Raw genomic sequence first — 72,089 nt, 5'->3', positions numbered from 1 at the left:
AAAGAGCTATAACAAGAACAGCAAGTAAAGCCTAAAACCAACAGAAGAAGGGAAATAATTAAGATTAGGACAGAAATAAATGATATAGGAATAAAAAAAAAAAACAGTAGGACAGATCAACAAAAGTAGGAGCTTGTTCTTTGAAAGCATTAACAAAATTGATACACCCCTGGCCAGACCTATCTAAAAGAAAAGAGAAAGGACTCAAATAAATAAAATAACAAATGAAAGAGGAGAAATCACAAACTGACACCACTGAAATACAAATATTATAAGAGAATATTAGGAAAAATTATATGCCAACAAAATAGGCAATCTGGAAGAAATCAATAAATTCCTAGAAAGATATTAACTACCAAAACTGAAACAGGAAGAGATAGAAAATTTGAGCAGAACCATAACCGGAAAATAAATTGAATCTGTAATCAAAAATCTCCCAACAAACAAGGGTCCAGGGCCAGATGGCCTCCCAGGAGAATTCTACTAGACATTTAAAAGAGAATTAATCCCTATTCTGCTGAAGCTGTTCCAAAAAATACACATGGAAGGAAAACTTCCAAACTCATTTCACAAGTCTACAGTACCTTGATCCCAAAACCAGACAAAGACCCTACTAAAATGGAGAATTACAGACAAATGTCCTTGATAACATGAATGCCAAAGTTCTCAGCAAAATACTAACTAATTGAGTCCAAAACTACATTAAAAGAACTATTCACCATGGTCAAGTGGGATTTATTCCTGGGCCACAGGAGTGGTTCAATATCTGCAAGTCAATCAACATGATACACCATGTTAATGAAAAGATAAAAACCATATGATCTTCTCAACAGATACAGAAGAAACATTTGACAAAATCCAGCAACAGTTCTTGATTAAAATCCTCATCAAAGTAGGGTTAGAAGAAACATACCTCAACATCTTAAAGACCATATATGAAAGGCCCACAGCTAGTATCAACCTCCATGGGGAAAAACAGAGAGCCTTTCCCCAACAGTCAGCAACAAGACAAGGATGTTTACTTTGACTGTTATTTAACATAGACTAGTAAGTCTCAGCCTCTTCAAGCAGAAAACAAAAAGAAAAAGGCATCTTAATCAGCAAAGAAGAAGCCAAACTTTCACTATTTGCAAATAATTTGATACTCTATGTAGAAAACCTAAAGACTTCACAAAAAAATTGCCAGAACAAAGACATGAGTTCAACAAATTTGCAGGATATAAAAATCAATATACAGAAAGCCATTGTATTTGTATGTACCAATAATGAAGCAGCATAAGAGAAACCAAGGAATTGGTCCCATTTACAATTGCACCAAAACCCAAAGATAACTACAAATAAACCTAACCAAAGAGGTAGAAGCTCTCTACACCGAAAATCATAGAACACTTATGAAAGAAATTAAAGAGGACACAAAGAAATGGAAAAACATTCCATGCTCGTGGACTGGAAGAACAAATACTGATAAAACACCTATACTACCAAGGCATCTGGGTGGGTCAGTGGGTAAGGCCTCTGCCTTCAGCTCAGGTCATGATCCCAGGGTCCAGGGGTCGAGACCCGCATGGGGCTCTCTGCTCAGTGGGGAGCCTGCTTCCCCTTCTCTCTCTCTCTCTCTCTCTCTCTCTGCCTGCCTCTCTGCCTACTTGTGATTTCTGTCAAATAAATAAAATATTTTAAAAACCCACCTATACTACCCAAAGGAATCTACACATTCAATGCCATCCTTATAAAAATATCACCAGCATTTTTCACAGAACTAGGACAAACAATTGTAAAATTTGTATGGAACCACAAATGACCACAAGTAAACAAAGTAATGTTGAAAAAGAAAAGCAAAGTGGAAGGCATCACAATCTCAAATTTCAAGCTGTATTACAAAACTGTAGTCATGAAGACAGTGTGGTACTGGGTCAATGAAACAGAAGAGAGAACCCAGAATCGGACCCACAGATGTATGGCCAACTAATATACGACAAAGCAGAAAAAAATATCCAAAGGGAAAAAGACGATCTCTTCAACAAGTGGTGTTGGGAAAACTGAAGAGCGGCATGCAGAAGAATGAAACAAGACCGTTTCTACACCACACACGAAAGTAAATTCAAAATGGATGAAAGACCTAAATATAAGACAATAAACCATCAAACTCCTAGAAGAGAAAACAGGAAGCGACTTCTGTGACTTTGGCTGCAGCAATGTTAGACACATTTCCAGAGGCAAGGGAAACGAGAGCATAAATGAACCATTGAGAACTCATCAAGATAAAAAAGCTTCTGCACAGTGAAGGAAAACAGTCAAGAGAAGTAAAAGGCAACCTACAGAATGGGAGAAAATATCTGCAAATGACATATCTTATAAGGGGTTAGTATCCAAAGTATATGAAGAACTCATAAAACTGAACACCCCAAAAATAATCCAGTTAGGAAATGGACAGAAGACTTGAATTGACAGTTTCCGAAGAAGATATCCAAATAGCTAACAGACAAATGAAAAGATTCTCAGTATCACTCATCATCAGGAAAATACAAATCAAAACTCCAGTGAGGTATCGCATCACATGTGTCAGAAATGGCTAAAATTAACACAGGAAACAAAAGATGATAGGGATGCAGAGAAAGGGGCACCCTTTTGCACTGTTGGGAATGCAAAGTGGTGCAGCCACTCTCAAAAACAATATGGAGTTTCTCAAAAAGTTAAAAATAGAATTACTCTATGATGTAGCAATTGCACTACTAGGTTTTTACCCAAAGGGTTCAAAAAATACTGATTCAAAGAGACAGTTTATAGCAGCATTAATACCCAAATTATGGAAAGGGCCCAAAAGTACATTGACTGATGTGATGAACAGATAAAGAAGACGTGATATATATAATTACTCAGCCATAAAAAAGAATGAATTCTTGCCATTTGCAATGACATGGATGGAGCTTGAGACTATTATGCTAAGTGAAATAAGTCAGTCAGAGAAAGACAAATACCATATGGTTTCACTCATATATGGAATTTAAGAAATGAAACTGATGAACATGGAGGGGAAAGAGGCAAATCGGGAAACAGATTCTTATCTATAGAGAACAAATATGGCTACTGGAGGGAAGGTGGGTGGGTAGACAGGCTAAATGTGTGATGAGCATTAAGGAGGGCTCTTGTTAAGATGAGCACTGGTTGTTATATATAAGTGATGAATCACTAAACTCTACTTCTAAAACCAATATTACACTATAGGTAAACTAACCTGAATTTAAAATAAAACAAAACAAGAATCTTGCAACAGTTTCCCACTTAGAAAACAGTATTCTAAGCTAATTACATCATCCTTGGATGAAAGGGGATCTTGTATCTATTTAAGAATGTCGAACTTAATCTGAGCCCTGTGTCCCCTGAATGGGATGGTTTAGAATAGAGAATAAAAAAAGGTAAAAAAAAAATCCTTCCTCATCCTTTTAAGTGTCCTGATAAACGGCCATTATATACTCTGAAATAGATCATACTTCCACCTTTCCTCAACCAGTTAATGCTCATCCCCACCCCCGCCATGAGTCTTTTTTGGTATAAAACCCCAATTTTTCTCCTCTTCAGACCTTCCTAAACAGAAGTATGAAAGCCTTAACCTTCCCTTCAACTCGACTAACCTTTAGACATTTCTTCCTGACTATAGACCCCTGAGTTCCCTTTTCTTTGAGCATTTACTTAAGAAACCTTGCAATTACAAAATCATTCCATGCCCTTTCAAGGTGTTTATCTTTTCCCAGCCTCTTGCTAGCTTATAACCTAGAATGTCTTTCTCAAGGAATTGCGGACAATTCCTTTAAAATGTAACCATCAAGAAAGGGGAGGGATGGAGGATGGCATAAGTGGGTTATGTACATTAAGGAGGGCACATGATGCAATGAGCACAGGGTATTATATGAGACTGATGAATCACTAACCTCTACCTCTGAAACTAATAATACATTGTATGTTAATTAATTGAATTTAAACAAAGTTTTCCAAAAAAAATGATACAATTAAGAAAAACGCAGAGTAAATTGTTGACCTTTCCAAAGGGGGAAGCAAAAAAGGACAGCACTCATTTCCCAGTCTCTGTGGGAGGTAGAAGCCTAACTTTGAAAAGTACCAGTTTACTAAGAGTGTTGGTCTAATCCCATAGATCAGCCTCCCCTCTCTTGAAGGTCCTCCTATACTTTTCTGCTTGTTCATTCCAGCACATTTAAATTCCCACTTTTTGTCTGGGTGGATTTGAGTTCAATCTCTCTGCTCTATTGCAATAGTCTCTCTCTCCCATTGCAATAGTCTTAAATAAAGTCTTCCTTGCCTATTTAATTCCATCCCATGTAATTTCTCTTTAATATTACTCATTAATATATATACTCTTTATTGCAATATTGTATATTGAATATTGAATAAAACTATGCCCTTAACTATCCACTGTGTTTTATTTTTCACAATTTCAAGGTTGTTAAGAAATGTTTATTTTATTTAAAATTTAAAATTAAAATTTAAATTTAATTTAATTTTAAAATTTAATTTTAAATTTTAATTTTAATTTAATTTAATTTAAAATTTAAATTGTAGATATTGATTTGAGAATGTATAAGTAATGGTGGCAAATCTGCACTTATGCAAAGATAATTCTTAAAAGTTGCTAAAAAATTCAAAACATTATTTCCTTCTCTTGATATCTACTCCATCTACTTGAAGATAAGTACTTTAATTTTGCTAGGCTTTTTAAAAACATTCATCCCTTTTATAATGAAGTTTTGCTGGATTTCTGCCAGTGCATAGTACTCTAGGATACACTGTAAAATTAGCAACCTTTCCCTCTGGGAGTCTGGATAACAAAACTTAGGACAGATACTAAATTTTTTTTAAAGATTTTATTTATTTATTTGACAGACAGATCACAAGCAGGTAGAGAATCAGGCAGAGAGAGAGGAGGAAGCAGGCTCCCAGCTAAGCAGAGAGCCCAATGCAGGGCTCGATCCCAGGACCCTGGGATCATGACCTGAGCCAAAAGCAGAGGCTTTAACCCACTGAGCTACCCAGGTACCCCAGATATTAAAATTTTTAAAGTTCCATTTGTTAGATCACACTTCCTGCTCACATGGAAAAGACCCCCTTCCATTACTCATTGTGTCTCCCTAGGGACAGGACAAGGAAGTCTTCCAATGAAATGTGTGAAATCAACGCAATCAAATTAAACACTTTTTTTCTGTTTAACAAAAAATAGACTGCTTTCTGTCAACACCTAAATGAATTGGATTGGCTTTCTCTTAGCCAAAGTTAAAGATGGTCCTGTATACTATCTGTTGAAAAGTTAACAAGTTTCTTCATTAGCATTTTAATAATCAAATGTTCAGTGAAGTGACTACTGGCTATCTTCTTCTATCATCTTTACATTCATTTGAAAGACACATAAGAGAAAAACAAATTTTAACATGGCTATTCATTTTTAGGCATTTGTAACATTTATCATTAGACTGGAAACTAATAACCACAGACTATAGCAGTTAAAAGGATAAAAAATGAATATGTTTTATGCTACTTTAATCAGGTAACAGTTCTTAATATTGGCAACTAAATATAACCCTCTACACAGCTGTGTATGTATCAAGTTTTTACTTTCCCTTCTGTAAATTTCCTTTCTGCTCTTCTGACATTCCTTATCTAAGCAAAAAGTTAATCCTCAGAAGAGGCAGGAATATCTTAAAATTCAACTCTCTGAACTCAGACTATTGTTTCCTAGACGACTTTTTAAGTTTTCCTAAGATTTTATCTTATTCCATGTGCCTTATTTTAAGTCTTATGTTATAAGGTTATTCAGAAGTCAAAAATATTTTCTCATATCCAGATAATTAAAAAAATTTTATATACTTCCCACCTTCACTATAAAAATGTTATCAAATGGCACATTTGAGATATGAAATTTTCTCCCAACAACTTTCTCTCATTTTAATAATATTAAATTCCCAAATAGTCTTTAACTTCTCCTCAATCACCTAGAAAATCTGTTGAACTTTTATGTTGAGGAGAAATGCCTTTTTGACTGAAACCAAATGATTAAAAAAAATAAAGTACCTGATTTCGGTTACCTCTGTGTAAACCAAAAATAAAAATGCATTCATAAAAAAGGATAGCTGGGTTTCTGGTTTGTTCATGGTGAGTTAACTAATGGTCCACATGAAATTAGGAAATATATTTGCAATTATTCTTTCTACAAATGGTTTCTTTTACATGACATTTAATGCATAACAGCTACCATCCAGTTTTCAGCAGTCCCTAAGGTAAAATATGTGCTTAATTTCATCCTAATTGCAAGGACTGAAGAGGTATATACCTAGCATATAGGGCACACTTATCCTTAGCAGATTCACTAACCTCAACATTTAAAAACACATACTTTGATTATACTTGGTTTCACCATGAAAAAGTGATCACTCTATTATGATGCTTCCCTGTCAAATTATATGGGACACTGAAAACTAATATAATGTTATATGTCAGAGAAAATAACAAAAACCTGACAGGCAATGAGAAGTTGTGTGTTCTTTCAATGGAAGACACTTGACCATGTACAAAGTCACTGAGAAACACATTTGAAGAGGTAAGATTGAATCTATAAAGATGAATGTACATTCTGTAGAAATTTTGAGAAAAAGATAGGATCCAATTAAAAAATTAAACTTTTATAATGTGAATAGCAAGTGATTTGCACAATGCCTAGTATATTGAATGGTAGCTATTGTATCAGTTAAGACAATAGCTTTTTATCAGGGAAGATACTTTTGGTTACAAATAACTCAAATTGGGCTAAATAGGAGTAACTTACTAGTATATGTAACTAAAAACAGAGTTAACAGGCTCAAGTATGTTTTTAATTAGGGTTCCAATTCCATTTGCTAGGCTCTGCCCATTACTAAATATGAGCTTCATGGTAATAAAGGCTAAAATACTTTCTGATCTGTCATCCATAAAGCATCTCTTGAGGCCATTTCTTCAAAGCCTTACTCTGATTAGTTTAATATAGGTTACACACCTCTTCCTGAATCACCATGGATAGATCAAACTGTGGCAATGTGTGAATTATGCTAATAGGTTGTCTCTGGACAGGGCTTACCAGATATGCGACAAATCTCACCTGAAAATACCAGTTGCTGTGCAATGAATAGGGGGTGAATCAGGAGTTGTCAACAATATATCAGGATAAAATGAACTATCAAGATGGAACCAAGACAGATTTCTCAAAATAGTGGTAGGTCATTAAACATTTACTTGTCCTCCCCATATCCTTTTAGGACAGATTGAAAAAAAGAATCTTTTCAGTTGATTGGTACAACTTGAGGTTGATAGGAAAAGAAACTGCAACTTTGTCTACCAGAAGTTATTATAGTTAAATAGGTTGGTGGATGGAGGAAGCTTTATCAATAGTGTTACTAAGAACCAGAGTTAATATTTGCTACTTGAAATTTGTCTAAAAAATCTTACAGAAATGTAATGCAATTCAGAGAGTAAGTACATTTTTTTTTAAAATCCATAAACTTAATTAGATTCCTTGGACAGTCATTTCAGTTCTTGTTCTGAGAATGTATTCAGTCCTTAGGACCTAAGAGATCAAGATTGAATCTGAAGAAGGGTATAACCACTGCATTGATTACATATAGAGTAAATATTCTCAATCTGCTCCATATATAGTAGTTATGCTATGTTCTATGTTCTTAATCTACCCAGTTCTAATAGGTCCTCTAAAAGTCCTTTGAATCTTTAAGATTAAGAAGGTTTTTTCTCATTTCCCTGAATACAGCCAATCATCTTGTTACTCTATTGTTCATGAACTCTTCTTTAGCCATGAGGACTCATGAATAATTTAGAATAGGAACATTTGTATTCCTGCCTAATCTCAGACACTGTTTTTTCTTCTTCTTCATATTTGTCCTACAAATTTTAGGATTGTTTACTCCAGGTCTTTGAAAAATGCTGGTGAAATTTTTATCAGAATGGCACTGAAAGTATGGATTGCTCTAGGCAGTATAGACATTTTTTTTAAAGATTTTATTCATTTATTTGACAGAGAGATACAGTAAAAAGCGAGAGAGGGAACACAAGCTGGGGGAATGGGAGAGGGAGAAGCAGGCCTCCTGCCAAGCAGGGAGCCTGTTGCGGGACTCGATCCTAGGACCCTGGGATCACAACCTGAGCTGAAAGCAGATGCCCAACAACTGTGCCACCCAGACGCCCCTAGGCAGTATAGACATTTTAACAATGCTTATTCTTGGGATCCATGAGCAAGGAATGGTCTTCCTTCTTTTGTGTCTTCTTCAATTTCTTTCATTAGTATTCTGTAGTTCCTCGAGTACATATCCTTTACCTCGTTGGTTAGGTTTATTCCCAGGTATCTTATGGTTCTTGGTGCTATAGTAAATGGAATCAATTCTCTAATTTCCCTTTCTGTATTTTCATTGTTAGTGTATAAGAAAGCAACTGATTTCTGTACATTGATTTTGTGTCCTGTCACATTACTGAATTACTGTATGAGTTCTAGCAGTTTGGGGTAGAGTTTTTTGGGTTTTCCATATAAAGTATCATGTCATCTGTGAAGAGAGAGAGTTTGACTTCTTCATTGCCAATTTGAATACATTTTATTTCTCTTTGTTGTCTGAGTGCTGTTGCTAGGACTTCTAGTACTATGTTGAACAAGAGTGGTGAGAGTGGGCATCCTTGTCATGTTCCTGATCTCACAGAGAAGGCTGTCAGCTTTTCCCTGTTAATGATGATATTTGCTGTGGGTTTTTCATAGATAGATTTAATGAAGTTGAGGGATGTTCCTTCTATCCCTATACTTTGAAGCATTTTAATCAGGAACGGATGCTGTATCTTGTCAAATGCTTTGTCTGCATCAGTTGAGAGGACCATGTGGTTCTTCCCTCTTCTTTTATTGATTTGTTCTATCAGATTGATTGATTTGCGAATGTTAAACCACCCTTGCAACCCAGGGATAAATCCCACCTGGTCATGGTGGAAAATCTTCTTAATGTACTGTTGGATCCCATTAGCTAGGATCTTGTTGAGAATCTTAGCATCCATATTCATCAGGAATATTGGTCAGAAATTCTCCCTTTTTGGTGGGGTCTTTTCCTGGTTTAGAGATCAGGGTAATGCTGGCTTCATTAAAAGAGTCTGGAAGTTTCCATTCTGCTTCAATTTTTTGAAACAGCTTCAGGAGAATAGGTATTATTTCTTCTTTCAATGTTTGGTAGAATTCCCCAGGGAATCCGTCAGGTCCTGGGTTCTTGTTTTTTTTGTTTGTTTGTTTTTGTTTTTTGTGTTTTTTTGTTTTTTTTAATATTTTATTTATTTATTTGACAGACAGAGATCACAAGTAGGCAGAGAGGCAGGCACAGAGAGAGGAGGAAGCAGGCTCCCTGTTCAGCAGAGAGCCCGATGCAGGACTCGATCCCAGGACCCTGGGATCATGACCTGAGTCTAAAGCAGAGGCTTTAACCCACTGAGCCACCCAGGTTCCCTGGGTTCTTGGTTTTTGGGAGGTTTTTGATCACTGCTTCAATCTCGTTACTAGATATCGGTCTATTCAGGTTGTCAATTTCTTCTTGATTGACCTCATTAAACAGAACCAATTAAACTGGGCTGATAAACTGAGTCCAGAACATCATGGTAACAAGAAAGCGATGGGAAGACCCCAAAGGATCAGGAAAGTGGTAGAATGTAAGGTAGTTTCTGAAGATTCACTCTGGTTGTCCTGTGGGAAATGGAAAAGACAGGCAGGAGAGTATACAGAGAAGCCATTAAAAGGCTATTACAGTTATCAAAGAAAGAAATGACTGAGCACAGATTAAGGTGGAGGCAAAGAACATAAAGTGGAATATATGGACTAGAGGTGGGCAAGTGACTTCCAGAGCCCTGGTTTGTTTTTCCTAGAAGACTGGGATACTAACATATAACCCTTCTGTCACATTTAATGATGTATGTGAAGTGATTAGAAGCATCCTTGGCAGAGAGCATAATTAAGGTTATTTATTGCTCTCACTGTTAAAATGATCATCTTGGAAGTAGAAGTGACAGGACTTATTAACAGCTTTTTTAAAACTGATTTTCTGGGGCACCGGGGTGGCTAAGTGGGTTAAGCCTCTGCCTTTGGCTTGGGTCATGATCTCAGGGTCCTGGGATGGAGCCCCACATCAGGCTCTCTTCTCAGCGGGGAGCCTTCTTCCCCCTCTCTCTCTGCCTGCCTCTCTGCCTCCTTGTGATCTCTGTCTGTCAAATAAATAAAAATTGTAAAAAAAAACACCTGATTTCCTTTGTGCTGGACACTTATCAGATGTTGTACCAACCTCCAGGTAGAGTCTAGTGGAGTAAAGGGCTATTAGTTTTAGTCTATGCCACCGTTTCAGAGTGCATATTCAGATTTTTACTGACATGTTTATTACATTAACGTTTTCAACTATAGCAAGTATGAAATTTATTACTCATCTCTCAGAGATAGAGAAATTATGTATTATTATTATTTCTGTCTCTAAACTTCTGTCTATTTCTAGTCTCTAAATTAAATCCCTTCTGAGTTTCCCCTCATGAACAGCAAGAAATTCAATCTCATTAGGATTTGTAGAGCTCTTCTCCAAGGTTATGTATGAGCTCCAGGTTCTTATTTATTCCAATATTTTCAACAAGGACCTTTCATCAGTCTACACTGGAAAAGCCCTATGGTCAATATGAAGCAGAGAACACTGTTATTTCATTGGGCATCTTGGACACCACGATCTTTGCCAAGTAGAGGAATCAGGTCCCTTGGTAGGCAGCTTTCAATCTCTTCTGAAATTCTGCTATGTCCCTGGGTACTGCATGCAAGCAGATTGCTGACTCCTACACATGAGTCGTCCCATACAATCTGAGAACCTTTCTTGGTTCCTGAGAAGTATATCTCTGGACAACCCTTCTTAGCTCCTCTATCATAAACACCACAGTCTATCTCCTCCCTGTGCTCAGCTTTCAAAAACACTACTATTCTTTTTTACTTTTATTTTAAGCATAAAAACCACTACCAATTCGTGATTATCTGGGGATTCAGATCAATACTCTGGTAGCAGGAAGTGGGGGCTTTTTGATCATTCACTATGTGACATATGACTTCATCTATAAACTTATGGCCTCATTAAACAGAGCACCTTGTTAAACGGGTTCTAGCAAATCCTAGGTCCTTTTGCACCTAGGAGATCATTTATGTAGGGTTACTAAAGAGAGAAGAGAAAACATAGGAGGTACTTTTTACTCCTTATATCTTGCATTGTATCATGGGACTATATCCATGCTTGCTTTCTTGTCAGATAGGTGGACTTCATACATTTGATAAACTATCAATGTCCCAGGTAAGAAAAAGGTTGTAACAGAAGTCATTTCTGCCATCATGGATAATAAAAGATGAATACTGGTTAGTTCTTGTTGAAAAACACTGACCAGGCCATGTCCACAAAGTTTGATGAAACAAAAATCTTATTTCTATTTTTTTTGTCCTAGGAATAGGTTAAGGGGATAGGAATTTCCATTTATGCTCAAATCATTGAAACAATGCAAACAAAGAGACCTTATAACAGAGCCCCAATGGAATTAATATTGGATGATTATTTAATGCTATCTTTAATGGAAAATAAAAACTGTTATAAACCCCTCTGATAGATGGCTCTTAGAGCTTTGAAACTTCTTAAAATACAGTCTGTGTTTTATGAAAGTAATAAGCAGAAGGGAGATTTCCCCTAATATTTGGCCAAGGATTCTCCTAAAACACACATCTGGAACCCCAAAAATCTGTTAACTCAGATACTATCAGACCCTTCTCTCTCCTTTATGTCCTACATACTCGGACCCCAAGAGCAGTTTGGCCCTTGTCCCAATAGGTCACAGAAGCCACTCTCACAAAGGTAAATAGTTGTTAACCCTCCTTAATGGGCATAAACCACAAAGCTCACTATTTTTCCTGAGAAGGAGAGGGTGGTGTAAGAACAGCTCGGACCTTCACTCAACTCTGTAAACAATCTAAATGTCTATTGAAAGGAGAATGGATAAATAAAATATAGCATATCCACGTAATTGTTAGGTGACTGTGAAAATGGAGTTACTGTTATCAACCCAAGTAAATTTCAAATCTTTTTTGAGGAAAAAGGCTCATTCCAAAAAGTAGCTCAGGGTGATGAATACATTATAGAAACATGCAAAAGACTGTTTAGCAAATCATTCAGTTAGAATAAAAATATTAAGATATTCAGTGGAGTGAAAAGAGTAAAAAAGAAAAAAAAAAGAATATGATGAAGGTATCTCCGAGGTAGGAAAACGTAATTAAGATGATGTAATTAAATGTGATTAAGATGAAGTTCTTGAATCGTATTTTTATGTGACATGTACATGGATTTTAATTAGATTCTCTATCCTGCTCAGCATGTTCAGAATAATACAGGAAACAATTAAAATTTGGACCTCTTTCCTGGAGGTGAGAAAAGGGTTAGGTGAAGAGAGGTTAGTGCTCTAATGTTCCTTCTTCAAACTGCACATGCAATATAACTAGACAGAATGAGCTAGGCTAAGCTTCACTAACAAATCCCAAAATGCTTATCACGTAACTGGACAAAAGTTCAACTTTCATTTTTGTAGAGCAGCTGGCTTCCTTAAGGTGGCTCCACATTCCAGATGGCTTCATATCAACGCAGGTTTATACAATTACCACGACTAAGAAAGAAAGCGGGAATAATTATCACACAGGGGATCTCAAGTACTTCTAAGCATGGCCAAATGTCATATACCATCCCTCATTTTAAGGGGCTGTGCCTTAGCCTGTGTCATCCTCCCCTACAGAAGCAGAAATCTGAGTCAAGGGCAGGCCTGTAAATCATTTATTTTGTAAAGTAGTCCTAGAAATAGGAGGAAAATGGGTAGGAAAATACAGGGAAGGCGGAACAGACAATTCTAGGGATTATTGGCAAGCAGATCCTCTCTCAGGTTCAGTCATGCCTCAGAGTCTCACAGGGGTCATAGAGGATGTATCTGACAATTGCCTATTTGAGTGATTTTCAAGTATTTATTCATGTTCTTCTAACCTTATTGCCCAAGAATTGTCCCCATGTAGTAACTAACACCAGTTGGTGTATGTATCAAAATGGCTGAGCCAGTTCTTGCTTCACAGAAAAACACCAGCAAACAGCAAGGGATATGCAGTACAGCTGAGGCCAGCTGCCACCAAATTACACTTCTGAGCAGTGACCACCCCAGTCATAGCTGGAATAGGAAGTGTGCTGAAATATGGGTAGTCATCCAATACAGACTACCACTTACGCCATTCAGATCTGCTTGTGCCCTACATCAAGGCCAACAGGTGACAGAGAAACAACATACTGTCCTCACTGCTATACCTCATCTCAAGACAAACACTGATATTTCTCTTCATCACACACATATATGGACCACACAGATAGAGCTCTGTGAGAAGTCAAAGCCTTCAGCTACCTCACATGGTTTAACCACGGTCGGTGCAATTACCTAGCTATAGTCATGACTAGGCATAGACGCACGAAGATACTCTCCTGGATTTTAGATGTACTTCTTGTCCCCAGTATATAACGTCTCTATGATGATAGAAAGGTTTAGGGTCAACCACTTCAACCCATACATACCTCTTTTAATGGTTCAACAGCATTAAGAGTTAAAATGAGGAAACGGTGGTGGGGCTTCAGGCAATTTGAAATTTCACCTCTGGTAGAAATACTTCCCTGGTGGGATCCAGGACCTCTTTTCTAGCAGAGTCAAGGGACAAGAAGCACAAAGTCCAAAAGAGGGTCACTTGGGGGTAATATAAAGAGGGGCCTACGGTCTGTTAACCATATAAGCCAATGCCTTATCTCCAGTATTCTTCTCAACCCATCCTCAAAGTTTTCATTATACCAATGTTAACTCCACATGCCAGGGGTCATATCATCCTACCACCCAGTGATCAGAGAATTACAACTTCTAGGGTCCCATCTTGAGGCTCAAATATCCATTGAGTAAATGATTAAAAGAATAAGTGAACAATGCTGCTTACTGAATTGTTATGGAAGAAAATTTAAAAGCACGTCATCTTACCTACTACATGTATAGATATAGGACTCCTGTTAAGTAATAGTGCATGGAAGCATTTTATCATACACTATAAAATACATATTATCCAGGCACTCAGTATCCATCATGTCTTAATAGTAGAGATAAAAGGCAGACTCATGTTTCTATAGGTTCAATCCATCCATACTTGCAGAACACAATTAAAATACCCAGTGATTGTTCTTTAACCCAAGTTAGCATGAAAGATATATTTGAAATGAAGTAGAGCATAACAAAATAATGCATATGTAGTTGGGTTTTATTTTCATTTTGAGAAATGTGTTCTGCTCTAGCCAATAGCAAAGCAATGCACTAGTCTAGCATAATCCAAGTGCCATACAGCTTTCTCCAGATCCCTACCTAATATGTATATTTTTAGGTGTTTTGTGGACTTACAGAGAGGGAGAAAGAAAGAAGAAGATAGTAGGTTTCAGCTTGCTCTAATTATGAAGAGTTTCCTTTCACATGGAAATATTTCACAATTCATTTCATTTTGCAGGTGATTTGAATTGCCATTTCCATCACAGTGTTCCAATTTCTCCATCCCTTTTTTAAAAAGCCTGCACATCTAAGATGGCCAGTTATGATGAAACTATAGCCATAAAGAATTTTTCATGAGGATAGTACTATAGGCTTAAATTCTGAGCCAGTGACCCCAAAATACTGCCAATTTATAGTATTATGGCTTCCAACCTCAAGGATGCAGACCCTTTTTAACTATCAAAAAAGGTATCAACCTCTGTGACCCCAATACTATTCTTAATTACGTTTAGGTGAAATTGCATTTCAATAGTCAGACAAGTGCTAAATATAATTGAAAGTAGCAGCATGGAAAATAGATGCTCATTTAAAGTCAGTGTTTATTTGTTGATCGTAGAGCACTGGTTTAGGGGTAGTTGTGGATCAAAATGTTTGACTTGATAATCAGACTCTGCTTACTAGAAAACTCTAAGGCACAACTTTCTGATCTATAGAAAAGAATGGGGACTTCATGTACTGTCAAAGATTAAATGAGGAAATCCATGTAAACTGTTCAGCATAGCATTTGAGAGGAGAGGTACTAACAGTAAGAGAAATGTTAAGCTAACTTCATGTTAACATTTTTAGTAGTATGCTTATGAATCTGGCTTTTTTTTTTTTCCTTTTACAATGACATTGATCACTTCCCCCTCAAAAAATTGGGAAAAATCACTTTTGTTAATTAAACTAGCCAGGCCAGTTTGCTGAGCAATAAACAATGAGACCACATAACTACAGTATAGAGAGATATTACTAGCTAGCGTCTGTACAGTCTTGAGACTTTTTTGGTTAGCTCATTGGGAAGTTATTTAAATGGCAATAGATTTTTTTTTTAATTTTTTTATTTTAATAAACCTATAATGTATTTTTATCCCCAGGGGTACAGGTCTGTGAATCGTCTGGTTTACACATTTCACAGCACTCATCATAGCACATACCCTCCCCAATGTCCATTTCCCCACCACCCTCTCCCGTCCCCCTTCCCCCCCGCAACCCTCAGTCTGTTTCTTGAGATTGAGTCTTTTATGGTTTGTCTCCCTCCCAATCCCATCTTTTCATTTTTTCTTTTCCTACCTCCCCCCAAACCCCCCCACCTTGCATCTCCACTTCCTCATATCAAAGAGATCATATGATAGTTATATTTCTCCGATTGACTTATTTCGCTAAGCATGATACCCTCTAGTTCCATCCACGTCGTCGCAAATGGCAAGATTTCATGTCTTTTGATGGCTGCATAGTATTCCATTGTGTATATATACCACATCTTCTTTATCCATTCATCTGTTGATGGACATCTAGGCGCTTTCCACAGTTTGGCTATTGTGGACATTGCTGCTATAAACATTCGGGTGCACGTGCCCCTTCGGAGCACCACGTTTGTATCTTTAGGATATATACCCAGGAGTGCAATTGCTGGGTCGTAGGGTAGCTCTATTTTCAGTTTTTTGAGGAACCTCCACACTGTTTTCCAGAGTGGTTGCACCAGCTTGCATTCCCACCAACAGTGTAGGAGGGTTCCCCTCTCTCCGCATCCTCGCCAGCATCTGTCATTTCTTGACTTGTTAATTTTAGCCATTCTGACTGGTGTGAGGTGGTATCTCATTGTGGTTTTGATTTGTATTTCCCTGATGCCGAGTGATGTGGAGCATTTTTTCATGTGTCTGTTGGCCATCTGGATGTCTTCCTTGCAGAAATGTCTGTTCATGTCCTCTGCCCATTTCTTGACTGGATTATTTGTTCTTTGGGTATTGAGTTTGATAAGCTCTTTATAGATTTTGGATACAAGCCCTTTATCTGATATGTCGTTTGCAAATATCTTCTCCCATTCTGTCAGTTGTCTTTTGGTTTTGTTAACTGTTTCCTTTGCTGTGCAAAAGCTTTTGATCTTGATGAAATCCCAATAGTTCATTTTTGCCCTTGCTTCTGTTGCCTTTGGCGATGTTCCTAGGAAGAAGTTGCTGCGGTTGAGGTCAAAGAGGTTGCTGCCTGCATTGTCCTCAAGGATTTTGATAGATTCCTTTCGCACATTGAGGTCCTTCATCCACTTTGAGTCTATTTTCGTGTGTGGTGTAAGGAAATAGTCCAATTTCATTTTTCTGCATGTGGCTGTCCAATTTTCCCAGCACCATTTGTTGAAGAGGCTGTCTTTTTTCCATTGGATATTCTTTCCTGCTTTGTCGAAGATTAGTTGACCATAGAGTTGAGGGTCTATTTCTGGGCTCTCTATTCTGTTCCATTGGTCTATATGTCTGTTTTTGTGCCAGTACCATACTGTCTTGATGATGACAGCTTTGTAATAGAGCTTGAAGTCTGGAATTGTGATACCACCGACTTTGGCTTTCTTTTTCAATATTCCTTTGGCTATTCGAGGTCTTTTCTGGTTCCATATAAATTTTAGGATTATTTGTTCTATTTCTTTAAAAAAAATGGATGGGATTTTGATAGGGATTGCATTAAATGTGTAGATTGCTTTAGGTAAAATAGACATTTTCACAATATTTGTTCTTCCAATCCATGAGCATGGAATATTTTTCCATTTCTTTGTGTCTTCCTCAATTTCTTTCATGAGTACTTTATAGTTTTCTGAGTATAGATTCTTTGCCTCTTTGGTTAGATTTATTCCTAGGTATCTTATGGTTTTGGGTACGATTGTAAATGGGACTGACTCCTCAATTTCTCTTTCTTCTGTCTTGTTGTTAGTGTAAAGAAATGCGACTGATTTCTGTGCATTGACTTTATATCCTGACACTTTACTGAATTCCTGTATAAGTTCTAGCAGTTTTGGAGTGGAGCCTTTTGGGTTTTCCACATATAGTATCATATCATCTGCAAAGAGTGATAGTTTGACTTCTTCTTTGCCGATTTGGATGCCTTTAATTTCTTTTTGTTGTCTGATTGCTGAGGCTAGGACTTCTAGTACTATATTGAACAGCAGTGGTGATAACGGACATCCCTGCCGTGTTCCTGACCTTAGCGGAAAAGCTTTCAGTTTTTCTCCATTGAGAATGATATTTGCGGTGGGTTTTTCATAGATGGCTTTGATAATGTTGAGGTATGTGCCTTCTATCCCTACACTTTGAAGAGTTTTAATCAGGAAGGGATGCTGCACTTTGTCAAACGCTTTTTCAGCATCTATTGAGAGTATCATATGGTTCTTACTCTTTCTTTTATTAATGTATTGTATCACATTGATGGATTTGCGGATGTTGAACCAACCTTGCAGCCCTGGAATAAATCCCACTTGGTCGTGGTGAATAATCCTTTTAATGTACTGTTGGATCCTATTGGCCAGTATTTTGGTGAGAATTTTCGCATCTGTGTTCATCAAGGATATTGGTCTGTAATTCTCTTTTTTGGTGGGATCCTTGTCTGGTTTTGGGATCAAGGTGATGCTGGCCTCATAGAATGAGTTTGGAAGTTTTCCTTCCATTTCTATTTTTTGGAACAGTTTCAGGAGAATAGGAATTAATTCTTCTTTAAATGTTTGGTAGAATTCCCCTGGGAAGCCGTCTGGTCCTGGACTTTTGTTTGTTTCGAGATTTTTGATGACTGTTTCAATCTCCTTACTGGTTATGGGTCTGTTCAGGTTATCTATTTCTTCCTGGTTCAGTTGTGGTAGTTTATACATCTCTAGAAATGTATCCATTTCTTCCAGGTTGTCAAATTTGTTGCCATAGAGTTGCTCGTAGTATGTTCTTATAATTGTTTGTATTTCTTTGGTGTTGGTTGTGATCTCTCCTCTTTCATTCATGATTTTATTTATTTGCGTCCTTTCTCTTTTCTTTTTGATAAGTCTGGCCAGGGGCTTATCAATCTTATTAATTCTTTCAAAGAACCAGCTCCTAGTTTTGTTGATTTGTTCTATTGTTTTTTTAGTTTCTATTTCATTGATTTCTGCTCTGATCTTTATGATTTCTCTTCTCCTGCTGGGTTTAGGCTTTCTTTGTTGTTCTCTCTCCAGCTCCTTTAGGTGTAGGGTTAGGTTGTGTATTTGAGACCTTTCTTGTTTCTTGAGAAAGGCTTGCACTGCTATATATTTTCCTCTCAGGACTGCCTTTGTTGTGTCCCACAGATTTTGAACTGTTGTGTTTTCATTATCATTTGTTTCCATGAATTTTTTCAATTCTTCTTTAATTTCCTGGTTGACCCATTCATTTTTTAGAAGGATGCTGTTTAGTCTCCATGTATTTGCGTTCTTTCCAAATTTCCTCTTGTGATTGAGTTCGAGCTTCAGAGCATTGTGGTCTGAAAATATGCAGGGAATGATCTCGATCTTTTGGTACCGATTGAGACCTGATTTATGACCCAGGATGTGGTCTATTCTGGAGAATGTTCCATGTGCACTAGAGAAGAAGGTATATTCTGTTGCTTTGGGATGGAATGTTCTGAATATATCTGTGATGTCCATCTGGTCCAGTGTGTCATTTAAGGCCTTTATTTCCTTGTTGATCTTTTGCTTAGATGATCTGTCCATTTCAGTGAGGGGAGTGTTAAAGTCCCCTGCTATTATTGTATTACTGTCGATGTATTTCTTTGATTTTGTTATTAATTGGTTTATATAGTTGGCTGCTCCCATGTTAGGGGCATAGATATTTAAGATTGTTAGATCTTCTTGTTGGACAGACCCTTTGAGTATGATATAGTGTCCTTCCTCATCTCTTATTATAGTCTTTGGCTTAAAATCTAATTGATCTGATATAAGGATTGCCACCCCAGCTTTCTTCTGATGTCCATTAGCATGGTACATTGTTTTCCACCCCCTCACTTTAAATCTGGAGGTGTCTTCGGGTCTAAAATGAGTTTCTTGTAGGCAGCATATGGATGGGTTTTGTTTTTTTATCCATTCTGATACCCTGTGTCTTTTGATTGGGGCATTTAGCCCATTAACATTCAGGGTAACTATTGAGAGATATGAATTTAGTGCCATTGTATTGCCTGTAAGATGATTGTTACTGTATATTGTTTCTGTTTCTTTCTGATCTACTACTTTTAGGGTCTCTCTTTGCTTAGAGGACCCCTTTCAATATTTCCTGTAGAGCTGGTTTGGTGTTTGCAAATTCTTTCAGCTTTTGTTTGTCCTGGAAGCTCTTTATCTCTCCTTCTATTTTCAATGATAGCCTAGCCGGATATAGTATTCTTGGCTGCATGTTTTTCTCGTTTAGTGCTCTGAATATATCATGCCAGTTCTTTCTGGCCTGCCAGGTCTCTGTGGATAGGTCCGCTGCCAATCTAATGTTTTTATCCTTGTATGTTACAGACTTCTTTTCCCGGGCTGCTTTCAGGATTTTCTCTTTGTCGCTAAGACTTGTAAATTTTACTATCAGGTGACGAGGTGTGGACCTATTTTTATTGATTTTGAGGGGCGTTCTTAGCATCTCCTGGATTTTGATGTTTGTTCCCTTTGTAAATGGCAATAGATTTTATTGGCATTTGACAACTTCAGAGTAAATTTCAGAATGACCCAAAACATGAGTTCATTATTAAAAGAAAAATTATCTTTGAGAACAATCCTCACCACTTCTCCAGTTATACTACAAATCAGTAATCTTAGTAAGAATTCCAGATTCCTTATTTGTAAAGTTAACATACAATGTTCTGTGTACCAATGCATAAAACAACCCTTCTTTTAGATAACCTTGAAAATGCTAATTTCTTAAAAACTGTACTCTTCTCAGTATATTATGAAGGCTATACAACAGATGAAGGAGGAAAGTTAACAGCAAGAGGAAATGGTGTGGGTTTTCTCTTACTATTCATACCCTCTCACCTCACCAAAAATAAAGGGGTTGCTTCACCTAGTGTTTATACACTTTGTGGTTATTCCCTGTTGTTCTATATGCTGCACAATACCTGTGTGCTTTTATTGTTTGTTGCCCATGGCTGTTTTACTTTCTCTGTGATTAAGTTAGAAATATTTTTTGTTGACACCAAGGTAAAAATGAACACAGCAGAATCTCAAGCCTAATTCTCCTGGATATTCAGTGACTTTTTTTTAATAAAAAAGATATGAAGCTTTAAAATCCAAGTGGTATTGGTATTGGGAAGCTTTAAAATCCAAGTGCTCATTTTAAAATAATTTTCCTTGGGTTATAGTGGCTCAAATGTCCTTAAAATTATATAATTAATCGTATCTACTAGAAGAGTGCATACCAGAATAGATATGCCTCACAGTTTTTCTTTCTTTTTAAGTAGGCTCCATGTCCAGCATTGAGCCCAACACAGGGCTTGAACTCACAACCCTGAGATCATGACCAGAGCTGAAATCAAGAGTGAGATGCCTAACCAAGTGATCCACTCAGGCACCCTGCCACCCACAATTTAAAAGGACATGGGTTCCTCAGGTTTCTCCCAGTGTAAATTATCTGAATGAAGAGGGTTCACTAAAAACTTTTACATGAAAAGCAATTATCACTACTTAACATGTAACTATTTATTAAAACATAATTATCGTCTTTTCCATCTCACTAGAATTATATTCCATGAAGGCAAATATTTTTGTCTTTATTTTCATTATCTTACCCCAATGTTTAGAACAGTGTCTGGGTCAATATAAGTTTCTATGAATGAAGTATTGCATTACTAATGCTGGTCAAATTACTATAATTAACAATGTGACAGTATGTTAGGAACAATGGGTTACCACTTTTATGCCACATGACTACAGGTTAAGCAGAGTTAGGTTATTTTAAAAAGGTGGGCTTTTTAAAATTTCTTCCTCTAACTTGTTACCTCAACATTTGTAGAATCAAAAATTTAAACACTCCTTAGAAATTAGTCATGATAGAAAAATGACATATTCTAAAAAAGAGAAGTTATGTGTTTTGAATTCAAATGTTTAGGTTTAACGAAATGTCTTCATTTTTCCACTTAAACTGGCATCCTTCAACTTGTATTGTATTAATCAAGGTTATTAGGTAATCTTGCAACCTTTAGTAAAGCTTGCACACAACTGTCTATAACAACCAAAGTTCATACTTTTCACACTGTTCTAAGAGATTGCTTACTCCATCAGGAGAAAATCATCTACCTTAGCTATCAATGGTGATAACCTGTACTAATTCAATTAGTGAGAAACACTCTAGCCCAGAGTCCGGTCTTGTATTTTAATCTCAAAAGATTTCAAGTACCATCGGTACTCTAAGCCTCAGCTTTCTTACGTGTGAAATTATTCTATAATCTTCTATTAATGCATAAACTGTTGTCCAGAGCAAATGAAATAATTATAGGAAAGTGACTTATAAGCTGTAAAGCAACTGAAGTATATGATATGGCTGGTATTAGTACTCATCTATATTCACTCCTTGTCAAAGCTTTTTTAATATTTATTTATTTTTTAAAGATTTATTTATTTGACATAGAGCACAAGCAGGGGGAGCAGCAAGCAGAAGGAGAGGGAGAAGCAGGTTTTCCATTGAGAAAGAAGCCCCAGGCGGGGCTCCATACCAGGACCCTGGGATCATGACCAGAGCAGAAGGTGGACGCTTAATGACTGAGCCACCCAGGTGCCCCAAATTATTGTTCTGGTTTTTTTGTTGTTGTTGTTTATAAGAGCTATGATTTTACACCAAGTTTTACTTGTGGAAATGCAATAGAGTCCTGATATCTAAAGAGGACAAAAAAAAAAATAGAATAACAGAAATAGCCAGTGTTTGTATCTTGCATATCCCTTTATTTAACTGGACTTTATTTCAGAATACATCTTGTACAGAATTTGCATGGCAGTACTTTGAATAAAGCAGACAGGGAGAAATAGGTAATTTATTACCACTCATTACACATTAAGCTGTTGAAAGTCTCCATATCTGAAGTGACAATCAGAAGTAAACTTTCTAGCAGGTAATCAGATGCCTTTCTTTAAAAAACAAACAAAATTGGGGCGCCTGAGTGGCTCAGTGGGTTAAGCCTCTGCCTTCAGCTCAGGTCATGATCTCAGAGTCCTGTGATCGAGCCCCATGAGAGCCTGCTTCCCTTCCTCTCTCTCTGCCTGCCTCTCTGCCTACTTGTGATCTCTGTCAATTAAATAAATAAAATCTTTAAAAAACAAACAAAAAAAAATTGGTTCAGAAACAGAATGAGAATAAATTTCTGTTACCAGAAAATTTTTCTTTGCTAATTCCCTTTATCCCCAACCAAATTAGACTTTAGGTAGGACATCAAACTAAGTTCATCAGATCTTTCTATCTTAGTCCCGCATTTGAGTACTTTAAATGGTGGTTTGACTAAACTGGGCAGCAATTTGGCAGCTATCCAATTGATTCAATCAAAAGGATGTCTGAACAGCACTAATTAAACTCTAGGATATCAAGAATGAAAAAAAAGCAATGTGAAAACAACTTGATGGTTCTGTACAGTTTGATTTCTTAATTCCCGATAACATCATGAGTGCTAATTAGACTATCCAAAGGATCTTGGTTTTCTGTTAAGAACATATTGAACTAACCTAATCAGTGAAGGCACAGCTCTATGCAGAATGTCAATAGGATCTTGCATGTGACTAATACTAGAAGGTAAATATCAAAATAAAAATATTAAGCTCAAATCCAAATAAACACTAATTGCAATAATTGAAAGTACTGGAGAACCTAAGACTATTAAAACAGTATTCATTGGAATAGGTAAGAGTGAAAAAAAATTAAAATAATAAGTATATGGAGCTATTAGAATAAAGGCTTATATCTAATACTTAACCAAGACAAATAAAATCTACTTTCCAAAGAAATAAAGGTATTATTCAAGACTACAATAAAGTCAATTAGCTCAAAAAGATAGATATTTTGCTCCCTTCTACAAAGTTAAAAATTAAGTTGGTATTTTCTAATCTTCTAAGATTAATTTTCCTCTCAAAATCAACTTTGAGAACAGGTAAAAAGAAGAAACTATCAGGAGGTTATAAGAAAGCTGATTACAAATATTTAAAAATTAAAGACTAGTCACTTAAAAATGACTAGTGATATTCTTAAATAATTATTGTCAACACTTATGGGCAGATCTTTTATATTTTAGGTATTTGTAATTCTGTTTATGTATAAAGAGTATTTCCTCTTCCAGGTATAAAGGAATAACAGGAAATCAAATACCATGCTAGAGTTTTTGCTGTAAGAAACCATTAATGAGGTACCTGCTTTCAGGCAATAGACAATAGATAAGTTTGAATCCCTCTGAATAAGGAGCCTCAGAAGGTAAGCCGCAAGGTTATCCTGGCTCTCTATTTGTAGAAAGTGTGCTGACCTCAACTGCAACAAGCTGCAATCCATGCAGAGTGCAGTGGCCCCACTGAACTGAGGAATTTGCGGCGTAGAGTATGAGGTTGAGGAGAAGAATATGTATGGCAGCAGGAAATGTGCTCGGAAGCCTATGAGCTTCCCCACATGATCTAGGACAAAGATGGCTGTGCATGCACAGGGCAAAGACATATAAGCCTTGCTATGCATAATTTTTCTTTTTATAACAGCTTTATTAAAATTCACACCCCATGCAATTCATCTATTTAAAATATTAGTCTATCCACAGATACATGCAATCATCAGCACAGTCAATTTTAGAAACTTTTTATCACCTCAAAAAGAAACACCACAATGCCTGGGTGGCTCAGTTGGTTGAAAGACCAACTCTTGGCATCAGCTCAGGTTATGATCTTGGGGTCGTGGGATCAAGCCCAGCATTGGGCTCCACACTCAGGGAAGAGTCGGCTTAAGATTCTCTCTCTGCCCACTCCCCTGCACATGTGTGCATGTACACGCTCTAAAATAAGTAAATCTTAAAAAAAAAAAAAAAAAGGATAGAAAGAAGGAAATGCTATATCCTTTAGTTGTCACTCCACTGATTCCCTCATTTCTCCAAACCTAAGCATCCACTACTCTGTCACCATAGCTTGGCTTATTCTGGATATTTCATGAATAGAATCATGTAATAGGTGGTCATTTAACATACCAGTTTCAAGGTTCATCCATGTTAAACAAGTATCCATACTCCATTCCCAGTATTCTATATGGATATATAACATTTTGTTTACCTGTTCATCAGCTGATGGGCAATTGGGTTGTTTGTACAATTTGGCTATTACAAGTTGTGTGGCTATAAACATTTGTTAAAAGTTTTTGTGCAGACATAGATTTCATTTCTCTTGGGAAGAAATCTAGGAGTGGAACTGCTGAGTCACATGGTAACTATGTTTAACCATTTGGAGAATTTGAAGACCATTTTTCAAAGTGGCTGCACCATTTTATATCCCCTACAAGCAGTTTATGAGAGTTTCAATTTCTCCACATTCTCAATATATTGCTATCCCACTTTGCAAATATTCAGCCAAGTGGGTATGAAGTGGTGTCTCATTGTGGTTTTGGTTTGCATCTCCCTGATGACTAATGAAGTCAAACATCTTTTATGTGCTTATTGGCTACTTATATATGTTTCTTGGAGAAATGTTTATTCAAATTTTTTACCCCTCCCTTTGTAAATTCAGTTCTCTTTTTGTTGTTGAGTTGTAAGAGTTCTTTCTATACATTTTGGATACAAGACCCTTATTGGGTAGGATTTGCAAATATTTCCTCCTACTCTAAGGATTGTCTTTTCAAGCTCTTGATGAAAACCTTTGCACTACATAGGACACTAGTTTTGATGAAGTCCATTTATCTGTTTTCTCTCTTGTTGCTTATCCTTCTGGTGTCATATCTAGGAATCCATTGTCTTGAAGATTACCCCTATACTTTCTCCTAAGAAATAGTGAAATAGAATGGAGCACTTAGCGGAGTGAACAGACATCAGCTCCAGGTCTCCTTGGTGTACCTTTCTTGTCCTTGAGCTACTGCCCACAAGCCAAAGCAAGGGAAGTTAGTGTTCAAGTTTTCCCAGTGATTCCATACCCAAGGCTGAACCTATATCCCACAAGCAGGAGCTAGGAAGAAAAGGGGCACTTACTTTTCAGCCACACTCACCTGGAGCTTATAGCCTCAGTAGCAGGTAGATAAAAGGTAGGAGGAGAAATGCTGGCATCCTGGTCCTCTGGCAGGTAGCCCTACCAACTGAGAGATGAGGGAAAAGGGAGCCCCATGTAGTTATACTTGTCTTGCTGAGCTGGGAGTGAGGAGTGAGTGGGTCTTGTTTTAAATACCACAGACTGTCACTTTCCTTACCCAGTTTAGATTTTCTTGGGGAAAAAAATGTTTCTTCATTTGCTATATACCCTTTTTCCGGAGACTTTCACTAGTTTTCCTAGAGGAGCAAGTCCATGATATTCCTCATATTGCCATGCCAAAGGAACTACAAGGTTTCTTTGGGGGGGGGGGGGGCGTGTGGATGATGAAAATGTTCTAAACCTGGAGATGGTGATAGGTGCCTGACTATACTAAAAACCATTCAATCTTATACCTTAATCTGATGAACATTATGGAATTCAAATTAAATTACATCTCAGTAATTTTGCCATTAAGAAAAGAATATATGAGGCTTACCAAAATGTGGCTAATGTTTTGAGAAGGGAAAAGAGAACAGAGGTCAAGCAGCACTAGAACCCTCCACGCCCCATACCCTGCTAGTGGAAAAACTTCATCACCACCTTTTTAAACATCAAAACATCCAGCTAAGACACTAAAAAGACTACATTCTAGACATACAGGCCTCACTGGAGAGTAAAATCTATTCCAGATCCACCTGTACAGAGCCTAATATCCTTGTCATTATAAAAGCAATAAAAGACAGTGTTTGGAGGGGTTCAGTCCCTCCAAGGTACAGGGACTTGAGAAATACTTTGTGCTTTTCACTCAACTACCCTAATAAAAGGCAAAATAAAGATCACACAAGTTTAAGATGAAGTTGGCCAGTAATTGAAGTGCCAACTGAAAAAAAAAAAAAAGTCAAATTTTTATAGGAATATAATGGAATGCAGGTTTTTAAATAACATATTCAATAGTGTCCTACATATGAAAAGAAAAAGAAAAAGGTCACTGATAATCCAGATAAAAATCAGTCAATAGAAACCACTCTGAGATGGCCCACACATGCTGTTCAGGATACAAAGACTATAAAGCAGCTTATATTAATATGAAGGAAGATTTAAAGAATATGTTTGAAGAATTAAAAGCAAATATAGCCTTAAATGAACAGAAACTTAATAGTAAAATAGAAACTATAAAAAGATAGAAATTTCAGGGGGAGAGTCAAGATGGTGAAAGAGTAGCAGACTGAGATGACATCAGGTCTCAGGAGTTCAGCTAGATAGTTATCAAACCATTTTGAACACCTACAAACCCAACAAGAGATTGAAGAGAAGAACAGCAATTCTAGAAACAGAAAATCGACCACTTTCGGAAAGGTAAGATGAGCAGAGAAGTGAATCCGAAGTGATAAGAAGATAGACCGTAGAGGGAGGGACCAGCTCCTGGCAAGCAGTGGAGCAACAGAGCACAAAACCCAAACTTTTAGAAGTCTGCTCCACTAAGGGACATCACTCCAGAGGCTAAGCAGGGGTGGGGCCCCCGAGGACAGTGTGGTCTCAGGTCCCCTGGGGTCACAGAAGGATCAGGGGTGTCTGACTGTAGCAGAGCTCACAGGTATCAGAGCAGGAAAGCTGACTATAGAGACAGAGCTGAGGACTGAGTTCTCAGCTCAGGGTTACATTAAACTGTGATCCATGGCACAGTTGGACCACTGCTCATTGAGCAGGGACTCCACAAGTTGCAGACCCAGGGAGACCCACCTTCCTCCACTGGATGAGCAGCGTGGCAGGAATCTGCTGGGTTTGGAGACTTCAAACGGGGCTGTGTGCCAGAGACAGAAATGCTTGGTCACAGGCTGGGTGAGCTCGGAGCACGGATGGAGAACAGGGAGACAGAAGTGACTGAGCGCTTTTCTTCGAAGGCACACTGAGGAGTGGGGCGTCAAGCTCTTAGCTCCTCTGGGCCAGAGATTGGGAGGCCACCACTTTTCATTCCCATCCTCCAGATCTCTACAAAAAGCATTCAGGGAACAAAAGCTCCTGGGAGCAAAACTAAGCAGATTACTTAGCCCAGCCCCTGGCAAGAGTGGTGCAATTCCACCTCGGGCAAAGACATTTGAGAATCACTAGAGCAGGTCCCTCTCCCCAGCAGATCAGCAACAAGATCCAGCCAAGATCAAGCTCATTGATAAAGGAGAACAGCGGAATTCCAGAGGAGGGAACAGCAAAGAATGGAATTCATGGCTTTCTCCCCATGATTCTTTAGTCTTAAAAAGTTAATAAAATTTTTTTAATTTTATTTTTTCTTATTCTAATTTTTTAACTTTTCCTCTGTCCCCTTTTAACATTTTTTAACTAATTTATCTTAGCAATAACTTTCTTTTAAAAAATCTTTTTAGGGACACCTGAGTGGCTCAGTCAGTTAAACGACTGCCTTCAGCTCAGGTCATGATCTCAGGGTCCTGGGTCAAGTCCCGCATCTGGGTCCTTGCTCAGGAGAGAGCCTGCTTCTCCCTCTGCCTGCTCTGCCTGTTCTGCCTACAGTTCTCCGTGCTTTTGCTCTCTCTCTCTCTGACAAATAAATAAAATATTTTTTAAAAAATCTTTTTAAACCTTCACTATTATAGTCATATTTTATCCTTCATTTTATCCAAACTTTATTTTTTGTATACATACAGGGTTTTTTCTTCTAAAAGCTTCTGGTATACAATTTCTTCTAATAGATCAAAATATACCCTAAATCTAGCACAAGGCTTTGTTCTAGTCTCCAGCCTGAGCAAATTCTCTCCACTTTCTTTTTCTTTCTTTCTCCAACCAACTTATCAATTCCTTTTTTAGAATTTTTTTTTAAATTTTCATCTTTACAGTCATATTCCATCCCTTCATTGTGTTTACCCTTATTTTTGTATAAATATAAATGTTTCTTTCTTAAAATTTTTGGGAGGTAGTTTCTTCTAAGAGACCAAAATACAAGCAAAATTAAGTGGGTGGCTCTGTTTTATTCACCAGTCATACATACATACATATATATATATTTTTTTTTTTTTTAAATTTTTAAAAATTTCATTTAACCCCTTTCTTCTCCCCCCACTTGGGGTCTTTTCTGATTTGGTTAGCATACATTTTTCTGGGGTCTTTGCCACCCTTTTAGTATTTTATTCTCTTGTTCATATATTCTTATCTGGATAAAATGGCACGGTGGAAAAACTCACCACAAAAAAAAAAAAAAAAAGAATAAGAGGCAGTACTGATGGCTAGGGACCTAATCAATATGGACATTGGTAATATGTCATATCTAGAGTTCAGAATGATAATTCTCAAGGTGCTAGCTGGGCTCGAAAAAGGCATGGAAGACTTTAGAGAAACCCTGTCTGGAGAAATAAAATCCCTTTCTGGAGAAATAAATGAACTAAAGTCTAACCAAGTTGAAATCAAAAAAGCTATTAATGAGGTGAAATCAAAAATGGACGCTCTTACTGCTAGGATAAATGAGGTAGAAAAGAGAATTAGTGATATAGGAGACCAAAAGATGGAGAATAAAGAAGCTGAGCAAAAGAGAGACAAACAACTACTGGATCATGAGGGGAGAATTCGAGAGGTAAGTGATACCCTAAGATGAAACAATATTAGAATAATTGGGATTCCAGAAGAAGAGGGAAAGGGGCAGAAGGTATATTGGAGCAAATTAGAGTAGAGAATTTCCCTAATATGGCAAAGGGAACAAACATAAAAATCCAGGAGGCACAGAGAACCCGTCTCAAAATCAATAAAAATAGGTCCACATCCCATCATCTAATAGTAAAACTTACAAGTCTTAGTGACAAAGAGAAAATCCTGAAGGCAGCTCAAGACAAGAAGTCTATAACATACAATGGTAAAAATATTAGATTGGCAGCAGACTTATCCACAGAGACCTGGCAGGCCAGAAAGAACTGGCATGATATATTCAGAGCACTAAATGAGAAAAATATGAAGCCAAGAATACTATATCCAGCTAGGGTATCATTGAAAATAGAGAGATAAAAAGCTTTGAGGACAAACAAAAACTAAAAGAATTTGCGAACACCAAACCAGCCCTTCAGGAAATATTGAAAGGGGTCCTCTAAGCAAAGAGAGAGCCTAAAAGTAACAGACCAGAAAGGAACAGAGACAATATACAGTAACAGTCACCTTACAAGCAATACAATGGCACTAAATTAATGTATTTCGATAGTTACCCTGAATGTAAATGGGCTAAATGCCCCAATCATAAGACACAGGGTATCAGAATGGATTAAAAACAAAACAAAACAAAACAAAACCTAACAATATGCTTTCTGCAAGAAACTCATTTTAGATCCGAAGAAACCTCCAGATTTAAAGTGAAAAGGTGGAAAACAATTTATCCTGCTAATTGATATTAAAATAAAGCTGGGGTGGCAATCCATATGTCAGATAAATTAGATTTTAAGCCAAAGACTATAATAAGAGATGAGGAAGGACACTATATCATACTCAAATGGTCTGTACAACAAGAAGATCTAACAATTTTAAATATCTATGCCCCTAACATGGGAGCAGCCAACTATATAAACCAATTAATAACAAAATCAAAGAAACACATTGAAAATAATACAATAATAGTGGGGAACTTTAACACCCCCTCTCACTGAAATGGACAGATCATCTAAGCAAAAGATCAACAAGGAAATAAAGGCCTTAGATGACAAACTGAATAAGATGGACATCACAGATATATTCAGAACATTCCATCCCAAAGCAACAGAATACACATTCTTCTCTAGTGCACATGGGACACTCTCCAGAAAAGATCACATCCTGGGTCACAAATCAAGTCTCAACAGGCACCAAAAGATTGGGATCATTCCCTGCATATTTTCAGACCACAATGCTCTGAAACTAGAACTCAATCACAAGAGGAAAGTTGGAAAGAACGTAAATACATGGAGGCTACAGAGCATCCTAGTAAAGAATGAATGGATCAACCAGGAAATCAAAGAAGAATTTTAAAAATTCATGGAAACAAATGAAAGTGAAAACACAACTGTTCAAACTTTTTGGGCTGCAGCAAAGGCAGTCCTGAGAGGAAAGTATATAGCAATACAAGCCTTTCTCAAGAAAGAAGAGAGGTCTCAAGTAGAGAACCTAATCCTACACCTAAACGAGCTGGAGAAAGAACAACAAAGAAAACTAAACCCAGCAGGAGAAGAGAAATAATAAGAAAAAGGATCCATATAAATAAAATCATGAATGAAAGAGGAGAGATCATAACCAACACCAAAGAAATCCTAACAATTATGAGAACATATTATGAGCAACTATACACCAGCAAATTTGACAATCTGGAAGAAATGGATGTATTCCTAGAGACTTATAAATTACCAAAACTGAACCAGGAAGAAATAGAAAACCTGAACAGACCCATAACCAGTAAGGAGATCGAAGCAGTCATCCAAAATCTCCCAACAAACAAAAGCCCAGGACCAGACAGCTTCCCAGGGGAATTCTACCAAACAGTTAAAGAAGAATTAATACCTATTCTCCTGAAACTGTTTCAAAAAATAGAAATGGAAGGAAAACTTCCAAATTCATTTTATGAGGCCAGCATTACCTTGATCCCAAAACCAGACAAAGACCCCAGCAGACAGGAGAATTACAGACCAATATCCTTGATGAACACAAATGTGAAAATTCTCACCAAAATACTAGCTAATAGGTTCTGACAGTACATTAAAAGGATTATTCACCACGACCAAGTGGGATTTATTTCAGGGCTGCAAGGTTGGTTCAACATCTGCAAATCAATCAATGTGATACATTAATAAAAGTAAGAACAAGAACCATATGATACTCAAGGATGCTGAAAAAGCATTTGACAAAAGTACAGCAGCTTTTCTTGATCAAAAGTCTTCACAGTGTAGGGATGGAGAGTAAATACCTCAATATCAACAAAGCAATCTATGAAAAACCCATAGTGACTATCATTCTCAATGTGGAAAAACTGAGAGCTTTCCCCCTAAGGTCAGGAACAGAGCAAGTATGTCCACTATCACCAGTGTTATTCAACATAGTACCAGAAGTCCTAGCTTCAGCAATCAGAAAACAAAAAGAAAAAAAAAAAGCATCCAAAATGGCAAAGAAGTCATCAAACTATCACTCTTTGCAGATGATATGATACTTTATGTGGAAAATGCAAAAGACTCTACTCCAAAACTGTGAGAACTCATACAGGAATTCAGTAAAGTTTCAGAATATAAAATCAATGTACAGAAATCAGTTGCATTTCTATATACCAAGAGCAAGATGGAAGAAAGAGAAATTAAGAAGTCAATCCTATTTACAATTGCACCCAAAACCACAAGATACCTAGGAATAAACCTAACCAAAGAGGCAAAGAATCTGTACTCAGAAAACTATAAAGTTCTCATGAACAGAATTGAGGAAGACACAAAGAAATGGAAAAACATTCTATGCTCATGGATTGGAAGAACAAATATTGTGAAAATGTCTATGCAGCCTAAAGCAATCTACACATTTAATGCAATCCCTAACAAAATACCATCAACTTTTTTCATAGAACAAATAATCTTAAAATTTATATGGAACCAGGAAAGACCCCAAATAGCCAGAGGAATGTTTCAAAAGAAAACCAAAGTTGGTGGCATCACAATTCCATACTTCAAGCTCTCTTACAAAGTGGTAATCATCAAAACAGTATGATACTGTCACAAAAACAGACACATAGATCAATGGGACAGAATGGAGAGCCCAAAAATAGATCCTCAATTCTATGGTCAACTAATCTTTGACAAAGCAGGAAAGAATGTCCAATGGAAAAAAGACAGTCTCTTCAATGAATGGTGCTGGGAAAATTGGACATGCAGAAGAATGACACTGGACCATGTCCTCACACCACAGACAAAAATAGACTCAAAATGGATGAAAGACCTCATGTGAGCCAGGAATCCATCAAAATCCTTGAGGGGAACACAGGCAGCAACCTCTTCGGCCTCAGCTACAGCAACTTCTTCCTAAAAATATCCCCAAAGGCAAGGGAAGCAAGGGTAAAAATGAACTATTGGGACTTCATCAAGATCAAAAGTTTTTGCACAGCAAAGGAAACAGTCAACAAAACCAAAAGACAACTGACAGAATGAGAGAAGATATTTGCAAATGACATATCAGAAAAAGGGCTAATATCCAAAATCTATAAAGAACTCAAACTCAATACCCAAAGAAAAAAGAATCCAATTAAGAAATGGGCAGAAGATGTGAACATATATTTCTGCAAAGAAGACACATAAAAAAATACTCAACATCACTCAGCATCAGGGAAATATAAATCAAAACCACAGTGAGATACCACCTCACACCAGTCAGAATGGCTAAAATTAACAAGTCAGGAAACAATAGGTGTTGGCAAGGATACAGAGAAAGGAGAACCCTCTTACACTGTTCGTGGGAATGCAAGCTGGTGTAGCCACTGTAGAAAACAGTATGGAGGTTCCTTATAAAGTTGAAAGCAGAGCTACCCTATGACCCAGCAATCACACTACTGGGTATTTACTATAAAGATACAAATGTAGGGGTGCCTGGGTGGCTCAGTGGGTTAAAGCCTCTGCCTTCAGCTCAGGTCATGATCCCGGGGACGTGGGATCAAGCCCTGCATCAGGCTCTCTGCTCAGTGGGGAGCCTGCTTCCCCTTCTCTCTCTCTGCCTGCCTCTCTGTCTACTTATGATCTGTTTCTGTCAAATAAATAAATAAAATCTTTAAAAAACAAACAAAAAAAAGATACAAATGTCATGACCCAAAGGGGCACATGCACCAGAATATTTATAGCAACAATGTCCACAATAGCCAAACTATGGAAAGGGACTAGATGTCTATTAACAGATGAATGGCTAAAGAAGAAGTGGTATATATATATACGATGGAATACTATGCAGCCATCATAAAATGAAATCTTGGGGTGCCTGGGTGGCTCAGTGGGTTAAAGCCTCTGCCTTCGGCTCAGGTCATGATCCCAGGGTCCTGGGATCGAGCCCCGCATCGGGGGTCCAGGGATCGAGCCCCGCATTGGGCTCTCTGCTCAGCAGGGAACCTGCTTCCTCCTCTCTCTCTGCCTGCCTCTCTGCCTACTTGTGATCTCTCTCTCTCTCTGTCAAATAAATAAAAAAATATATATATTTTTTAAAAAAATGAAATCTTGCCATTTGCAATGATGCGGATGGAACTAGAGGGTATTATGCTAAGTGAAAAAAGTCAATCAGAGAAAGGCAAATATCATATGATCTCACTGATATGAGGAATTTGAGCAACAAGACAGAGGACCATAGGGGAAGGGAGGGTAAAATGAAACAAGATGAAACCAGAGAGGGAGACAAAGCATAAGAGACTCAATCTCAGAAAACAAACTGAGGGTTGCTGGGGGAGGGGGTCTAGAGGAGGGGTGAGGTGGCTGGTGATGGACATTAGGGAGGGTAGGTGCTATGATGAGAAAAAATAAAAATTTAAAAATAAGTACATAAAAATAAAAAAATTAAATTAAAAAAATAAGTCACTCAGAGAAAGACAAATACCATATGATTTCACTCATATGTGGAATTCAAGAAACAAGCAAAGGGGGGTAAGAAAAGACAAACCAAGAAACAGACTCTTAACTATAGAGAACAAACTGATGGTGACCAGAGGGGCAGCGGGTGGGGACATGGGTGAAAGAGGTGATGGGGATTAAGGACTGCACTTCTGTTGATGAGCACTCTGTAATGTATGGAAGTGCTGAATTACTATACTGTACACCTGAAACTAATATAACACTACATGTTAACTATACTGGAATTAAAAGAATTGGGGGTGGGGGGAAGTACCAATGATGCCCTCAATGGCTCAGTCAGTTAAGCATCTGACTTTGGCTCAGATCATGATCTCAGGGTCCTGGAACTGAGCCCCCCATCAAGCTCCCCATTCAGCAGGGTGTCTGCTTCTCTCTCTCTGCCCCTCCTGCTGCTCATGTGCTCTCTCAAATAAAATCTTAAAAAAAAAAAAAGTATCCTACAATGTAGATCATGTTCTATTTCTACTCTGCTCATGAACTTTAAGGATAATTCCTACGTTATGATACTAACGTCCATCTCATGAGGTCATTCATCAGGGCAAGGTACTGACACCACACTTTAATAGCATAGAGAGAATCTGAATTACAAGAACACCCTGGCAAATGAAATCACTTTGAAGGTAATTTCTACTGTTACGCTATAATGGAAGAGTTACCAAGCAGCCTATAGCAGCATAGATGTGTTCAAAAAATAGCTTTGGTAAACTGTGTATGGTCTAAGAGTTACCAAAAAAAAGGAGAACATAATAGGAAAAGAACTAAAGATGGGCTTGGTCTCACAATTTTGCCTAGAACTAGTCTTTCTTAGATTAAAAAAAAAAATCTAGGGGCGCCTGGGTGACTCAGTTGGTTGAGCAACTGCCTTCGGCTCAGGTCATGATCCGGACTTCTAGGATCGAGTCCCGCATCAGGCTCCCAGCTCCGTGGGAAGTATGCTTCTCCCTCTGACCTTCTCCCCTCTCATGCTCTCTCTCACTCATTCTCTCTCAAATAAATAAATAAAATCTTTAAAAAAAATCTACATTTCTTCTAAAGCCAATGGCAAGATATATGGAGACTATGTCTATTCTTTTTTTTTTTTTCTAAGATTTTACTTTTAAGGGGTGCCTGGGTGGCCCAATCAGTTAAGTGTCTGCCTTCAGCTCAGGTCACGATCCCAGAGTCCTGGGATTGAGCACCACATCGGGGTTTCTGCTCAACAGAGAGCCTGCTTCTCCCTCTCCGTCCGCTATTCCCCCTGCTGTGTTCTCTCTCTCTCTCTGTCAAATAAAGTCTTTTTAAAGTATTCTCTACAGCCAACATGGGGCTGGAATTTATAACCCTGAAATACAGAGTTTCATGTTCTATCAACTGAGCCAGCCAAGAGTCCTATTTCAATTCTTTACAAGCAAGACAACTCCTTGCCCTCCTACTGCTTATTTAATAATTATCTTTAAAAATATATTTCAATAATAAATTTAAGTTGCCATAACTGCTACTGTAACACTTCAGATGTACTAGTCATTTCAACATGAAACTTCTCATTTAAGCCAATTAGGATTATTTCTTCCCAAATTTTGAACCACTGTAAGCAATCAACATTTGAAAGATTAAGGAAACTTACAGAAATAAGACAGAGCAAAGATTCATATATTTAGCTACTAGCATGTGAGAGCTAATTTTCAGTTAGCAAGATACTCAACCAAGAGAAGGCATTTGGCAGCTTGTGTAGACAGATTTCTCAAGAGGAGAACTAAACGAGATGTTGCAATTCTTGTTACACGTAATTTGTCCTTAAACAGGAATGGTAGAGGCTATTGCAAAAGCAGAGATAAAGTCATCTTTTTAAGTGCAAGAACAGGCTGATCTTAAACCCTGTGGCAAGTTTAATGGGAAACCATCTACTTTATCTTTGAATGAACTAATCAAAAGAGGACTAAAATACTGTTAAATTAAAAACTATAAGAATACATATGTTGTGTTATCTTAAAAATGGAAATTAATCTGTCAGTAATTCTGAGCTCTGGGTTTCTTTATTTTTAGACTCTTTGGCCCTCATTTACAGTTGATTTCCAAATAATTCACAGTAAGACTAAAACATTGCTTAATTAACTTACAAAGTAAACTCGCAGTTTAGCCAAAAGAAAAGTTTAGACATTTTTTGGTAGGCAGAAAGTTAACCTTTGAGCAGTATAGAGTTGGTTCTTGAACAGCAAGAGTGTCTTTCCATACTGCCTCTCGCAAGGTTTATAGTATCTTTTCATATCATTTACCACATAGATTTCCATTGGCCTTACAGAGGTAACTAAACAAGATCAAAGTAGAGATCTTTTTCCAACTAACTGGATTCCATTTTCTTAACCTAAAACCCCACTATTTTCAATACAGCTGGGGAATCAGTCTAAAAATGTAATCACTTTGTGAAGTTTACTAGGATTTGGTTGGAATTCGCCCATGCAATTAATCCTTAACTACTAAATGGATACTGAAATTTTAGCTCATTTGTCTGTGATGGTCCCAAATCTGAGATATAGGGCTGGCTTTCAATGTTCCACAGTGTTCCACAGAGTTCCAATGACCTTCATGGTTTGGAGAGCCAGTGAAGAAAGTGAACAATAACTAGAATAAGAGCAATAGCTAACATCAACAACAGTAATAGGTAACATTAATGTTATCTCTGTGTGTTTGATGTAACAGTAAATACTGTGCATGGATTATCTCCATTAAGCTCACAGCAATTTTGTGACAACAATACTAGAGTTACCACCATTTTACATAGGAGAAAAATAAGACTTAGACAAAACTTCCCAAGGTTACACAGCCCATAAGAGCTGAGTAAGGATCTGGTTTCAGAGCTGTGCACCAATCCTAACCTGACCCTGTTTCTGGGAAAGAGGGCTACTGCAAGACCCAGGCACTGACCTGATTCCCGTGAGGAGATGAATGATAACTGTGCCACTCTGGGCAAGTTACAAAACATATCTGGGACTTGGTTCCCTCTTCTGTAAAATGCTCCCTCTTCAGCATTCCACAAGGGCACTGTGAGCTCTCCAGTTATACTAGCCCATAATATACTTATTTTATAGAATTCAGATAAAATTTTTAAAAAAAGCTTTGAGAGAGAGAGAGAACACAAGCCAGAGGGAAGGGTATAGGAAGAGGGAGAAGCCTACTCCTTGCTCAGCAGGGACCTGACCCTCTCATCTCCCCAACTCAGGGCTCAATCCCAGGACCCTAAGACCATGATCTGAGCCTCAGGCAGACACAACAAACTGAGCCACACAGGCGCCCCCATAGAAAGAACTTTAAATGACCTCTGCGGAATCCAAGATTTGCTATTAGCTTTTGTGACTTGGGCAAGTCATTTACCACCACCATCCTAGTTATCTGCCTCAATCAAGGGTTATTTTTAATATGTATTAAAATAGGGGTGCCCGGGTAGCTCAGTCAGTTCAGTGTCTGACTTCAGCTCAGGTCATGAACTTGAGCTCCTGGGATCGAGTCCTGCATTGGGCTCCTCACTCTGTGGAGCGTCTACTTCCCTCTCTCCCTCTGCCCTTCCCCTCCACCATGCTCAGTCTGTCTCTCTCATAAATAAATATCTTTAAAAGTATGTATTAAAATATGTCAGTGCCTCAAAAATAATATAGTACATATAGTACTAGCCCACCATCTTCAATAAAATTTTAGATCATTAAGATTATGGAACCAGGAAACTGGTAAATTGACTTCTCATCCCCTTCCACCTTAGGATTTAAAAATATCTAGTCTTCAATATTTTAAGGTAATCCTTATTTGTAGTAAATTTGAAGAAAAGCAGTCCAGTAGAGAAACCTCCAGTTTCCCATTTATATACAAGAAGGGTAGGGAGAGTCCAAAGACATAACCCTCCAAGGGGGCGAGGGGAGGGATATGTACTAGTTAATATATTAAATCAATCTCAGTAAAAAGCAGCAGTGGAAAAAAAAATTCCATGTATTTCTTGACTCTTGTGCAGTTTGACAAAGTTAATGATTAAAATCTCCTACATTCCCCCCCGCCAGAGTGTCTATTTGCCTTGATAGATATTATTTTATCTCTTGTGGGCCAAGGATGACTGCCCTTGCTTCTGTGTGGAGATTAATAATTGATTAGTTCACAGTCAGGAATCTCAGTAAAAGGAAATTGGTTACTTTGGGCTGTTACTTTGTACTGGGTCACCTATAGGAGACAAGGTGCTGCAGAACTGCCGGCAAGAAAATGAAGAGGATCCTGGTTCTTCTGCTTGCTGTAGCATTTGTGCATGCTCTAGAAAGAGGTAAGACCTTCCAGTGGTGCAATCACTTATAAGACCTCTTACTAGTCTGATTTTCCATTACCATTTTTAAAAATTCTACAAAAAAGTAAAGAACAGAGAGTTGGTAAGCTTTGTGAGGATAAGATAGAATCAAAAAGGTACCAATCTGAGCTCAAATGGGCATATAGCATTGAATTGGAATTTACAAGAAATCAAGAACCACAGAAAAGAAAAAAAATTTTATTTTTTAATTATCCTTCCCTGTTTTGAATATGAAATTAGGAATTTTTTAGTGGTTAAAAGATAATGCAAATGGAAGCTGTAGTCCATCACTGTACATCTCCTCCCACCACCGACTTCGAAGATTTGTTGTCTTTGAGAGCATAGTATGCCATATCAATGATGCATGAAGTCAGCTAAGATCCTTGATCCTCTTTAAGGAATTCTGTGTATGTATAATACTTGAAAATGTACTATAGCCTCTAAAAGATCCCACACAAAAGAACTGAATAAGATATGAAACAGGACTATGAAAATAATTAAGTTGTATTTTTCATTAATATTCTTCAAATGGTGCCTCCATCACTGAGAAATGTTTAAAAACTTATAAATGATACAAGCTAAAATATGTGAAGCATACAACTTTACGAGAAGTTCCCAAGGTACAAAATTCAGAAGCTTTTCCAATTAACTTTTCTGGCTGATTCTTCAATGCTTATAAGGAAATCTGCATTGGTCTCACTTTGGCAAACTAAAACTTCCATCTACTGCCCTCAGTGAACAGTCTTGCCCAAGTCACAGGGTAATATCCATATTGGTAATCTATCTAACCAGTAGAAGACGTGTATCCCAGAAATTGTCGGTTACTAATGGTGACGTGACTAACCTTATTTCTCTTCTTTTTACATTCATTCTTCCTTGATCTTTCGTCCCTGAAGTTCTTTGACATTTTAAGTTACTCACTTATAGATTCTTAGGCAAGCTATGGGTCCTTATGTTGCGACTACGAGTCTGAGATATAAGTAAAATAAATGATGTCCTTTACAAGACCTCTGGATAGGCCAAGTCCAAAGAAACCCTGAAAGCTTACTCTTTTGCCCAAGGCTTCCCTGGGACAGATCTGAACCTGGAAAATCCTACTGAAATACGTTCAGATGAAGATCATTGAAACAGAAGATCGAGGAGTGACTAGGTCCTGGGATTGTGTGTGGACCCACTGAATAGGGCATGAGTCATTTTGACCTAGTGACTCCGTAAGTGTATGTTGACTTCACCACAGAGGATTACAAACGTCCTCTGGAAAGCAGGGGTCTGCACCCTCTGTTTGGACACCATTCAGCACTGTCTCACACTCTAATGAAATGGATACTAAAAACTACAATTTACCTTCCTTAAAGATCTGAACCTCAAGGTCAACCTCAGTCAGATTACCTAGGTGCCACAGGCCGATGATATCCTGAGATATAAAATACATCTGTAAGTATTACCTGTCTAATATTTGGGAACAGTGGTCCTGACACATTAGTCCTCTATTCTATAATACATAAGCATGACCTAAATGACCAAGCCAATGATTTACCTGGAAGCTAGGTGTACAGTCTCCTGGAAGAAACTTACAAAGTACCCAGATTAAAGGAATTGAGAGGAGGCTTGGCTAGTAGGGGATGGGTTTGGGTTGCAGCTCTCTCCCTGTTATAGTTCTAGAGAGCAGACCAATAGTCCATAGCATGTATCTAGAACACCTTTTTGAAAGTGTATTTCATTCAAGACTCCTCTTGGAAAAAAACTTCCTATGGCCAACATATTTAAGAACTATGCCATACATTAGTCATTCTTGGTTGGTTTACAATCAAGGTCTTTGTTATCCTAAAGGTTCTGAGAAGTCGTATAAGAAAGAAATATTATTTCACCCAGTTTCCCAAACACATGGGCTCATTCCTAAAATGTCTTTGGGAAAGGAAGTGTTCCTTGAGAGACAACAGGTTTAAGACGGATACTGCTACAGTTCAACATGGATATCAGCTTTAGTCAGGCCAGTCGTCTCCTAACAAATGGCCCTGGAGATTCAGTTCACAAGCCCTTGGGTACATCTTGGGAGAGAGGGACTTTACCAAATATGTCACAAATCTGGATGGGGTCTAAGAAAACATCCAGTTTAGCTACCCCATGAGAGGCAAGCAGTCTGTGTGTACCAATTGCCTCTCCACTCAGCTTCTTTCCTCAGGACTGAAATCTAAAATGTATGTTTCCCTGTTCCCAGTGAAGCAGCAGGAGGGCGGCTGACACAGCTACAGGGTCACTAAGGAAGTAATGCTACAGGAAATACAGTTCTGCATTTTATATGAGCTGTGGGCCATAACAGGATATTTATTTGGAACATTTTTATTTTCTTTTTTGCTTTAAGCCACTCATTCTCTGCATGCATATTGTTACTAGGTGGGATACCAAACAGCAAGAAGAACCTAAGTCCTTTGGGTTGGTGGGTGAGCTGCATTTTCCTTCTCCCACTCACCTGCCGGAACAGCCCTAGGTTATACGGGTTATCCCAATCTCCCCGATCACCAATGAATCACTGTTTCTCTTTTCTACAAGTTGCCCCTTCATCAGCAGTCATACTAAAAACAAGCTGTCCTCAGTTTGGTTCAGGGACATTAGCTGTACAGCATGCAGGATAAGTAGACATCTTTATTTTCCCCAGAGAGGTCTTTATATCCTCTCTTCCAAACCTATATAATGGTTAATTGAGGGGGTAACCTAGGATAAGAGATCTACAGGATGAAAAGGCAGCCATGCAAAGGTCTAGAAGCATGTTTCAAAACTGAAGGAACGGAGATGTAAAAGTCCCAGGGATAAGCAGGGCCTGATTCAAAATCACAAAGAAGCCAGGGCCAAAGCACAGAAGAGACTTAGCCAGCAAGGAGGAGGAGGAGGAGCTGAATGAAGTCAGAGAGATAACTTCGTCAAAGGCAATATTAAGCTCCCTGGAAATCAAAAGGAATGTGACACCCCACTGTCGTAAGGTGGAACGCCAGGTATGCCCTCACCAGCATGTGCATAGTGTAGGGATAAGTATGCATGCTTTTAAAGGCCATGAGATTAATCTAGGAGTAAGAGATGAAGAATCTTTAAGAGGCATTGATTACCCTTCTCCCTGGGTTATCTATGGCCACTTAACCTCTATATTCTGCCCATAGCTACCCTGCTCTGCTTTCCCCCGGTTCACTCTGCTTCAGCCACAGACCTCTACACTCACCCAAGCACTATGTGCTCTGCACCTAAGGGGCTTGCACTAACTCCCCCTCCTCTTAGAACACTGACGGCCCTGAAATCCACATGGCTCCCTCCCTCACCTCCTTCACGTGTCTGCTCCAAGTTCATGTACAGAAGGAGCTTCCCTGTCCAGCCCATCTCAAATAGCACTCAAATGACCACTTCATTTTTCTCTATCTCCTTACCCTGCTTTATATTTTACTTTTTAGTATTCATCACCTTACCTGATCACCAGCTATTTACTATAACAAATATAAAATGTAGACCCTAAGCTCCATGAGATCAAAGTGTTTATTTTTTTCCTTAATTCTCAGTTTTAGAATACTACATGCCAGGTAGTTCATGTTCAATAGATTTTTTTTTTTTTTGGTAAAAAATCACAAAGTTAGGATTGTTAAAGTACTGATCTCAAAAGATAGTTTTAAGTATTTAGGGAAAATTAAATTTCAATTAGAATACCTAATAGACATCCTGGAAGTAGTAAACTCTAAGATAATTATAAAAATAAGATTTATGAAGTACCCACTGTGAAACATTGGTCTTAGAGTCCATGCACTGAATAAAATAGACAATATTCACAATGTTCTAAAATGTTCAAGATCGTTTAAATAGATTTATTTCATCATTATAACACCCTGATCAACTCAGTACTATTATCCCCACTTTAAAAGTGAGAATCTGTAGGAGGGAGGAGTCAGTAACTTACCTAAGGAAACTAAACTAACAAGTAGCAGAATCAGAATTTTACAGAGATTAATTATGTTTACAAAGACAATGTTCACGATCATGACTTTGCTGCCTCTCACGGGACAGATATCTCAACAATCTTTCACTAATATAAGAACAGGGGAGAAAACCAGTTCACTAGCACCATCTTAAGGGAAATTAAGTGAAATTCATGGTCATCCATAACTGATCCAAACTCTAGTTCATCTGTACTCCATGGACCTGGCTCTGTCTTCTAGTTTCCCTATTTTCCCAGCACCTTGGAATCATTTATGTCCAATCCCGTAGACACTTCCCGGATTTTACTATATCTAGTTTTGCTATCTATATCCAATCATTTCCACATTCTACTAATTTCAGCCCCGAAATACATCAGCCTTACACAGAGCCTTCTACTATAGAAAGCTCCTCAGTATTCCCTTTGCTTCTCTCCTTTACCCTCCTACATGTATCTAGCTCAAGGCCTGTGAACACTACTTCTCATATCCGCTACATTTCCACATACCGTCTTTGTCCAGATCCTTGCTCCCCTTCACCTGACAATTGTAATGGCTTCGTAATCAAATCCCATCTCTTCCCCAATTCATATTAAGGTACAATACTAAACCTGGTAAACTGGTAACTGGGATCCAAAAAGATGAACTATATCAAAGTCAGGATCGCTATTGAGAGGTTAATGAATTGATGAGTTTGAGCATATACAACTGGCTGGTAGGATTCCAGGGTTCAGTTGTCTGATACAAATCCACTACACTTCTGGTCTCTGTTTAGAGCCACATGATGGTGACTGGAGGCTTATATAAGAATACATGGAAAGTAGAATGAGGGTCCTCCAAAATGGTCTACATCTAAGGCCCAGAAGCTGTGAATAGGGTAGGATACATTGCAAAAGGGAATTAAGTTTGCAGATGGAAAAAAAAAAAAGGAATCAGCTGGCTTTCAAACAGAAAAATAATGCCAAATTATCTGGGTGGGGTCAGTGTAATCACAAGATACTTTAAAGTGGAAGAGAATCTGGAGCACCTGGGTGGCTCAGTGGGTTAAAGCCTCTGCCTTCGGCTCAGGTCATGATTCCAAGGTCCTGGGATTGAGCCCCACATCCGGCTCTCTGCTCAGAAGGGAGCCTGCTTCTCTTCCTCTCTCTCTGCCTGCCTCTCTGCCTACTTGTGATCTGTGTCTGTCAAATATATAAATAAAAATCTTTAAAAAAAAAAGTGGAAGAGAATCAGAACAGAGTCAGAGGAAGGTGTGACTTAGGAAAAAAGAGGCAAAATTGCTGGCTTTGAAGATGGAGAGGAGGGTCTGGACTTAAGAAATGTAGGCCAACTCTAGAAATTGGAAGAGGCAAGGAAACAGATAATCTCCTTGAGCCTCCAAGAAGAACATAGTCCTACTGACACTGACTTTAGCCCAATGAAACCTCTGCCCAAACTGTAAGGTTGTAAATTTGTATTGATTAAACAACTAAATTTGTGGTAATTTATTACAGTAGCAATAGAAGTCTAGTGCAGTAGGTTTCTGGGTCCTGTGACGAGTTGAAACTTCCCAGAGAAAAGGAGCACTGAGCCAAGGCATCTCAGTGTTGACAGGCTACCATTCTATTTGCCAGATCCGGTAAGAGTTTGCCAGATGACTGGGGTGCATGTTAACTCATTTCCCTGCTCTCTGGGAGTTTTCTATTTTTATTTCTCGTCCATATTCTAACCAGAAAGTAATTTAAGCTACCACCTGCAAGAAGGACTGAAAAAAAAAAAAAATCCCAGGATACCCATATCACAAGATTATAGAATCTGATAATGTATATCATCATTAAATTTTGCTATAAAAAGTTGCTAACACAGGGTGTTTATCACATTAGACAGGAGAGATGCTAAACATTTTTACTTAGATTAACATATTTCATAGAACAGCCTTACGAAAAAGGTCCTACTGACTATCTTACATCCAAGATTATTCTTCCTTGAATTCCCCTACAGGAATATATTTCAATAGATACCCCATTACCTAGAAAGTAAAACTTTGACTATCAAACATGTGTTAAAGTCCACATTTTCATTTCCTTATTGGACTTTTTTTTTTTTCAAGCAGACTTGTGATTCACTACCTTTAGATCACTCTTCAAGTTGTTCTCTCCACATAAAACACTTCTTCCAATTCATTTACTCCTGTTAAAATCCTGCCCATTATTCATGTTCACTTCAAGTAATAGCTTCCTAAAAGCCCTCTTCATTCTGAGGTGTATCTGTTTCAATCTCCTCTGTGGCAATGAGCACTATTGGTGTTATATGCTTCTCTCTACCAGACTTCAATTCCTTAAGTATTGGTGGCTTCAGAGTTTCTTGCAGGGTACCTTTTTGTTCTCATATTTCTTTTTTATTTATTTATTTATTTTTAAATTTATTTTCAGTGTTCCAGAATTCATTGTTTATGTACCACACCCAGTGCTCCATGCAATATGTGCCCTCCATAATACCCACCACCAGGCTCACCCAACCTCCCAACCCCCACCCCTCCAAAACCCTCAGATTGTTTTTCAGAGTCCACAGTCTTTTATGGTTCATCTCCCTCTCCAATTGCCCCCCAAATACGCTGACCTTTTCTGACAGATGAGTCTCTCAGCATACAATAGAAAATGCCAAAGGAATGAAATTACAAAAAAATACAGAATGCCCAGCAGAGCTCTTAAAGACCATGATTTTCCATAACACAATAGGGAAATAGCAACTTAATGCAGTTTCTAGCATTCTGTATAAGCATTTATTAACTCAATGTTATTTAGGATACAGCAGTTGTTCCTGGTATATAACAGCTTTTATAAGGGACCAAAATGGTTTTAGAAAAATATTCTAACAGTGGTTAAAGCATTCAAAAATACAGTTCTATGAGGGCAGAAATAAGTCTATTTTGCTCTCCATTGTATATTCAATACTGAACCCAATACCTGCTACAGGTCTTCAAAACATATCTGTTGCATGTATGAATATCGTTATCTGTGTTGAGAGGAAATGAAGCAATAAAAACTTCCTGAAAATAAATCAGGTTTTCAAAAGTCTAGAATTAGACACCACTTACCAGAATATTTCACAATACAGATAGAAATGGGACAGGCTATTGCAAAAATGAAAACTGTTAATGAAATTTGTAAACATTGAGTGCTGAGGGGTCACTTAATGTGACAATGATTTCACCAGAGTCACTGAGATTATGCCAATATTTACTGGGTCCATATCAAAGTTCAGATTGCCTTCTTTACAACCACATGGAACATTAAAGAACAGACTATGTCGTTTACAATTCCTTCTAGATAGGATTTAATTCTATGAATCAAAGGGAATTCAAACAGTATGAAAACATTTAGCAATACTCCATGGAATAAGGAATCCATTTGTAATAATCACATTGCAAATTAACGTCAGTACTTGTTTTTTGGACCATGAGAAAATGATGAACATATTTACTTGGGCTTAGAAGCTATAGATCCTGGTAGGTAGATAAGCAGGAAAAAAAAGTTTTAATCAGAAACATATTGAGTAGACTACCTGAAAGATACACAGTACAACAGCTTCCTCTACAGGTTATTTCTTTAAGAGCTTTTTACCCTTATATTTTAATTCTACACTTTCTCAGTGACTTTCTTCCCAGCTTCCTTCCTTGGTTCTATCAAGCCCAAGGCTGAATTTTCAGAAAAAATCATTCCCAAACAACTTTAAGTCATTAGTTGATCAAGTTTCCCCACTTTGCTGCTGTTATTTCGCATTCTAACTAAAGCAGTACTAACACCAGTGGATTCTAACACATTTTAGTGCAAACACCAGTTGATTTAATTAAAGCTATTGAACGGGATAATCTGCGGGATCTACTGATACTACATTCACATGTTCTCCCATTCCCATAACACACTGAAACTTCTTTTTTGGTTAAGCGAGAAATCTGACACCAGAAGGCTAGAAACAAAATATTTCTTTAAATGTTCATCAGAGGTGCATCATTTGAATACAGGCTCTCACTTTTCATGTTATTGAGTGTTTGCAATCAAAGTAACAAAAATGACCTCTTTTTACAGGGAAAGTTTATTAAACAGAGTTAGCTCCTCTGCATTAAAAAGAGAAAAGCTCTTGTTGGAGCTATATTTTGTGGTTTAAAACAGGAAGCTTTGCGGGGGGGGGGGGGTCCATATAATTTACAATTTCCGAAAGGAATTATTTCGTAAACCTTCGGATGTGATCTTCGAGATCATGAAGACACGATCTGGTACTACATTCAAGAATCTTTAATACTTACGGTTATTTAAATTCCACTTGATTATTTCCAGGGCAAAACAAATTCAACTGTTTAAAAAGTGGTTCATCATATATGAGTCATGGCTATAAAAACAATTCTCGCACGTTGAACTAAAATCTAACGCTCAGCTATTTTTCCTAGTTCTACCTTGAGAACAACATAAAACAACTCTATGGATACCCTAATGGCACATTCTTCCTTATAGAAGGACCGCTCTCACTTAAGTTCTTTTCCCTATGCCCAAATCACTGGTCTCATTGGATACCATTAATGATTAATGGAAGTTTTTGGCACTCTTTGACCTTTGGAAACAGTGACAATATCTGACCTTGTAAACTAGTCAATACGTTTCAGAAGATACACTAGACGTGAAGGTCCTCAGCTGTAACAGGTTCATTCCAAGTAGTTCTTTATACTCCAGTGTTTACTTAACAACCCTACTGTCTTGTTCTAATTTCCACGATAACATGAGATTTGAACCTGTCGTTTCCTTCCCATCTTTTAGGGTTTTGATGGAATTTGTAATAACAGGCTCACTCAAAGTGCTGCTTAGGAATGTCTTTGTCCCTCAACTCTGACTCTTTCTACCTTAGTAATATACTTTGAGTTGTCCACCTGAAAGACGAGGGGCAGCAGCTTCCTCCATGGGAGACTTTTGCCATTAAATCTCACACATCCTAAAGGGAACATTCTCAAAAGGAAAAAAAAAAAATACGAGACCAAAAAATTTCTCCCCAGCCTGTACCCAAGCACCACCACCTCTATTCCAAACCATCAAATACCACTTTCTTCCCTGGCTTCCTTATGTTCATGCTTTCAAAGCTGTAACTGTGAGAGGCAAGGCCATGCAGAAGGGTCAAAGTCATGACAGAAGTTGCCATTATGTCACCAGAGATGGATGGATTAATATTTAAAATCCAGGAAAAATAACTTATTAAATCTTAACACACTTAGAAACTGGGCCATTTATATACTTCTTATAGCTTTGGGGGAGAAAAATGTGTCATGAAATGTTGGAAAGTTTCCTAGACTTACTTGCATAAGTGATACATCAGGAAATAATCCCATGGACGGCTTCCACACAACCACCCTGTTTTATTAGGTAGTAGGTATGTTGAACGAGTGGGACTTAATAAAAAAAAACTCATCTCCTCCTGTGGGACTTAGCTCTTTCCAACCATTTGCACAGACCTAAGAGTAGGTTCAGTGATACTTCTGTTCACTTAAAAAAGTCTTCTGGTCATTTTGAACCTCAAAATAACTACCTCCTAACAGTCATGGGGGAATGTCTGGTTTGTTTAATAGTCAAACATTTATAAGTTCTTTTGAAGTTGAAGCTACTCACCCCATACAGGCCTATTTCAGTCCTGTTGCCTGTGGCAGCAACAAGAGACACATACACTTTTCTTCTGTTCTCTCCTCCTTTCTCCCATTCTCTAGACTTGTTTTTACCTTTTCCAAGGTTAACATAGGTGAGGGAGAAGCTAGCAGGAGAGGTAAGCAGCAGAAACATTAATTCAAGGGACGGTTTTGTGAGATAGTGTTTCCCCTGCTTATGGGAGATATTCCAGGTTGATATTTTTTTCCTTTATGGTTTCTTTGTAGCACTGTTTCCTATCATTTCTGGGATCTCTCATATCCAGCCACACCTTCAGATTTCAAGTTGTCACCTTTGCACAGAGATGTACACTGTTGGCAGCCAACTGCCCTCTAGATAGCTTAGCCCCACCCCAAAATTAAGACAACTCCAGGCCAACTTACTCTCCTGCTTGATCTACATCAGGCCCACAGTCACAATACAGCTTCCCACACAAAGCCATCTCCTTTGTTGTCCCAGGCCACTTCACCAGCCCCTTCCTCTAGCATTCTAGAGGAATGTCATCACTCCCCAAACTCCGGGAGTCACCTATCAGGGTCTGAGTGTTTTCCTTTAAGTCTTTCGCTGTGCTTGAAGTGAGAGGAAGCTCTCTCCACCCATTCCTCCAAACCCAACACACAGGCAAATTATTTTTTTTGAGAAAGTGGTCAAATTTCCATTTTTCCCCCTCAGCTGAATTCCTAGCACTCTTGGATAGAATATGGAGGTGGATAATGGAGTTACAGTGGCAATACCAGATCACATACACCCTTTAAAGTCCTGCATCAGGTGGGGCTAGCTCTCCACTACGTGTGTGTGTAGGCATACTCTTCATTTTTTTTTAAATTATTTCTTTCAGCACTTTGGTGACATGGAGACAAAGAAGGGAAGGATTAAAAATTTCCATCTTAGCATTATTGTAAAGAAGGGGCCTATGAGAAGGATTGCCATGTCACGGGTTCTGACCTCATTTGACTTTTCTACTTTCAGTATTAGCATTTTTGTTCTGCTGTCTGTCACATTTATAGCAGGCCATAAAATTCATCTGTAAGAAAATAGCTAAAAAGGCAAGCAAAAATGAAATTATATAGAGAGAAAAATGTTGCTTTCACCTTAGATGAATCCTGTAGAAGACTTATACATACAATGTAGCATTCATCAAGAAGGAAAAGATATAGATCTTTCTATTTCTGACTCCTAGGCCGAGATTATGAAAAGGATAAAGTTTGCAAGGAACTTGCCAACCTGGGAAAAGATGATTTCGCATCCTTGTAAGTATGAGGTGTTTGCTCATGCTTTTGGTTACTGGACCTTGATCTACTTGACCTTGAATGAAACCACATCTGAGGAAACTTCCACTCAGCATGCTGAACTGCTCTCTGCTCATTTTAAAAGGATAGAACCCAAGCTCAATGTGGGCATGGACATCAGGCCAGTGGAGGACAGTCAAAGATTCCAGTTGAATTATTGTTACTAGGGTCTAAGAATTTGTTAGTAGTAAGTTTATTGAGAGTTAAGAGAACAAGCACAGTTTTCTCAGGTAAATTAGAATGCGAAGAGTATATAGAAGGACCATGGCAAACAAAGACAAGATACAGAATGGGTCCTACTAGGGAGGCTTGAGAGAGGAAAGAATAGGAGACTGCTCAGATAAAACCCCAAATTCAACTTCCGTTTTACAAGAGAAATTTGCCTAGAACAAAAACTAAGTTTTAAAAGTCAACCTCCTTTTCTTTTCACTAATCAAGGTGTGCAATATGCTTGTCAAAGACTGAACAAATTTCATGTTTTAATTTGTGCAAATGTGAAATTTTTAAAAATTCTATATATATTGGCTTTTTTCCCTCAGATCAATGGTCTTATACAGCAGAAAGTTTCCCAGTGGCACATTTGAACAGATCAGTCACCTTGTGAAAGAAGTTGTCTCCTTGACAGAAACCTGCTGTGCCGAAGGGGCTGACCCCGACTGCTATGACCGCAGGGTAGGTTCACATGGCTGGCCATGTCCACGGTGGCCCAGAGAAAGAAGCCAGGATAGGCTTTTCTTCCATATCTTCGAGAAATCTTAGCAACTCCACCTACTCCAAGTTTGAGAGACTTATAAAGCCCCTTTCCCTCAGAGCCCAGACTTATTCTAGTGTAATGAATCAGTTTGCCCATCAGTCCTACAAGGTTCAAATGAGAAAACTGAGACATATATTAATTCATGTACCTCCTGTAATAATATATTGTTTCTCTTAAAAGCCTACTCCTACGCATACATCTATCATGTTAAGCCTGGTACCAAATGCCCCAGAATAATTTGGTTTCACCTCAAATTATTTGGGGGTTCAAAAGTTGCCCTATAATCATGTACCAGATTCTCCCTTGAAGTGTGTATGCAAAAGTTAAAGTGCTGAAGTGACAGGGTTCAATGCTATGCAACCATCAAAAAAACCAAAATCTTGCCATTTGTCATGATGTGGATGGAACTAGAGGCTATTATGCTAAGAAAAATAAGTCAATCAGAGAAAGACAATTATCATATGATCTCACTGATATGAGGAATTTGAGAAACAAGACAGGATCATAAGGGAAGTGAGGGAAAAAATGAAACAAGATGAAACCAGTGGGGAGCCTGGGTGGCTCAGTTGGTTAAGCAACTGCCTTCTGCTCAGGTCATGATCCTGGAGTGCGGGGACTGAGTCCCACATTAGGCTCCCTGCTTGGTGGGGAGTCTGCTTCTCCCACTGACCTCTCTCCTCTCATGCTCTCTCTCGCTCATTCTTTCCCTCTCTCTCTCTCTCAAATAAATAAAATCTTTAAAAAAAAAAAAAAAGATGAAACCAGAGTGGGAAACAAACTGTAAGAGACTCTTAATCTCAGGAAACAAACTGAGGGTTGCCGGAGGGAAAGAGGGTGGGAGGGATGGAGTGGCTGGGGGATGGACATTGGGGAGGGTATGTGCTATGGGGAGTGCTGTGAATTGTGTAAGACTGATGAATCACAGACCTGTACCTCTGAAGCAAATAATACATTATATGTTAATAAAAAAAGAAGTTACATGCAAGATTGAATGTAGTTTGGAAATGTAGAACTTCAAATTTTAAGAGGTCAGTATAGTAGCAATGAAAAAATGACCAAATACAAAGCATCCAGCGCCAACATGTAAAATACACCTGAGCAAATAAACACATACCTTCAGTGTTTTGTAGACTGGCTACAAAGTTTTTGCTCTAAATAAAAGATTAATTAATTCTAGTAATATGGGTGTGTTTGGAAAAAGCTTGTATTACTTAACAAAAATAGAAGAGGATAATATATTTTTTAAAATTTTTGTTATATATCGTTTATTGAGGAAAAGATTTTCAATTTCCTCTGTTTTTGAAATCAAAGTGAATAAAGTTGGATACATTACATAACTTAAAAAAATGTAGACAGGAGTTGAAAAAGGTGAAACCACAGGTGTTTCTAGCAAACTACTAATGCAGTCATCAAGCCTCATGCAAAGGTTATTTAGATACATCTTGATAAAGGCCTATACAGACAATTATCTGCTTCTTCAAGCCTGCAGAAACTATGCTCCAAAGATTTGATTAGAATATATCTTACACAATGATTATTCTCACTCATTAATTTCTTCATCTGGCCCTTATGCACCTTCTTTTTTTTTTTCTTTTTCTTTTTTATTTTTTTATAAACATATATTTTTAGCCCCAGGGGTACAGGTCTGTGAATCGCCAGATTTACACACTTCACAGCACTCACCACAGCACACCCCCTGCCATGTCCATAACCCCACCACCCTCTCCCGACACCTCTCCCCCAGCAACCCTCGGTTTGTTCTGCGAGATTAAGAGTCTCTTATGGCTTGTATCCCTCCTGATCCCATCTTGTTTCATTTACCTTATGCACCTTCTAAGAGTTTTAATCTTTTTCTCCCACCACCAACTCTATAAATATCCATCACTTACAGCCTGACCTTCTGCACCACCTTAAAATTAACTACCAACCATGATCACTAACAGAACACATTTTTATTTTATTTTATATATATTTGCTAAGTGATCCCCTGACCACAGAAAATCTCCAGGTTTATAGAGACAGATCATAACGAAACAGAGATGGTACAGCCTTTTTTTAAACACCTTCTATTTGTTCAAAGCATTTTTAAAAACATGTTGACTCTTTTCAAACTTTTTTTTTTTGCAAGGAGGTAATTAAAAAATATATATTTTCTAGGGAAAGAAATGGAAGAGAAATTCACTGAAAAGAGAGATAAGGATTAAAGAAAAGAGTTCCTAGGAATTCCTAAGTTCTGAGAGTCTGATGCAAAGTTGGTGTGGGAGAGGAGGAAAGGCTTAGGTTTGGTTTACATAACTAATTCATCATATCGCTTTCCTTCATTTATAGGAAAGAACCTATAGAAGTTTTAGAACTTTAGAACTTTTAGAAGTTTTGTTTTTTAAAAAAATAACTAACTTCTAGAATAAATATAAGGATGTCAAGGCACTTTTTCCCCAAGGAAATCCCCAGATAATTTTTATATGGGGACAATTTCAATTCTACATTTATTCCAATTATCAAATTCTTTCCAAGAAGAACATTTTGCTGCCCCAGTTGCTTTGGGGGTGCCCTTCCCATGGGCTTCACCTGCCCACGCGCTGGCAGTGCACCAGTGAGGAGGCAGTAAGTTAATTGCCCCGGTGGTTTTCAAGCTGTGCATGTAAGCATAAACTTTGAGGCTTTGGGAAACAGCTCCTTAGGTCTCCCCTTTGACTTAATGAATCAGAATTTCTACATCGTACACCCCAGACATCTAATTTTATACATAATGATGCGGATGCAAAAACAGGCTCATGAACCACTGAGTAAGAGAATGCCGACAAATGTAGACTAACACAGTCCAGAATTAAGAGACTGCTCATTTAGTAAAAGGAGGTGCTTCTTCTCATTGGGGTATTTGCAGCAGAAAGTAGGTGGGAGATCATATCAGAATCACCAGTGGAGCTTTTTCAAATGACCTCCCTTAATATCTCCCTAGCGCAACATGGAGCTAAAGGATAAAACCTCTAATGGCTACAAACACGGTCCACTTGTTAATGAAGATTCTATTTTTATCCCAGTGAGTCCTTTATTACCCCAAGACCCTGTATATGCCTATAACCCTGCAAATTGTCATGTTGACAAGACATCCAATGAAACTTTTGGCATGGAAGGTTCGTTACTAATGAGAATTTTTAAACTTAAGACTAAGATGACATATTGAATGGAGAACTAAGAGCCTGGAATCTTCCATGCAGGAGTTGACTTGTTTCCCTCCTCTCATTCTAGACTTCAGCATTGTCTGCTAGGTCCTGCGAAAAGGACTCTCCATTCCCAGTACACCCAGGAACTGCTGAGTGCTGTACCAGAGAGGGCCTTGAACGGAAACTCTGCATGGCTACCCTGAGGCACCAGCCACAAGAATTTCCTACCTACGTGGAGCCAACAAATGATGAAATCTGTGAGACATTCAGGAAAGATCCCAAAGACTTCGCCGAGCAGTAAGCTGCTTTTATCCTAAGTGAAAGTTCTCAGGGCGTAAAATATCAGAAGTGTGTCGAATCTAACCCCTTCTATACAAACACCTCTTCTATAGCAACCTGGATAATTTCCAGTAAGAACTGGACTCCTACCCAAGACTTCTCATCTCCATCAGTGTTAATTATTATAAATGTCTTTCTCTGACAGAGATGAAGTCAACTTTCTAAAACTCCAAAACTTGATTCTGTTGTCTGAAGCAGAATCAGTTGGATTCCCTCTCTATGTGATGTTTTCAAATATTTGACAGCTATTGGGATCCTCCTTATGTGAGGGATCCTTACATACTCCATCAGATAGATGCTTCCCCCATTTTTGTTAGTTTTTGTGATCTTCCAAGGCTAATATAAGAATATACAACCTGGCTACGCATGAATATTAAACAATGAGATGGTCAAAGTTACATGTTCACTTATGTGGTATAGCAGGTCACGTTCACAACTGTTTCTAGGGATGTAGGAATTTAAAAAAAAAAAGCTTTTCTGAACATTAAACATTTAAACTGTGTACAGCAATACACTTCTGTTTATGATAATGGCAAAATACATATACAAAAGCCAAATGCAATGTCATTCAAATTGGCTTTAGAAGTTTGAAGTTAAGGTCATGATTTTATAAAAAAAAAAAAAAAAAAATCCATTGGCTGCCTCATCCCTGAAAATTTCAGAGAGGATTTTGCCCAAGATTTCAGAGTATCCTATAGACCCTTAAGGGCTTATGTTTCTAAAAATTAGATTTCAGCAAATAAGCAAACCTACACATAACAATTATCAAGAATAGTAAACTGGGATAGATCATGAAAAGTAAATGTATCTCATTTTAATTTTGTTCAATCAACATTAATAACCAATTACCATGGGCCATGCAGCTGGTAAACACTAACCATAAAGAGACAAATAGCTCTTCCTCTCAAGTAATTCACATGGAAATTTGAGAAATTAATGAAAATACTGATTAAAAGTGACTAGTATTAAAACCTGTTCTTTAAATCCTTAGTGCTTTTTATATAATAAAGCTAAACTAATGTAATGAATCCTTTTCTCCATTAAAAGCCTTATGAAAATGTAGATTCTGCTTCCCACAAAATGTTTTAACCAATCTTACTTCCCTCTCCACAGATTTATGTACGAATATTCCATTAATTATGGACAAGCCCCTCTATCGCTCTTAGTCGGTTACACCAAGAGCTACCTCTCCATGGTAGGGTCTTGCTGTACCTCACCAAACCCAACAGTATGCTTTTTGAAAGAGGTAGGTATCATTTGATTATGTAGTTATGTTCTATTTTTTTTCTTCTGTTAATGCCATTCATCTTAAATAATGAAAGTTCTGATTCTAGAATCAGTAAAGCTTTCTAAAATGCCTCTTTTACATGTTGTTCACTGGAAAAACAAACATAACTACCTCTAGAAAGGAATATCAATAAGTTTCTTTGGTCAGAATTTAGAACTTCCTGCACACTGTTTTCAGTGGATCTAAACCATCTAATAGGATTCTCTCCCTTCTTTCCTAGAGACTCCAGATGAAGCATTTATCACTTCTCACCACCATGTCAAATAGAGTCTGCTCACAATATGCTGCTTATGGGAAGGAGAAATCAAGGCTCAGGTAAAGATTAAGCATCATCAGTACGTTTAGCCATTTGCTTCTACAGTATCCGTAACATTAGAATGCTCTGAGAAAATATTTTTAATGAAATATATACACCTTGGGGGGTGCCTGGGTGGCTCAGTGGGTTAAAGCCTCTGCCTTCGGCTCAGGTCATGATCCCAGGGTCCTGGGATCGAGCCCCCCATCTGGCTCTCTGCTCAGCGGGGAGCCTGCTTCCCTTCCTCTCTCTGCCTGCCTCTCTGCCTACTTGTGATCTATCTATTAAATAAATAAATAATCTTAAAAAAAAAAAGATACCGAAATATATACACCTTGGTCTTATGCTCCGATCATTCACAAAAATACAATCTAGTTCTTTTCCTCTACATAAAATATGAATAATTAAGGCTATGTTTTAAAACATGAGATTTGCTTTTAATCAACATTTCCACATATAGATGGGAAAACCGGTAGACCACTAGAAACTGTTTCTTCAGTATTCATGTTAGTACGTATCACAAAAACAAAAACAAAAAAATTTCCTTTGTTCATCACCTGTTACTTCCTTTGCCTATTTTTTTCCCTTGGCATGAGACTTCCTAAATTCTTATTTGTTCTATGAAGTTTTGTGGTATATATAATGTGTATCTCTTAAGCTTTGGGAATATATTCTTATTTTATTTGTAACCTTCACTTTGATTGTGTGGCTACTGTTAACACTATATTTTAACTTTGACAGTTTCTGTGTTAACACAGATCAGACCTCTAGACTTTGCAGATTTCTCTCTCCAGTATCTATAGTCTCTAATTCTTTTCACTCTGATCCACAAGCTTTTTTTCCTCTCATGGTAATGAAAAAAAAAACCAAAAACCTATTTTGTGCTGGCATCAGATCCTAAGGTTCTCTAGTGGTGATAGAAACTACTTTCTTAAGTTCTTTTAAAATAATCTTTCAATAGAAATATGCAAATACTAAATGGCATTTTCCCTAGATCTTCCCTCTAGTTTTCCTTTTGAATTAAGTTGGTGTATTTGGCAAATAGAACATAAAGGTTTATAATACAAAACCTCCTATAAAATGTATATCTGTCTTAATCATTAACTTATACTTGCACTAGTGTCCGGGAATTTATCCCAGGGAAATAGTATTGAATGTGAACAAAGATTTAGCTGATATATTGCTGTACCATTTCTTTTTAAATACGAAATAATTAGAAGATTCTCCATTTTAGGGAAATTAGGAAGACTCTTAGTTATAGTATTTCCACATGAGAATGCTATATGGCTTGCTATAATGCTATTGTAAAAAGATATTTAATGAAAACTATTAAATACTGACAAAAGAAGCTGAAGGAGATACAGATAAATGGAAAGAGATTCCATGCTCATTGAATGGAAGAATATTGTTAAAATGCTCATAATATTCAAAGCAAGGTACAGATCTAGTGCAATCACTAGGGATACCCTATAACATTTTTACAGCAATAGAAAAAAAATCCTAAAATTCATACGCAATGTCAAGGGACTCTATATAGTCCTAACAATCTCCAAAAAAGGAAAACGAAGTTGGAGGCTTCAGACTTTAGGATTTCAAAACACACTATACAGCAATAATAATCAAGATGCTATGGGGCTGGCATTTAAAAAATACACGAACTAATGGAACAGAGAGCTCAGAAATACACTCTTACATATTTGGCCAAATGAATTTCAACAAAGGTGCTGGGACTATACCATGCGGAAGGGACAATCTCTTCAACAAATGGTGTTGGGAGAATTGGATATCAACATGCTGAAGAATGAAATTGAACCCTTATCCACATAATAAAATTATACACATAATAAAATTATATACACATAATAAAACTCAAAACATGATTAAATGTAAACATGAGGTCTAAGACTAGAAAACTCTTAGAACAAAAGGGAAAGCCTCAGAACACTATATTTGACAATGATTTCTTACAAATGACCAAGACTAGACAACAAAATCAAAGATAGAAAAATAAGATTACATCAAACTTAAACTTCTGTGTGTAAAAAGACAACCTGCAGAATGAGAAAATATTTGCAAGTATACCTAACAAGAGTTTAATATCCAGAATGTAAGGGGCTGCCATAACTCAATAAGAAAGTATTCAATTCTGTTTCATCATGTTGTTTAAACAATTATCCAAGAGGTATATAAAAGGCAAACAAGCATATGAAAAGATACTCAGCATCACTAATTATAAGAGAAATGCAAACCAAAACCACAAAGAGAGGTCACTTCGCACCCATTAAGATGGCCACTACCAAAACAGAAAATGACTGTTGGCAAGAATATGGAGAAATTGAAATTCTTGTGCACTATTAATGGAAATGAAAAATCATTTAGCAATTATGAAAAACCGTATGGAGTTTGCTCAAAAATTTAAAAATAGAACCCTACGATTCAGCAATCTCAATTTTGTTTTCAAAGTGGTATCTCAAAGAGATATTTTCACACCCATGTTCATTGAAGCATTATTCACAATAGCCAAGAGGTAGAAGAAATCCAAATATCTATTGATAGATGAATAAAGCAAATATAGAATATACATAGAATGGAATATTATGCGGCCTTGAAAAAATCCTGTCACATGCTACGACAGGGATGAATGCTAAGTGACATTATGCTAAGTAAAATAAGCAGTCACAGAAGACTCCACTTCTGTGTAGTATCTAAAGTAGTGAAAAATCATAGAAACAAAGAAAGAAGGTAGCTCCCAAAAGACTGGAGTAGAGGCTATCAGGATTTAATGGGCATGCAGCTTCGGTTTAGCAAGATGAAAAGATTCTAGGGATCTGTTATATTTACAGCTATTTACTTACAGTAAATAATTTTAACACTACTGAACTATACACTAATAGTTAAGATGGCAAACTTAAAGTTTTGTGTTTTACTACAGTTTAAAAAGAATACTTAATACAGAAAATATTTCTAGTATATTAAGTGAAGAATGAAAATGTATAAATAGTTTGGCAGAGTGTAATCCCTTATGAAATACTTAATACTTGATAAACCTTATAAAATGCTCCAGGGTTATACACCAAAATATCAACATTTATTAATTCTGTGGCCTAGGGCTATAGGTCTTTTTTTTTTTTTCTAAACTGTGGTTTCTAAATGCATTTATAAGCCATTTTTAGAAGTACAAGGAGGGGCCACAAAAATAGGACATTGGCCTTATGAACAGGCACATTAGTGCTTTATTGCTCTTTTAGATCTAACATTTTAAAGGCATGCTTTGAGTAGGTAAATCTGGCAAGAAGAAAAGCTGCATATCAGGCTTAAAATAGGATGCCTTAGGGATGACTGAATTTTGAATAGTGGCTCTAGCCCATGGGATCCATCACTCACATAACAGATGGGTTCCGTGCAGCTATTGAGGGCAAAGAGTTGAAACTATGGCATTATTCCTCCAGAGCGTAGGTTCTTAATGAAACCAAGAAAACAGAATGCGGGTAAGCTAACAATTCATTTTTAACTGTTTAGCCATCTCATAAAATTAGCCCAGAAAGTGCCAACTGCTGAACTGGAAGATGTCTTGCCACTCGCTGAAGAGATCAACACGGTCCTCTCCAAGTGCTGTGAGTCTACCTCTGAGGACTGCATGGCCAAGGAGGTAAGAGAAGCCTCATCATTGACCATGTACTGAATGGTAGGCACTCGAGGTTGCTTCTCGCATACATCCACTCAATGAATCCTTATGAAATTTAAGTGTATTGTTAACTCCATTCTTTAGATAAGGAAACAAGTTTAACCAGGATGAATGATTTGAGGTTTTACAACTAGTAAGAAGCAAAGTCCACACACAAGGACAAGACCATCTAACTCCTGAGATCTTACTCTACCTGCACAGCCCAATTCAGTTGAATTATAATTAAACAAGTTATTTAACTTAATTATGATTTCTAAAACTTAGTATTTAAACTTCAGTCCCTAGGTAACACTAGCCATATAGTTAAAAATTTCTTTTTAGGGGAGCCTGGGTGGCTCAGTCGTTAGGCATCTGCCTTCAGCTCAGGTCATATTCCCAGGGATCAGGCTCCCTGCTTGGCAGGAGGACTGCTTCCCCCTCTCCCAACCCCCCTGCTTGGGTTCCCTCTCTTGCTGTTCCCTCACGTTCTGTCAAAGAAGTAAGTATAATCTTTTAAAAATAAATGAATAAAAATAAAAATTCTTTTTAAAATTTAGGTAATCTCTACACCCAGAATGAGGCTGGAATTCTTGACCCTGAGATCAAGAGCCGCATGCCCTACCAACTGAGCCAGCCAGGTGTACCACTTGCTGCATTTCAAATGCTCAATAGTATTGGACAGTATAGATTCAGATCACTTCATCATTAAGTTCTACTGAATAATATTGCAACCATTAGATTATTGGAAACTGTTCATGTTTATACCTGTTATAAACTGTGTCAGTTTTCTTTTCCCACCATTTCTCATTTATATAATCCTTCCAAGTGGATATGAATTTGAAGAGTTGCTTATATAAAGGTTACTCGAAGTCTGTGGACCTCTTTAGAAATAGGTATGTAGTATTACCTGGTCTTTTTCCACCAAGAAAACAGATCTGGGTTAATAGGTGTTTTTCTATAACCTGACTTAGAACCTTTCCTATATACCACGCCAGGGTTTGTAAGTTTCCCTAACCCTTCCTTATTTTTAATGAGGCCAACCAGGAAACTAACAGTGCACAAACTCACAATTGCTTTTTTAGCTGCCTGAATACACAGTAAAAATCTGTGACAACTTATCCACAAAGGATTCTAAGTTTAAGGACTGCTGTCTAGAAAAAACGCCCATGGACGTGTTTGTGTGCACTTACTTCATGCCCGCCGCTCCAACACCAGAGCTGCCAGCCATTGAGTTGCCCACAAATTCAGACGTATGTGATAAAGGGAACACCAAAGCCATAGATCAGTAAGTAGAGCTGATCAGAGTAATATTTTTCTTGACAGTATTGATATTCACTAGCATTAAATGACAAAGAAATTAAAGGTTTACCATTCCTTCCCATTCGTCTCTTTTCATCCAACAAAGAACTAAAATATGCCGTATGTTGCACAGACCATGAGCTGCATAAACTATGAGTATGTGCACATCCATGGCATAGAAATTGTTCACAAATAGGATTGATTAACGGGTCAGAAAATTACCAATATTAGAGCGGAGAATTCAGACTAACTTTAGACTAATTTATATTTGTCTAAATATTTTCACAAATGCAAAGAGAGCAATGGAATAAGACAATGGAAGGATTTGCACAAATCTACTTTCACAGAAAAGCCATTCAAGGTACCTCCTTGATGCTTTATGTAGTGTTCATTGTATTATAGTTACGCAAAGGCTAGTTCCATATGCATTTGAAATAGATAGGTTTATATAGAATATGTGTGTGTGCGTGTGTGTCTATGTGCAGCACACATAAAGCTTTAATTCAGTATTAACTAAGCTGAATAGCTCCAAAGCAACTATTAATAATTTGCATTTTGATGAGACTCTTAATCCCAAACCTGTTGATTTGGAGTCGGTTGTACCTAAATCTTTTATTTTTACTTAAGATGCAGAAGCCAGGTCATCAGCCTTCATAATAGAGGTCCAATTTCAAACATGACACACCTACACCAATCTACTCATGTTAAAGAATATTCTGTCCTTCTCCTCTCATGCCAGGTATACATTTGAACTAAGCAGGAGAACTCATCTTCCAGAAGTATTCCTCAGTAAAATACTTGAGCCAACCTTGAAAAGCCTTGCCGAATGCTGTGACTCTGAAGATGCTACTGGCTGTATGAATGCTCAGGTACCACTCCCTACCGTTTTCTTTAGCAACCTTGGTAGAAGTCAAGGGTTGGAAAATTGTAGCTCACCGGCCAAATCTGACCCAGTGCCTATGTTTGTACAGCCTGTGAGCAAAGCATGGTCTTCTCTTTTAAAATGGTTTGATTTTAATTTTATGACAAAAATGTGAAACTCAAGATTCAGTGTTCATAAAGTTTCATTACAACACAACCTTACTCCTTGTTTACACAGAGTTTATAGCTACTTTTGTGCCATATCGGCAGAGTGAATAATTACAAAAGAAACTATATATAGCTTACAAAACCAAAAATATTTACTATCTGGCCTTATGCAGAAATGTCTGCCAATGGCTGATGTCGATAATAAACACATATCCTTATACATTAAACAAAATTCTGATTTAAAGTCTTCTAGAACAATGCTTCAAGACAAGTAATTTTGTATGTAATTGTTTTCTTACAGGGCCCTCAACTGAAAAAGGAGTTATCTTCTTTCATTGAGAAGGGACAAAAACTATGTGCAGATTATTCAGAAAACACTTTTACTGAGTATAAGAAAAAGTAAGGGATTTTTTGGCTGTTTTCTTCACATTTGTCAATAATAGTTTGGTATTGTGATTTGAAAGTAGAGTTGAAGATTAAAATAAAGAAGAGGTGCAATCAAGAGTTTTAAAAGTAGAATCTAGTATCTATGTAGGAAGAAAGGAAGTCCTTTTCAGGGAGGGGAAAAAGTCATGTGCTTCAGGTGAGAGGTGAATTAGAAACACAGCCACAGAAGTAGGAATTATAAGATCCGCAGGAACTTGATTAAAAAAACAACAAATTAGCCCAAAGTTCATCAACATTCTTGCCCTAAAGCTTACGTAGGTGTCCCCACACATAATTGAGGAACTAGAAAACTGCCAGAAAAGGTTACCTGACTTTACAGTATATTGGGTATGACAAGATAACACAAACTTTCCATCAAGTGTAGTATCACCCATGACTGACATGTGTTCTTTACAAATTGAAAATAACTAATCATCAGTCATGTTGTACGTGAGTCAACAGTCTTGTTTCTCAAGTAAGAGAAGAAAGACCACTGTAGTGAAAGGAATTTTACTGGGTTCCTAAAGATCCGTGGCATTCCCAACTTCATTAAATAGGTTTCTTAGATCCATTTCAAATCATCTCGATCAACACAGGCCTAAAGCAAGCACAAACAGAGCTCCACAAAAAGACATAAGAATCCCGAAAGTAGGTCACCTCCTTCAATGACCCCCATGAAGCCTGCTTTAGCAGAGCTCTAAAAGAAAATGAAAAATTGTGAAAATCTTAAGTTCAAAATACTTATTTCTCAATTGTCAGAAAATAGTATAGAATAACATTAAATAGGTAATACAAGTTTTGTACTCCAGTGTTACACTGGGCAACTAACAATTTATATAATCTCAATATATTAAAATATATTAAATATATTAAAAATAACAACAGAATAGAACTGACATTTGGGGTTATGAAATCAAAGACTGAGACAACTGCATCCAGGTATTTGAAATCCTGCACAAGGGTACACACACACACACACACACACACATCCACACTTTTTCTTTCTCTATTCTCTGAGCTCCTTCTGGTCTGACTTGCCTCCTCTTCCAACTTGGGACCGACTACTTTCAGTAACGTTTTTATGAGTCAACTAGCCCCCTTATCCTCTTGTCCTTTCCCAGCACCCACCTTGCCTCAACTAGACAATTTTGGGTTTCTACCACCTCCCATTGCCCACAGCTAGGCTGGCAAGTAGGTCCTGGAGAAGGTCATAAAACCAGGCTGAATTACCCATTAGAAGAGTCAAGAGATACCAAGATTATTACAGACAACCCTGAGAACTCAAGTCCTAGCACCATCTTGGAAGCTAGATGGAAAGTTAAGTGATAGTAGAGCTAACAAGAGTCAAAGTTTCTGACCTTCTTTGTGTTTCTCCAACACAGCCAGTTGAGAAGTAGGCACATGGAAGGGGAAATTGTATAAAACAGAGAATAGAAAAAGTATTAAGGTGGCATAAAGTCCCATGATGAAAACACTCTTTAAGGAGCTTGAAAACTAGCCCTGGGGAGAAGATGAAAAGTCAGGAAGAATAGGAGAGGAAGGAGCCATGGTAATATACTTGAGCAAGTGAAAGGGGAAAGACAGGAATTCAAATCCAGCAAAGAATTGTAAGTTTACTTCTAGGATCTTAAAAGAGATGGAGATTCACTTCCTAACCTCGAATTGAGTTGCCAAAAATCACTCCACAGATCTGAAATTTAAGCACTATTTCCACTTTTTTTTTTTTTTATTGTAAGAGACCTGAAGCGAGTAGTCATCTTGCATCAGAAAGGTTTATAAAATACGTCTAATAAAACCTTACATACACATGGTCTTTCAGACTAGCAGAGCAACTAAAAGCACAATTGCCCGACGCCAGCGCTGTGGAACTCCAAGGGCTGATTGACAAGCGCTCAGACTTTGCCTCCAAGTGCTGTTCCATAAACTCACCTCCACTCTACTGTGATTCAGAGGTAAGAAAATTTAATCTTCTATTTAGCACTGCACAGTATTTTAAGAACTTCTATACTCAGATTTACTAACTCCTCTATTACTGAAATGCCATTATGTGGCAGACTTTTCCTGACACTTTCATGAGAAAGACAAAACAATTACTGTTTCCTTGTTATGCTAATTTAAAAGCAAATTGAGGCAGTTGAAAACTTTTTGCCTATATTCATAAACCCTTATGTTAACAAGGTATACTGCAGTGTTTTTCAAACTGAAGGTTATAACATATTAACAGCTTTTTAAGACTAAAAAAAACGTGGTAGAAAGAGTCCATCTCACACAGTAAATGTAAATATTTGTGAATTTTACTTCATATGTGTACATGCGTATGGGTATCAGTAGATAGAAATACTTTTAGAAACCTGGATCACAAACCTTATCTCTTAATCAAAATATTTAATTTTAAGAAAAAATGCAACTGAAAATTAATGGTCACTAATGTTTCTTTAGAGTAAGAGGTTCTAAAAGTTAAAATGGAGTCATCTTTAATTACAAAAAAATAAAATTTTAGACACCATTGATTCGCTTCCAAACTTTAAAAGCTAAAGAAATCAAAAGTCACACATCTTCCAGTTACCTCCCCACTCCCACTAGTTCTTGTGTTCACTTTTCTTTAAATGTAAATGTTAATCCCCTTCTTCCTCCATTCCCTTTCCCCTATTCCCCTCCTAACTTTCCTTCTGTCCCTTAAATGAAATTTGCATAGATGCCAGGTCATTTATTTTTTCACCTTGTGCATAACAGGCATTTCCAGCAAGCCCTTTTTTCTGTAGTCTGTTAGTGTATCCTTTCCACTACATCTGAGACTGCCGGTTTTCTCCTATAAGACAGTGTGAGGCAAGTACTTAGTGTTCTACCTTTATGCAGACTGAACCTACAAAGGAGGGGAGGAGAGCCCAGTGTAGGCCATATGGGTTCCCTGCCAGTAGGTCTGGTCATTCTCTGAGATTTTGTTAAATGTTTTAAGCTAGGATGTCTTCTACCAAGTCAGCTTGTATCTATCCCATTCCATGGGGAGAGTTTCTGTTGGCCTTTTTCAGATACAGTAAACCCATCTGCATCTTCCATTTGACCTGTTACTCCCCAGCACTCATTAATTATTTAGAAGAGTCAAAAAGACAACATTTCATTCACTTTACTGTGAATTTGGAGGTATTAGTAATAATTCCAAGAACTGTGTTGTCTCACCAATTCCACTTCTGGAATAGAGAGGCTGGGTTAAGAACAACTCTGAGCCTGGGTGGCTCAGTGGGTTAAGCCGCTGCCTTCGACTCAGGTCATGATCTCAGGGTCCTGGGATTGAGCCCCACATCAGGCTCTCTGCTCAGCGGGGAGCCAGCTTCCCCCCTCTCTGCCTGCCTGCCTTTCTGCCTACTTGTGATCTCTGTCTCTGTCAAATAAATAAATTAAAAAGTATTTTAAAAAAAGAACATATTTTAAAAAAATATTTTCTTCCTTTGCTCACATCTTTCTGCTTATGATATTAAATTATATCCTTTTCTTACTCTGGCCATGGCTGTTGAGATTGGACTGCTTTTACTATGGTTTATTTTGTCATGTGTTGCGGAAACATCCTTTATGATCCATTATTGACCCAATATTTTTGTGTTTTTACATGAAAAGAATTTAACTATTGTGTAAGTCAATATTTAGGCTAATAATTTAATGTCAGTTAGAAGTCCTCTTCTATAAGTTGGATAAACTTGTGTAAATTCTTGAAGATCTTCATTTAAACCATGAAAATGACAAAAGCTTAGTTTCATCTTATTATTCTACCATTTTTCTGTTTCTAATATTCTATTAGAGCACAATGAGAATAGTTATATGTACATAAGTATAATTTTTTACACTTAAAATGGCTTTTTAAAAGTTAGTCAAGTCTTAAATGATATATCTGATAAAGGGTTAGTATCCAAAATATGTAAATAACTAGAAGTCCCAGTGGCCTGATGGATAAGGCATTGGCCTCCCCAAATATATAAATAACTTATAAGACACCACCCAAAAACTGAATAATCCAATTAAAAAATTGAATAAATGTCTTTTCATGTCTTCTACCCAAGAAGCCATATGGATGGCCAACAGACATATGAAAAGATGCTCAACATCACCGAATATCAGGGAAATACAAATCAAAACTCCAAGAAGATACCACCTCACACCTGTCAAAATGGTTAACATTAACAACACAAGAAACAACATGTGTTGGCGAGGATGCGAAGAAAGGGAAACCTTCTTACACTGTTGGTGGGGATGCAAACTGGTACAGCCACTCTGAAAAACAATATGGAGTTTTCTAAAAGGTTAAAAATAGAACTGGTCTATAACCCAGTAACTATACTACTAGGTAATTACTCAAAGGATACAAAAAATACTGATTCGAAGGGGCATAGCCCAAGTATCCATCTATTAATGAACGGATAAAGAAGAGGTGGTAATATATACACACAATGGAATATTACTGAGCCATAAAAAATGAAATATTGCCATTTTCAACATGTTGGAGCTGCAGAGTATTATTCAAAGTGAAATAAGTCAATCAGAGAAGGACAAGTACCATATTATTTCCCTCCTATGTTGAATTTTAAGAAATAAAACATATGAGCAAAGGGGAAAAAAATCAAGAAACAAACCCTGAACTCTAGAAAAAAAAACTGATGATCATGAGAAGGGAAAGGGGTAGGGGCATGGTTAAACAGGTGATGGGGATTAAGGAGCATTATATAATGAGTACTGGGTGATGTAGGGAATGCTGAATCACTATGTCATATACCTGAAACTAATCACACGGCTGGAATTTAAAATTTAAAACTTAAAATTTAGGCAAGTTTGTGCTCTGAGTACTAATAATTTAGTGATGTTTTATTTGTTTCTGGCTGTATAGCACCTAACAAAGTCCTAATTAGTTTGCCAAACTGAGCTACATCACCTTGTTTTTCTGCTTAATATCCTAGGAGATCCTGATTTCTCTTCTAATTTGTACATTCACCCCTAGAACCAAACCTATTAGTCAATCTTGTTTGTAGCCATTTATAAAGTTAGAACTCCAGATGAAGAATAAAAGCCTGTTCTTTAAATTCTGCTGAGAAATAGATTATGTTCATCTTTCATGAAAATGCAAGCCAAGTGAAATTCTAAACAAAAATTGGAGGAGTTGGGTTGCTAGAATATTTTGGTCATTTTCAGCATTAAAACGCTTAGCATAAAACAGCTAAGCAGTCCCTTCCAACCCTACCAACCTACAACAACTGAATTAGGTTTCCTTATCCCAGAAAAATAAAATTACTTCACCTAGAATTTGTTACCAGCAGATTTTGCTGAGAGTCTCAATTACTAAAAGGACTAAGTATTTATATTTTTACATTTTGTCAAAAAGCAGTTTTTGTTATCTGTTTATCCATAGACACACTTTCCTTTTTGACATCATACAAGACAAACTGAACAATGGCACACAACACATGCTTCCTTCAAGTCTGTTGCTTTTCTTTTCTTGAGTTGCATTCAGATTTTTTATTATAACACATTGCCACTTAGAAATGTTGTATTTTCAATTACGATGATGAAAAGGCAGGCTTATAATGATTTTCTTGCTTCATATCCAGTTAATGTAGAGCAGTGCTGCTGCCGAAGAGCCAATCTTTCAGTAATTGCTAGAGAAGAGGGAGACAAATGGAACAGAGGCTCTCACACACATGTGATTGTCTGGATCGCCGGGAGAGGAGACCCTCTGCTGTTTGTCTTAGCCCTTTATCTTTTTTTAAAGATTTTATTTATTTATTTGACAGACAGAGATCACAAGGAGGCAGAGAGGCAGGCAGATAGAGAGAGGCGGAAGCAGGCTCCCCGCTGAGCAGAGAGCCCGATGAGGGGCTCGATCCCAGGACCCTGGGACAATGACCCGAGCCGAAGGCAGAGGCTCCAACCCACCGAGCCACTCAGGCGTCCCTGTCTTAGCCCTTTAGATGGTTTTCTACACTAATCTCACAGCTAGATTAATGAGCTGGCCTCCGGGACTTCATGTTAGAACAGCATTTGTTTTGATTCTCAATGCTTGGTGTCAATATCTGTCCCATCTTCCTATAATATTTGGGATATAGCTTATTAAATCTCCTTGCCCTACATTTGCTTAACAGATTTTTCCTTAAAAATACTGCCTATCTACTACATTGACTCCAAGTCATTTATACCCGGGGACCCACCTCTATCGACCTTTCTCAATATACTCGGCACAGCCACTAGAAGAATGACAAAAGGCACTTCTGAACCAGACTAAAAAAGTGTTTCATTAATTTCAACATGTCCAAAATCTTCCCCTTAAAAACCCCCTTTTGTGTTTCCTAAGGTTATGAGTATCACCACCATTTACTCATTGTCTAAGTTAACAAGTGACCTTGACATCATCTTTTTTTTAATATATGTCCAAATACCAAATCCCATCAATTCTAACACATCAGTTATCTCTACCTCCCCACTTCTACATTATTGGTACTTAAATTTAGGCAAACTTTTGCCTGAATTACAATGTCCCAGTTGGTCTCCTGTCTCCAGTCCCACCACCTTCCATGCTTCACACTGAACCTCATCTCTATACAGAAGTTAAAATAACCTTTTTAAAATACAAAATAGTTAGCACATTCCTCTATCTGCATTGCATCTTAAGTTTTGTTTTTGTAATAGAGAGTTTGGACCCTTGACTTCTTTTCCAATTGGACCTACCATTACTTCTCGTTCCTCCTGCCTTTTTTTTTTTTTTCCTTCCTGGACTACTTGCAGTTTTTCAAGTACATTCAGGTTGCTCTTACCTCAAGGATTTTGCACATAATGACTCATCCCAGACTGCCTGATGCTCACTCCAACCTGGCTAAATCTTTCATCAAGTCTCAGGATTCAATTTAGACCTCACCTGTCTCCTTTGGGAATCCTTCCCTGGCACTCAAGCTCTTCTGCTAGCCCTTACCATTCTATGCACACCCAGTAACTGGCCCTTAGTAACTACGGTCATTTCTTTCTTGTCTGTTTTTCCTGGAGCACTGTAAATTCTAAGGACAAGGACGGTATAAACTAAATAAATGTGAATGATGACTAATAAAAAATTTAATATAAAGCTACTTTTGACAAGAATCTTTTCCCCCAAGCAAGGTTCAAATTTGTGTATACCTTCTGCAACAGTTTACGAGATACTTTATGACTTAGATAACGTTTTTTCATTTCAGATTGATGTTGAAATGAAAAACATCCTATAGTCCTGATGCATGTGTGTGGTCTTAGGTAAGTATAGTTTTTAAAGGCAAGTAAGTATAGTTTTTAAAGTCCCAGATATGTACTTTAAAAATCCGAGAACAATTTGAATAGTCTCCTTGCTAACTATCATCTATTCAAATTCATCTTACAGTGAAAACATTAAGCATATGGAAAAGTTAAGGAGCTCATACACACATACACAACCAACTTCTGACCCATTTAGGCCTAGAATCTAGGTCCCCAGCTTGGTACTGTACCCATTACATCATCTAAGATAATGACAACATGGAGATCATTTCAGCAACTTTGATGCATTCCAAGTTTAAAGACTCAGTTTAAAGTCAGAATCCATCAAGTCTTAAATAGAACAGGGTTCTTAGAAGGAAAGAGGCATTTTTCAAATTAAATCAACATGTTTAAAGTACTATCACTTACTTATTTTAGATATTACACTTTCACCCATAAAAAAAATACATGATGATGTTAAGAGCGTAAAATAGAACCTCACACTGTAAACTGAAGTTGACCTCAACTCTCCAGATTTAATTGCACTCATTTTAAAGATATTACTTTTGAGATTAAAAATGATGAAAATCATTTCGGTTCATTTCAGACCTTCATTGAACAGAGGCTTTTTAATGTTATAAGATTGTTATTTTGCTGATTTATTGACAACATTCCTCAAAATGATATGGAAGCAAAGACCATTGACTAAGGAAATCAAATCATTCCATCACATCCAATATAAACTCATTGAATATAAAACAGTAAAAAAGAAAATTAACATCCTGAGAGGCAGGATAATGAGGATGGTCACAGAAACTCTTGAAATTACCCACTCTACGTTAGAATCCCCCCTCCAACTATCTATCTTTGTTAGCAAGTTATTATACTCCCTAAAGCTCAGTTGGTTTTTTTGTGTGAAAAAAGCATTACAGTATCTAGCTCTCAGCATTGTTATAATGATGAAGGGGAAGGAATGTATGGAAAATACCTAGGAAATGGCAGTCCTACCCGCAAAGTTGCTGCTGCTGCTTCAACTACAGATAACATGAACCTAAACTCAAATGGGTTTCCCCCAGATAGATCAGTCTTCTCGTATTTAAAATTGCTCTGGAATAGATTCATATTCTTCTGAGTTTTCTCTTACAAGAACATGTCAACTCTCCCATGGCAGAAGGGACACCTACTGTTCCGTGTGAAGCAGCTCCTAAAACCATTAAACCAACTGCAGCTGGCTATGCACTCTATCTTAGTGAGAGATGTTGAGTTATCTGTATTTCATCAATCTGTATCGTATCATCTGTATTTCATCAGATGAAGAGCTGAAGCCTTGACCTCAGGGGTTCTCATCCTTAAGTACCCCTACGATCCCAGTCTTCCAGCCAACAGTGCGACACAACTTCATTCTTAACTAATATCATATGATAAACCGGAGTTGTCCTCTTGACCGTTATTGGTCCCCTTGATCACTTTCTTTCTTCAAGCCCCAAAATTCATTGTGGCATACCTCACTAGAGAGAGAATTACAGGTTCCTATGAAATCCCATGAGGCCAGTTAGCTTTTTTTTTTCCTTCAGCTTTGGAAATAGTGTTCCCTGTGTTGCTGACAGATAAAGGAATCGGCTCCCATCACAGATTCAAGTTGAATAGAAAACACCACCAGAATCACACTCACCACAGCCAGGTGCTTACACCTTGAGAGAAACCCATGAGGAAAGCATGAGTCTCCTGTCTCTCCTGCCTCTTCCTCAAAGGCATAAACTCAGGACAATGAAAGATGGAATCCCTTGCACTGTACAAATTGAACTATGGTATAACTCTGCTGCCACATCTCAGCAGGTTTGGTAACCAAGGGGTAGAGGGGACATATTTGCCCCATTACAAAGTAGAGGGGGATTTGATAAAAACTTACACTAAGTGTTTTATAAAAAAACTACTCTCTCAATCCCATGACTAGGAAGGCTCATGTGCTATTGGTTGCTGCATTTTTTTGTTTTGGCTGTAAACATTCATTCTCCAAGCACAAAATTACATACAACATTAATTCAAAGAAAAAAAGAAAAGCTACGATGTACCTTGACATAACAACTGTGATGGCCTTTTATACAGGTCTTGGGAATTTCTTACATTTTTGGTCTGGACCCATGAATTGGGTCATGGTGGATATATGTGTCATGCTAGACAGGTTTCTCTTTAAACATAAAAATAACCGGACCTTATAAACATCTACTAAGCAGTATTATGATTGTTGCCCATTAGCTGTCTTTCTAACAGTTATTTTCATTATTCTTATAGATCTGGTTTTGAAATCACCTGGGAACATCTGATGGCCTAACCTAAGCAAAACCAGAGCTCCTGGGGAGACCAGTAGGATACTCCCTGCTTTTTATCAGCTACAATACCTTTATACAATGATAAGTTTGATAATTTGCTATGAAAATAAATATAATGCAGACCATAAATGTTACCGAGGATAATATTACAGTGTTGATCTTCAGCTCTGTCCCTATGATTTTCACAAAGATGCTGTGATAGGCAGCCCCAACCTCATGAGCACCTGCTTTCTTCTAGCTCTCTGCTGTCTTTCTAGAAGAGTCACAACATTAAGTATCCACTTTCAAATTCCCAGCACACTAAGCTCCCTTTCTTGATTGCTTCTCAGGTTTAATAGGTACCATTAAGGAAAAGTTAGCCAGACTTCTATCATAAATAGCCTGGGATAGCTCACTTAAAGAACCACCATCGCCTTCCTGAGAACCCATTTGTGCTCTCAGCTACAGGTTGTGTGGCATTAAGTAGGTAACATCTGCCTTGCATAAAAATCTCTGTGGTCAGAACATTTTTATCTTTGCTAAAGATGACCCCTCAGTGCAATTTATTGGGTCAATATTCTAAAAACCTGATTTCAGCTTAATTCAACTTACACATGTACATGGTATAAAATATTATTTCTGTGTGCTTTCTTTGCTCAGGGAAAAATGAATGTTCTAAGTTGATAGGTTTTGTTTTGAAAAAACAGTCATACTTTTAGAATAAGTACCTCTCTGAAACCAATACAAGCCAAGGAAAACGTCTATAAGTAATTGCCTGAAGGAATTTACATTTATCTCATGTAGAGTTCTATGGTAGAGATGAAGCAGGTTTTGTAGCAAATATAACTGGAGTTACATTAACCAAAATCATCCTTGGTCATGCCTCA

At 37.6% G+C, this 72,089-nt stretch overlaps 1 protein-coding gene across 1 annotated transcript; it reads left to right on the top strand.

The window, feature by feature from the left end:
• Positions 1 to 38,241: 38,241 nt before the first annotated feature.
• Positions 38,242 to 71,352, top strand: GC (GC vitamin D binding protein). Its single transcript, XM_080796428.1, has 13 exons — positions 38,242 to 38,476; positions 49,291 to 49,360; positions 49,939 to 50,071; positions 53,403 to 53,614; positions 54,770 to 54,902; positions 55,165 to 55,259; positions 58,759 to 58,888; positions 59,986 to 60,188; positions 60,942 to 61,071; positions 61,533 to 61,630; positions 63,477 to 63,609; positions 68,860 to 68,914; positions 71,186 to 71,352. Exons 1-12 carry the CDS (start codon positions 38,419 to 38,421, stop codon positions 68,887 to 68,889), a joined length of 1,425 nt encoding a protein of 474 aa, XP_080652554.1. The 5' UTR covers positions 38,242 to 38,418; the 3' UTR covers positions 68,890 to 68,914; positions 71,186 to 71,352.
• The last annotated feature ends 737 nt before the right edge of the window (positions 71,353 to 72,089 follow it).

This window comes from Martes martes (genome assembly GCF_963455335.1).
Source record: "Martes martes genome assembly, chromosome: 2".
Classification (NCBI taxonomy): domain Eukaryota; kingdom Metazoa; phylum Chordata; class Mammalia; order Carnivora; family Mustelidae; genus Martes; species Martes martes.
The sequence above is the reverse complement of the archived record's forward strand: the minus strand, read 5'-3'. Positions and strand labels throughout refer to the sequence as shown.

Bases quoted from the DNA above. Each gene is read 5' to 3' on its own strand.
- GC (XM_080796428.1), top strand. From the start codon at position 38,419: ATGAAGAGGATCCTGGTTCTTCTGCTTGCTGTAGCATTTGTGCATGCT. The intron at 58,889-59,985 runs GTAAGAGAAGCC...TTGCTTTTTTAG, and splicing joins AGGACTGCATGGCCAAGGAG to CTGCCTGAATACACAGTAAA. The intron at 61,631-63,476 runs GTAAGGGATTTT...ATGGTCTTTCAG, and splicing joins TTTACTGAGTATAAGAAAAA to ACTAGCAGAGCAACTAAAAG.